The sequence below is a fragment of the Clarias gariepinus genome, chromosome 2 (genome assembly GCF_024256425.1).
Source record: "Clarias gariepinus isolate MV-2021 ecotype Netherlands chromosome 2, CGAR_prim_01v2, whole genome shotgun sequence".
In the NCBI taxonomy this organism is placed as follows: domain Eukaryota; kingdom Metazoa; phylum Chordata; class Actinopteri; order Siluriformes; family Clariidae; genus Clarias; species Clarias gariepinus.
In genome coordinates, this window is record NC_071101.1 from 34,484,451 (window position 1) to 34,556,539 (window position 72,089).

The 72,089-nt window shown below is 37.4% G+C and overlaps 3 protein-coding genes across 8 annotated transcripts in view; all 3 read left to right on the forward strand.

The window, feature by feature from the left end:
- The first annotated feature begins 19,006 nt into the window (after positions 1–19,006).
- Positions 19,007–35,263, forward strand: slc38a4 (solute carrier family 38 member 4). Its single transcript, XM_053486087.1, has 15 exons — positions 19,007–19,158; positions 19,550–19,646; positions 19,853–19,968; positions 21,467–21,540; positions 21,707–21,799; positions 21,957–22,038; positions 22,508–22,590; positions 22,702–22,760; positions 22,884–23,150; positions 23,452–23,531; positions 23,611–23,711; positions 23,856–23,980; positions 31,331–31,475; positions 32,238–32,335; positions 32,494–35,263. The coding sequence occupies exons 1-15, from the start codon at positions 19,046–19,048 to the stop codon at positions 32,596–32,598; spliced, it is 1,638 nt and encodes a 545-aa protein (XP_053342062.1). The 5' UTR covers positions 19,007–19,045; the 3' UTR covers positions 32,599–35,263.
- Positions 35,264–51,301: 16,038 nt separating this feature from the next.
- slc38a2 (solute carrier family 38 member 2) lies at positions 51,302–58,937 on the forward strand. The gene is made up of 16 exons (XM_053481397.1): positions 51,302–51,599; positions 52,595–52,720; positions 52,814–52,886; positions 53,387–53,502; positions 54,276–54,349; positions 54,432–54,524; positions 54,638–54,710; positions 55,068–55,150; positions 55,242–55,300; positions 55,395–55,544; positions 55,640–55,719; positions 55,834–55,934; positions 56,310–56,434; positions 56,583–56,727; positions 56,876–56,973; positions 57,118–58,937. Exons 2-16 carry the CDS (start codon positions 52,596–52,598, stop codon positions 57,208–57,210), a joined length of 1,488 nt encoding a protein of 495 aa, XP_053337372.1. The 5' UTR covers positions 51,302–51,599; position 52,595; the 3' UTR covers positions 57,211–58,937.
- Positions 58,938–68,164: 9,227 nt separating this feature from the next.
- scaf11 (SR-related CTD-associated factor 11) overlaps positions 68,165–72,089 on the forward strand; it is a 15,269-nt gene continuing 11,344 nt past the window's right edge. For 3 of the 6 annotated variants that reach the window (XR_008356089.1, XM_053481818.1, XM_053481848.1), the window contains exons 1-2: positions 68,571–68,803; positions 71,225–71,287. Coding sequence is in view for 5 of the 6 variants with exons in the window: in XM_053481818.1 (XP_053337793.1) it covers positions 71,266–71,287 (22 nt within the window). In the remaining variant the exon portion in view is untranslated. Of the gene's footprint in view, positions 68,184–68,213; positions 68,374–68,569; positions 68,804–71,224; positions 71,288–72,089 lie in introns of those variants that run through there. The other 3 variants (XM_053481835.1, XM_053481826.1, XM_053481857.1) reach the window with 3 other exon arrangements.

Sequence of the window (72,089 nt, forward strand, 5' to 3'; positions counted from 1 at the left end):
ACGTTATAATATGTGCTTTACTGTTCAGTAAATTTTGCCATTTGTGAGAGATTTATAACATTCCCCAACAGTAAACCCACCCAGCACATTTCTTTTTTCATGTATACAAAATACAAGGAGAAGACCAGACTCAGAAGCCCAGCATGAAGATAATATAAAGTCCCGGTTAAAAGAGAGACAGAGAACAAAGTTACAACATCACTTCTTTTCTATTCTTTAAATTTGCAAATGCATCTTGCAAAGATCTGCCTGTACCAACAGGAAGGATATGTTTTGCAACACTGCCATAAATAAGAAGCAGATGACCACAAAACACTAATAACTGGTAGCCTTATAGTAAGCACACTAATTGATTTTTGGATTGAGAAAATATTTTAGATGTTACTCTCTGTGCTACTTTTGCAAAAATTGGGCACACATCATAGGGATTTTGGTGAAAAGAAGAGGACAAGTTTGATGAATTATGTTTTCTTTTACATCACGTGGACATCTAGGTACAGTAGGTTTCTCTTCTGGAAAGTGATGTTACCAGGGTGCAGTATTGGAAAACGGTATGCCGGAGGAGGCAGTGTGATGCCCTGGATAATGTTTTTCTGGGAAATCATGAGCCCTGCCATTCATGTGAATGTTATTTTGACATGTACCGCCTACCAAAACATTGGTGGAGATCACATATTTCCCCTTCATGGCAGTGGTGTTCCATAAAGACATATACCACAGCATATCTTTAGAGGTATTGTGAAGTCCATGTCTTGACTGGTCAGTGCTGATTTACCACATCAAGAGGTACCTACACGATGTTAAGCAGGTGGTAATTATGTTGTAATTTTATGGCTGATCAGTACATATTCTTATAACCAGAAAAACACTCAATTTTATGTTATGGAATACTACTCCGAAAAAAGGCTGCTGACGACTACAATTCTAAACCCTTACAATCTTTGTCATGTTAACGGTCATCTGACCTCTGCCCACACATACAGTACCAGCACATACTGTAATCACCTTCGCACACTTTAAAATGACTATTTCCACACACACACACACACACACACTATGAAGTTATGTTCATTGTTTATTGCCTGATATTATCAACTTGTTGATTTGTATTTTTTTACCCATCTGATCTTGAGCTTGTCTGTTCACTTTGTATTATTGTTTGACCTTCTTGCATGTTTTACTTTCATTACTATGCCTGTCTAAGTTACTGTACAATAGTTTGACATTATGATTCAGGGCAATATTTGCTAGAGCTGTTTGTGCACTCCATAGCAAAAAAATGCAATATCAGCTGTTCTTCTCTAAAGATAAAAAGTCACCAGCAGAATGATTTTGACAATACGCTTACCCAATAATTCAAAAAAATTTTAGTTTTCATATATGTATCGGACAAGTTGTATGAAAATGACTGCAACATTAGTCATCCTATTTGCTACTACAGAATTTGTTTTTTGGGGGGATAGACACACAGAGCTTTTCTTCTTATAGATATATTACCATGTCTTCAAGTAGATTATTTTTAGCTCTGTCATGCTGGAACAGGTTTGGGCCACTTAGCTCTAGTGATGGAAAATTTTAATGCTGTAGCATGCAAATAAATGGGTATGTACCTGCAGTTTCGTGGTTATAGTTTTAAGGAGGACCACATACAGTACAATATCTGGGAGATGGTCAGGTTTCCACAAATATTTGGCTATATAATGTATCTACTGTAACAGCCATATACATGAAGGTAAAAATTGCAATACAACCCAGTGCCCAGCTTATATTATCTATAGACATAAATTGTCAGTTCTCAAAGTTGATGTGTTGGAAGAAGGAAAATGTGCAAGAATCTAAGTAAATTTGACAAAGGCCAAATTAGATAATTGGGTCAGAACTTCAGATCTGGTGTGATGTACCCTATATGCAGTTGTCATTACCTACCAAAAGTGGTCCAAAAAAGGGCAGCTCGTAAACCAGTGGGAGGGTCATTAGCACCTGAGACTCACTGATGCACATAGAACCAAAATTCAATTGAATGCAATTCAATTTTATTCGTATAGCGCCTTTAACAATCAGCATTGTTGCAAAGCAGCTTTACACAATCAAAAGAATCATTTAAGTTTGTATGGAATGTGAATGTGTATAAATCAAAATGGTCAGTTAGTCCCTGATGAGCAAGCCGAGGGCGACAGTGGCAAGGTAAAACTCCCTGAGATGGTAGTAGGAAGAAACCTTGAGAGGAACCAGACTCAACAGGGAACCCATCCTCATTTGGGTGAAACAGAAAGCAGGAATTGATCTGCATTTATACAGTGTGTTACGTGGCAGGCAGTTCAGCATAACAGTTAATGTTAATTGATGTTAATATGGAGTCCAGCTAGTTATTGGAGACTCGGGGAGACTTGTAGGAAATTCCAGTCCTGAACTATTGAGCGACTGCAGCCAAGTCCAGTCCTCAGAAAAACAACTGTCGAGGCCAGAACCGGCTTCATGGTAGAGTGAAACCGTCCCCAGACACCAGACACATCCAAAAGAGACACTCGGGGCATCCATGTGACGAGATCCCAGCCCAACCTGAAGCGGGGCATCAGGACGAGTCAGACAGGTCCAGAGGGCAGAGGGTGTCTGGATCACTTGCAGCTCAGGAACGACATAGTAGCTCGACAGAGAGAGGGAAAGAGAGAGAGCAGGAGCGCAGAAGAGGAGAGATGGCAGTTAGCTGTGGTCACAGTCACATAATGTATAAGGTGAATGTATATTTAGAATAGAGTACAAGCAGGGACTCCGGCAGGACTAACTATAACAGCATAATTAAAAGGAAGAACCAGAAGGAAACACAGACATGAGGGCTCCCTGAGATGTAAAGCAAACAATCACCTCACTGTCAACAAACCTGAGTTTTCAATGAGAGTGGGAAAGACAGCATCCAAACATACCAGTTCACCATAATACTCTACGTCCATGAGTCCCCCAGATCTGCTCATTTACCCAAGACAAATCTATTTACAAAAATGCTTGGCTAAATAAATAGGTTTTTAGCCTAGACTTAAACACTGAGACTGTGTCTGAGTCCCAAACACTATTCGGAAGACTATTCCATAACTTTGGAGCTTTGTAGGAAAAAGCTCTACCCCCAGCTGTAGTTTTCATACTACGCGGTGCTGACAAGCAGCCTCCATTCTTTGATCAAAGTAGACGGGCTGATCGTAAGACACTAGCAGTTCACTCAGATACTGCAGCGCGAGACCATTTAATGCTTTATGTCAAAAGTGGTATTTTAAAATCAATTCGAATTCAGAAGAGCTATCTTTGCACAAATTCATGAAAAAGTTAAGGCCAGTTATGATAGAAGAGTGTGTCAGACTGTATGATAGACTGACCCATGCTGAACGTAACACCAGGATGCACTGTGGGAAGAAAGCAAGCCCACAGAGATGATGTTCTGGGCAACATTCTGCTGGGAAAACTTGGGTTCTTGTATTCATGTCGATGTTGTGTTGACATTTACCCACATAGATGTTCTCGCAGACAAAGTATGCCCTTTTATGGCAATAGTATTACTATTAGTAATAGTATTAGGGGGCATTTACATGATACACTCAAGTTTGTTATTTAAAATCAAGACGTGCAATAAGCATGTTCATCTTTGCCACAACAAGATGAACAAAAATAAAAAAAATTTAGAACGCAGTAAACACACTAGATGTCATGTAATAAGAACCAACTGATCAGCTTCACACTTACCATCCTCCGGGATCAGTTGGTAAAACTCTCCATGCGTTTCTCTTGCTTGAAGAATGGGTTGCAATTTTCTCTTCTTGTCTACAAATATATCTACTATTGCAAGGGATTTTTGGTGCTAAAATCCATTCCTATACTGCAACTTCCTCATCATACAGTGGGCAGCTCATGGTTGCTTAGGAATGGCAGACACCATGGGAGCGCAAGCTCTTGAGCACTTTGAAAAGAAAAAGAAAGTGGTGCGGCTGGTATTTTCCACACATTTTTAGACATGACATGAGAGGCCACTAATGGGAGGCCACTTTCAATAGGCTAAGACTCTCTGCCAGACTGCCAAATGTTCAGTAATGGTTTGAGAAAATTGGCAAAATGTTCATGGTGATGACTTTCCCTCCAAATTCCTCAGATCTCAATCAGATCAAGCTTCTGTAGGACAAGTCTGATTCATGGAGACCCAACCTCACAACTTACATATATCAGATACAGCAGTAGACTTTCAAAGAGCTTGTGGAGTCCTGGCCTTGTTGGGTAGTAAGTCTGATTTATGCTTCTACGTCAAGTCTATGCGTAGCCACATACCCTACAGAGTAGCCTAGGGCATAGACTGACGTGCACCTCCCAAGAAATGTAACTACATGTCATAACGATGCAGACCACAACAGTGGTACTTGGTCCAACTGGTAGTATCACATTTCCAGCTTCTTCTTCATTGCTTCCATTTTTTTACTAAGTTGAAGGCCTGAGTTATGTCCATTGAGGTCTTCTTACATTTTCTGCACTGCAGTAATTTCAGTAAAAGTAACAGTTGTTTAACATCCAATGGATAGAAACAAATTAGTTTCATTTGCAGTTGTTAGAGGTACTGTACCCCTAAAAACCCTACAGACAGTGGTAAAAAAAACTAAGTACAGTAGTATAGAAACCCCATTGCCAACTAGCGGGTTTGCAGTGTAATTTTTTACGTTGTAATTTAAAGTGAAAGTATAAATGCTCACAATGCTGTAGGCCACTTCCGTCCATCCATCTAGGAACCTCTGTAGTCCAACTAGGGACCATGGAGGACAATAGGGACCATTTAGGGCCAGTGGTGACCATTGTATTTATTCCCATTTTTACAACCATAGTAGGACCTCTAGACAGCATTCAAATGCGCATTCACACACTACTGACAATTTGGGAACATTGTTTAGCCTAATCTTTAAACTATGGGAGAAAACCGGAGTACGCAAAGAAAGCTTTGGGGGAACATGGAAAATCCATGAACACAGACCCCAATACGGGAATCAAACCGCGACCCAGGAGGCACACGGTGACAGTGCTAACCACTACGCCACTGTGCTACCTGTAGGCCACTTGTGTAGCATAAATCAGGCTTTAAGTAGTTGTGTTTAATGGCATGGCTAATCAGTGTGTACTGTAATAAAAAAACATATACCTCTTTTTTTCATGCATATATTTGCTTAATCAGCTTCGTGCCTTTTATGGTCAGCTATTGAAGATTTGGTTAATGGATTGTTTTAGGCTTCGGAGATAATACAATTTATGGACATTATCACGTTTGTCCTACAACACCAAAAATGAGGTATTGCTATAAAAGTTAAAACCACCAGCATTACTGTGAAATTAACGTACTGTAGTTTACTATAGTTCCTATAGGGAGGGAGCGCTTTTCTTTTAAGTAAACGGATTGCCACTATTATATTATCATTTCGTATGTGAGTAACTTGGGAGCACATTTTAAATGACTGGCGGGAATCAAGAGAACAAAAGCTGAGGGAAAGTCCTGTGAAAAGCTATGATGCCCTGTTCGGTTCTGTCTTCGCTGACAGCCTGGGGTACAGGCGACCACCACCAACGGAGTGTGTCGCTGTAATTTGATGCGGCAGGAGGGCTCTGCCATCATCACATGGTGGAAATTTCCATGCTCTTCTCCCGGTTTAAATGGGTAAGTGCTAGAAGAGCTGAAGATCAGTCGCCCGCCTCACCTAACAGATCTGAAGTGTGTTTTTTCCCCCCTTTCTTTTTCCTGACCAAATTAGGTGAGTTCTGTTTATTTAGATGTTTACAGTTGTTTTAAGTAATGCTTCTACAGTAAAAAAAAAAAAAGTTTAGTTGATCATATATGATATTATTGAATACGCAATATAACCTGTGGTCTGTGGGTGATGCTATGCAAATTGGCTCAGATTGATTTGAAAAATAATTAAACAAACAAAATAAATGAAATCCTAAGAGAGCCTTTATGAGCTTAACTGGCGGAATGCATGGGTGGACGGAAATTAGATCTAGAGAAGTAACCAGGGGTGTGTGACTATCCAGGCGACTACAAGGACGCTCTATGTCAACAAATACATTTCGGCAGAGTTACAGGTCTGTGCATCATCGCATTGCATGTAAGAGCTATAATCTTGGTGCTTTTTTATGTATATACATTGTTTAATTGGCGCACCTTCGCTTCAGTGTATTCTATCTTGACTGCATGGGCGCGTGCCCTGTATTCTTTTCAGCGTGTGAGACGGATATAAAGAACACCTCACGCGCATTACTAAAATCGCACCGCGTATAATTTCGACAGGTAGATTAAAGGAAATAATTTGTATGGAAGAAGTAGCCAAGCGTAAAAATCTGCTTTCGCAGCAATGCAGGCAGTCAGATAGACCAGGTTGCATGTTATGTAGCCTATCTACGCTATGTACCCTGAGGATATATGCTGCATTGTTTAAATGACTCCTAAGGTACAGTATGTGCTCATTAGTATTGCATGCATTAGAAGGCCTTAACCGAGGTTTTAAAGGTTACAGTGTAATTTAAAAAAAAAAATGTTTTGCATGCATGGTGTCGGGGGGTGGAGGTGGATCTCTTGGAGATAAAAGACCGCGAATACAGCAGTGTGTAGGCACTTATTGTTAGACACACTTCTTATTGTTGAAGTCAAAATGGCTATTTTTGCATATCATGTTCTTGTATATATTAAAGTACTGTATAATGTACAAATGCTATCTCTATAAATAAAATCGAGCCACTTTTATAGCCCACAGCTTGGTTTTCTCTCGATGTTTAGTATCATATTTGCTCCTTTATTTAGACTGTTTCCAGTTACTGATTTAAAATTATCCAAGTGACCTAGACACTGAAATGTTTAACAATTTACTAATTACCAAGGCCACTGTCCATGATATGATTTACAATAAAGATAAAAAAAAAAAAACACACACACGGTTTTCTGCGTGGGCGGTAACTCCTAATCTAGAACATTGGAGAACATTGAATAAGCCCCGCCCACTATGTCACACGCGCGGTTAGGGTTTTGTTTAACACCTTTTTATCTAATCAAAGTACACGATAAAGACTTTAGTAAACATAACACAACTTTAAATAACCCATTCCACATTTATTCCCTTTTACTTATTACTATGTAGAAGGTTAAAAGAGTTTTTAGAAATAGTTTAAAGCTTAAAGCTAAAACTAAGCTGATCAGCTTAAATGTAATCAGTGATATTATTATAATTTGAGGTTGAAGCCCATGTACATGTCTCTGTCTTTCTGTACAGCAGAAATTCAATTTTGGGGAGAAATTTCTTTTTTTTTTTTAATGGTTGAGTATCTTACTTCTTGTTTACGCTAAGTTGTACTTCTTTCCTCGTCAGCCAAATACACTTCCTGTTCGGTAGTCTTAAAGTGAATTACAGATGAGAAATCGAAAATTTCGATCAGACAAAGATTCATTTTAGTTTTTGTTTTCAGTTTAGATTTTCAAATTAAAATGTATTGGTGCAGGTGTTTGTTTACATTGGGGTAGAAGATCTGAGTTGCAATCATTGTTCCAGTTCATCCCAATGGTGTTTGGTTTAGGTCAGTGGTTTAGGTCAGTGGTTTAGGTCAGGGGTCTGTGTAGGACACTTAAGTGGGCGTTGTTATAGTGGGACATATTTGCACCTAGTTCTAGTAGTGGGAAATTGCAACCTTACAGTATAGAAAATTTACCTTGCACAAGTGGCCCCTTTTAATATTGTAGTAAAAGTTATAAAAAGAAGTGGGAAAAGCACTTCTAGGTGTATTCACTAGAGTACAGATGAACTGGTCTATTTCTAGGTAGAATAATTGTACAACACACCTTACCTAGAATAATTTGGTATAAAAGTTTGAATTCATTTTGGGTTTTCTGAAATTAAAGGGTCAAAATTATACATACAGCACACCTAATATTTGGCTATGTGTCCTTCAGCAAGTTTTGCTTGCTTTAGCAGATGCTTTTAGTAACCATCATCAAGCTTCTGGCAGAATTTTGGTTGTACATTAATAAATGTATGTAAACATCTGACCACATCAGGAGGAATGAGAAAGAATGAAAGGTTTATAGTATGATAATTGTAGGTTGTAGTGTATCATTGTATAACAAGTTGGGTAAAACTTAAAATTTTCAAAGAAAATGATTATTGATGATTTTTTTAAGGACCACATCAGTAGTATTAATTTAAGGTCTTGTTTGGAGAAACTTTAGCCCTTATTGAACAAAAGTGTTCTTTAAAACATAATCTCAAATTATTACTTAGTGTTGTATAAAGAGTAGGCTGCCAGCTTTTTATCATTCTTTAAGAGCCATATTTCAACATAACTTTATTTCAGTAACAAAGGAGTGACATTGTGTTAGTGATGTACAAGAGGCATTTAAGTCAAACCAGAATTTTTTTATTGTGTTGAATAGCATAAGAGTTATACTACCTTTATTTTTCTGTATAACCCCCTGTTATACTTATAGACTGATCTAAGCGTTTCTCTAGCACTTGGATACCAGGTGGAAAGTTTTCTCAGTATGCCGGAGCCATGATTGGATTGCCTGCCTCCTGTCTGGAATGCTAGTCTCCCAAATCAGTTGGATCGAGGTCAGGATTGTACAGTGCATGTAGCAATAATTCCCAGCCAAGTTTCCATAATGTGCAAGTGGTGCGCTGGGCAGTAGGAAGTTGTGCATTGTCCTGCAAAAACTGGATACCTTTGTTGAATAACTAGGCTGTTTTTTCTTGAAAGTGTTCCATTGGGAAGAACTGCAGTGGGTTCATCAGCCTTATATAAAAACATATGCACCATTTAAATGTTTTACTGCAGCTAAAAGCCTCATCACTATTCATTCATAAGAAATCTATTCACAAGGTTTGACTTGAACGTCCCACATACATATTACAAATGCATCTCTCCTTTGTAACAATGCGCAAAAAAATCGCAATTGTCTTACTGTGAGGTAATTGAGTTAAATTTTGTTTTGTTTGATAACCCATTAAAATTGCCAACTAATATTGTGCTTTTTAATTTATTTGCTAAAAATTCAAGATTTTTTAAGATGAATATGTGAATCTGATGTATAATATTATCCTCTTTAAGAAACTTCACCATTTTGTAACACAAATATTGCTTAGAATAATAACAAGAAGAATTTGATGAAGTAGTAGAAATAGGCCAACATTAGTAAGAATAGTCCATTGGCTATCGGAGAAAGCATATTAAATGATAAATTTTGTAACAAATGATCTTGAAATGTATACAGGTTTATACAAGTACCTTAACTGATGTTTTTAAAGTTGATTTTTATTAGACCTTGGCTATACCTTATACTTATTAAATTTACAATGTACTGTAAATGTTTGTTTTTTGGGGGTGAAAGTCCATGTGTAATGTGTTTCAATAAAAAAATAAGTAAATAAAAAATTTAACTAGTTATTAAAGATCGGATGAGTACCGGTATTAGTATCTGTACATACATACATACATACAGTATCCTACATACTTTATGTGGTAAAAAATCAAGTACTGAACATATTTATTATTGAAATCTTTGATTTGTTTGTTTTGGGTTATATATATATATTTGACCTAATGCTATCTGACCTAATATATTACCTCTTACATTTCCTTAATAGTAATTAAGGATTAGGCTTAGTATTAAGAAGTATGTCAACAGTTCTTTTTGTAATCAGCCACTGAAAACAAAGTCACAGATCAGAATCCAAGTTTAAATCAATACGTGGACTTTACACCGAGGCCCCTTGGTGCGGCGTGACTTTAACACACGACACCTTTTTTCATCAGTGATTCATTCATTTGCCCATGTACATAAGTACAGTAACTGTATAAAATGGCTAACTCAAATCTCAGCTTTTTACATTTCTAGAGAAGACCATAAATCTCCTTTAGCTTTACTTCTAACCCCCTAACCTAATCCTAAATGATGACAGCAAGGTTTCAAACACTTCTTTTAGTATCATTAACACACCGAACAAGGCATTAGAACAACCTACTGTTTATTAATTACAGTTACCTGCTACAATATATAAATAATATATGCAGTCATCCAGTCAACCAATCATGTGGAAGCTGCACAGTGTATGCACAGTGTATGTAGAAACAGGTCAAGAGCCTCAGGTAATGTTTACAAGATGTGATCTCACTGGTTGTGACGGCATGGTTGTTGGTGCCAGATCAGACTGGTTTGAGTATTTCAGAGGCTGCTGATCTCCTAGGAATTTCACACACGACAGTATTTAGAGTTTACACAGAATAGTTGGGGCAAAAAAACAAAAAACATTCAGTTAGCAGTTTTGTAGGTAGAAACACATGGTTGATGAGACAGACCAGATGAGAATGGCCAGATTGGTTAAAATGAACTAATTTGGCTACAGTAGCACAAATAACGAGACTATTTACAAGTGTGATGAACAGAAAAGCATCAAACGTCGAGGAGGATGGACTACAACAACAGAATATAGTGGTGGATAGTCAATGTTTTTATAAAAGGTCATTGTGTGAATTAAAAGATCAAACATTGAAAAATATTTTCACCAAAATATTCTTGACAATATTTAACAACCTAAAAAAAGGGGTCATTTTATCCTGGTCAGGGTCACATTTGGTTTTAGAGCCTTCTTGTCAGCAGTGGGCGCAAGGTCTATATGCTGGATGGGACACCAGTCCATCACAGGGAATCATACATACTGAACTTACACACTCATTTATACAGAGGGGCAGTTTAGAGTAGCCAGACCATCTGTTGGCTTGATTTCAGGAGACTGCAGGAAACCAAAGTTCCTGGAGGAAACCCACACTGATACAGGAAGAACATGCAGAATTTAACGGAGAAGGGAACCTGATCCTAGGGTTATACTGGGAGCTCTGGCTCTATGAGGCAGCAATGCTACCTGCTGCAAAGTGTCTAAACCAAATAGTGGCTAATGGTAATATGCTGTAAAACCATGGCAATCTAGTAAACAAACGGTTTTATGTGCATCATGACAACATTGTCCTAATTCTACATTTTAAGTAAATGGCTCCTTGGATATAATATTGTATATCGAGGCTCCTGTTAACAAATGGACAGAAATGCGTTACATGCTTTTTAGGAGAAATTTCCCGTAAATGTAAAGAAGTATTTACTGATTGTTTTGTTCCCAACCTTTTATTTACTATACAGTCATGTGCATGTTTGTAGATAGCAAGTTAAATTAATTTAAGTTCCTGGGAGGCCAGCATTTTAGACATGAAGCAGGCAGTCTGATCATGGCCCTGGTGTACTTAGAGAACTTTCTACCTTGATGGTATCTAAGCACTAGTGGAACATTGGGATAAGTGCATTAGTGTAGGTAGGTATTATATAGAGAAAAAAAAAGTTAGATTGTACTCTTCTGTATTCTGTTGATTTTCACAATAAAAAGTCCTGGTTTGACTTGAACAATCATTAGTAACATTTCTTTAATCTTAATGAGACAAAGCAGTATACCATCATTCAGCGTGGATTGTGTCACATTTAACATGCTCTTTTATGCTGTAATAAGTTTGTCTAACAAGAGAAAGTGACAGAAGAAATCCTTGCAGTGTAAACACTGGAGGTGAGGCACTTTCTACAACGCCTATCCACATTTTTTTAACACACCCCTTTATTATGCTTGAAGCAGTTTGGATAAACTTTTGGACATATTGAAGCTTTGCACTGCGTGTAACATACCATCTTCTAAAGTAAACTAAATAACTCAACAGTGGTTAAAAAAATTCTTTATTCAGCATTAGAGCTTGTCTGTTACCTCAGTTGCAGTTCTTTGCGCCGACTACAATGACTGGAAATACCTGATTTTTAGCAAGCCAAAGGGAAACCATTTGCTGAAAACCACTTATTAGACATTTACATAATTGCCTCACCTTACAAGTAAGTAACAGCCAAATTACTATTTTGAGGAACTAGCTAACTAAACTAACAGGAAGTAGCCACATCCAAGCTACTTTAACACAATTAGCAATATTCGACTATATACTATACAGTTATACATGAGAAAGTTTCTTGTACTTTATGGGAAATTGTAAAAAATACACATGTTGGAATGAAATAGCGACATGATTGCCTGCAATTGACTGTAGTATGATGAAACAGGTCTTAGTAGACCTGACTGAAGCAAGCCCAGATCATCCAGAGACTTGTACAGTGGCCACTATGCGTGATGCATGCATCGCTTCATTTGCTTTGGAATAGGAACAGTGTGGACTCATCAGACCACATGATCTTTTTCTGTTGCTCCAAAGTCCAATCTTTATGTTCCCTAGCAAATTAAACCGTTTTCACGATTGGATTTACTGTTAAGTTGTTTTTTTTTATAGCCGCAGACGTTTAGTCCCAGTTATGTGAGTTCTTTTTTGTGTTTGTGTGTGTGGATGCTCTTGCATCCACTGTTAAACATAACTGTGATTTATACTGTCTTATTATTTTAATTGTCTTATTATTTTAATTAAAATAATAAAACAATTTTTTTGTTTTTTTTTTGTCTTATTATTTTAATTAATCTCTAAACATGTTTGTTCGTGATAATTTTTTTTAACCACATTTCTTTTACAAAGTTTAACACACTATTCTTCCAGGTTTTAATAATGCATTGAACAACTCTTAACTCAATTCCAATAATTATAGCAATCTCGCTAGTTGTGTTTTTTTGTTTTTTTTGTTTTTACTTGATTCAGGACAATATTTGACCTTTCTTAATCACAGTAACATCTTTTCCATGACTGTGGGATGTGTCTTCCGACATGGTTGTTTAAGAAATGACAAGCTACTTACTGCATCAGTGAGGGTTAAAAGTATTAATCAGCTGAAACCTAATAATTACTGCAATAATGAATCAATAAAAGGCTCCTAAGTATTTGCTCAGTTAAATCCAACTAGTAATAGTAAAATTCTTCTAGGAAATCAGGGATCTTTTAGCGGTCAATAACCATGTAACTGTACAGTCAGAGCTATACAGGTATATTCTGTAAACAGCTTTTGATTTGTTAGCAAGTGTTTATTTTATTATTTTAATTCTTTTTCTCAGTATAGCATTATTCTTCTTAGAAAGAAAACAAGAACCCTAACAAAAATTAGCATGGTCTATGGACGTGTTACTTAAACTGTAACTGTATCACCGATCCTAAAGATGTGCAAATAAACAAGTTCAACAATGTTCCGGATAGAGTGTCTGCAATCATGGTTACAGGAAAAAGAACCAATTACTATCACTCAATGCTTGACTCAAAGAATCGAACTGCCATCACACATCGAGTCATTTTGTTTACAGAAAACAGTTAACAGATTTTATTTTACCTATTTTGAGCTATATTTTACAACCATATTTCTCAACTTTAAAAGTTGTAATTCTGTCACATCCAAGTGTCTAAGTTTGTTTTATCAAAGCAGCACAAATATGAGTTGAAATACAGTCATGTGAAAAAATTAGGACACCCTTTGAAAGCATGTGGTTTTTTGTAACATTTTTAATAAATGGTTATTTCATCTCCGTTTCAACAATACAGAGAGATTAAAGTAATCCAACTAAACAAAGAAAACTGAAGAAAAGTCTTTTCAAGATCTTCTGTAAATGTCATTCTACAAAAATGCCTATTCTAACTGAGGAAAAAGATAGGACACCCTCACATGTATTCCCTCTTAAATTGGCTCAGATCTCACACAGGTATATTACACCAGGTGCACATAATTAGTAGATCGTTACTCTGCATGTTGAATGAGGCTTGCCCTATTTAAACCTCAGACATTTAGTTTGGTGTGCTCCTGACTGTTGAAGTGAGAGTGAGCACCATGGTGAGAACAAAAGAGCTGTCAGAGGACTTCAGAAAAAAGATTGTAGCAGCCTATGAGTCTGGGAAGGGATTTAAAAAGATCTCAAAAGATTTTGAAATCAGCCATTCCACTGTCCGGAAGATAGTCTACAAGTGGAGGGCTTTCAAAACAACTGCCAACATGCCCAGGACTGGTCGCCCCAGCAAGTTCACCCCAAGAGCAGACCGCAAGATGCTAAAAGAGGTCTCCAAAAACCCTAAAGTGTCATCTCGAGAACTACAGCAGGCTCTGACTACTGTTGATGTAGAAGTACATGCCTCTACAATCAGAAAGAGACTGTACAAGTTTAACTTGCATGGGAGGTGTGCAAGGAGGAAACCTTTGCTTTCCAAGAGAAACATCGAGGCCAGACTGACATTTGCCAGAGATAAAGTTGACAAAGACCAGGACTTCTGGAATAATGTTCTTTGGACAGATGAGTCCAAAATTGAATTATTTGGACACAACAGCAGAGGACATGTTTGGCGTAAACCAAACACAGCATTCCAAGAAAAGAACCTCATACCAACTGTGAAGCATGGAGGTGGAAGTGTCATGGTTTGGGGCTGCTTTGCTGCAGCAGGACCTGGTCAGCTCACCATCATAGAATCCACGATGAATTCTACTGTGTATCAGAAGGTGCTTGAAGAACATGTGAGACCATCAGTTAGAAAATTAAAGCTGAAGCGGAACTGGACCATGCAACATGACAATGACCCAAAACATACTAGTAAATCAACCAAAGATTGGCTGAAAAAGAAGAAATGGAGAGTCCTGGAATGGCCAAGTCAAAGTCCAGATTTGAATCCCATTGAGATGCTGTGGGGTGACTTGAAAAGGGCTGTACGCGCAAGAAACCCCTCAAACATCTCACAGCTGAAAAAGTTCTGCATTGAGGAGTGGGGTAAAATTTCCTCAGACCGATGTCGAAGACTGGTAGATGGCTACAAGAACCGTCTCACTGCAGTTATTTCAGCCAAAGGAGGTAACACTCGCTATTAGGGGCAAGGGTGTCCTATCTTTTTCCTCAGTTAGAATAGGCATTTTTGTAGAATGACATTTACAGAAGATCTTGAAAAGACTTTTCTTCAGTTTTCTTTGTTTAGTTGGATTACTTTAATCTATCTGTATTGTTGAAACGGAGATGAAATAACCATTTATTAAAAATGTTACAAAAAACCACATGCTTTCAAAGGGTGTCCTAATTTTTTCACATGACTGTATGTCCTGTTCAAGCAATGTTTACAAATTGGGCAGGATTGTCATAAAGTATACTTGTATAAAAATCGACATTGCAATATGGACGTTACTTAATAAGAAGTAGGATTTCCAGTGTTTCCAATATATCCAGACATAAAATTTGTTTTTCTACATAAAAATAATAATTTTTAATAATTTTATCTTAAGAAAATAGCAATGAGTGCGTATGGACATGATGACAATATGAAAATTTCAGAATGGAAAATATGATGTATGACATTTAGTCAAATATATTTTGTCTCTTGTCATTTATCTTCCACTTGGCCTGTAATTTATATAAGAATATTCAAAACTTGTGTATGGTGTAACTTTATTTATACAGCGTTATCAGTATACTTGTAGTCTTGCAGGTAACTCTCTCGATCTTGCATAAGCCACCTGGCCCGTATGATGTACTCGTCATCTCGTGGAGACTGAAATAACACACTATCACTGTGTAAACTGCCCTTTAGATACGAACCCGAACATTTTCAGCCATGTGGATTTCACTGTCTGTATGTTTCTAGGGACATTTTTATTGATTATTATTATTATTATTATTATTATAATATTCTTGCTCCTCCTTTTGTTGAGAGGTTTACAAGCTGTGAATTTGAAGTGTGTTTTGTTGCTTCACCTGTATGATTATCTGTTTTCTCTCAGATTTTGGAGATACTTCCATAGCTTATTGTGAACCACGATTTTTTTATTCTTATTGTATACAAAGGCAGCGAAAATGAAAGTACACTCATTTCAACATTGCTGCATTTTTGTCATCTGTTTTTATAGAATACTGATTGAGCTTTTTCTTTTTCATTTAGATACATTTATAATGCTTTACGTTGCAACTGTAATGTGTGTAAAATCACCTACCCGTCTCTCACACAAGTGACTAAAAGCTGCAACATAATTTTCTCCATCTTTTCACTAATGGTTAGGTGCAAACATTCCTATCTTGTAAAAACTGCTTGTTTGATCGTTTTATTACTTTCGAAGATTTCTGAAACATGGCGCAATATTTCTCATGCTTTATGATAAACACCAATAAGCAAGGCTGATGTGCATATGGGATATGGGCATATAGGGAGATGTCTGTTCTCACTGGTACCGGGTAAGAGTCTGTTTGGATGTTCAGCATCTCCTGTGTTAGATGAGTGAGAGTTCGGACATAGACTGCCGTGACTTTGCAGCCATCCATGGCATTTGAACTTGGTGTGAGTTTAACATGTCACCGGGGGTGTAGGGGGGGAAACTTTGCTTTGTTTTGACCGTTGAGCCAAAGCTTGTGATTGGTCTGGTGGGTTGAGCCATGGACTTTATAGATGGGTGACTCCATATAAGGAATGAGTATCAGCGAAGGAAAGCTGTTTCTCCTTGAGATAAGGAAATGTATCTAGACCAACACAGTAAGATTGACTTTATTATTGCATGATATTTTGTGGTTTAGAAATCTTTTCGAAAGTTGTTTCTTGTGCTGGATAATATATTGAAACTCGTCTTTTCCTACAGGGATTGATATTTTTGTATCTTTTGTGCAAAGATTAGTTTTCCTCAAATTTGCCTATAGTTTTGCCTGGCTTGTGAGAGTAATTAATTGAGATTAGAGAGCTTGCTTTAAATTGGTTTCGGTTGAAAAACTTTAAATGATTCTCATAAATTTCTGTCTTTTTTTTTTTTTTTTTTTTACGTTTACATGAGGCTTAGTTAAACTGCCTGTAGTTTTAGTGCATAATTGCCTTACAGTGTACAAAATTGGTATGTACTGCTACTGCTCCATGCATCCAGACTACTGGCTCTATGTAGTACAGTATGTATGTGTGGGAGGTTTGTGCAAACTTGTTTGATCATAAAGAAAATGTGCATGAATATCAAAAAAAAAAAAAAGTCACCCATCCTCAGTGTACCAGAAGGACAGAGCAAAGAGCAGCTGATGCAATGTGCGTTATCTTGTCTACACTTTTAGGGTTCTGTGTGCTCTGTGTGTCTGATGACGCATGTTTCTGGGAGGTGGGGTGGTAATGTGCGTTTATTGAGACAAGAGCTCATGGTAAAAGTAATGGTGATTGGTTGAGAAGGGCCCACCCTCTGCTCTTTATAGCTGCCACTCACCTGCCGGAGTAAAAGCAGCACGCTCAAACTTCTTTCTGCTCAGAGCCATACCCTGCCCGTGAGTACAAAAATTCAACTGAACTGCTTCTTTACACTGAAATCAACCATGCATGCTAACATGCAGGTTTAATTGATCCGATTCAAGGTGATTTCATGTCAGTGATCTGTTTGTGCAGTAGTATTTCAGGACTTGAGCGCCATCATCTGCATTCAATGCAAAGGGGTTATTGTGTTTGTGATTTGGAATTAGCTATGAAAAGATTAGAAATGCGTCCTAGCGTGAGTGCACTATGAGGAGCAAGTTCACAGAGCTCCCAGCTGGCTTGCATTCCTCACAGGAGCAGACCTGCTGAGTGTGTCTCTGTCTGAGGTATGTGTGTGTGTGTGTGTGTGTGTGTGTGGTTGTGGGGGGGATGACGACTAGAAACACAAAATTTATAAACTATGCCATGGACGATTATGTGAATATGAGACTAATATGAAAAAAAAATGTATAGTAATTAACAATTTCCTATACCTGCAGAACGTTTATTTTTTACATTCTTGCACGACTCGAAACATTGAACATCATGTAGTCAGAAATCAATGCAAAAAGAGAGTGAAAAATGCCTTTTTTTATCTCGCGTCTGCAAGATGGCAAAAAAGAGTAACCAGCAATCATGATCTTTGAAAAACTTTTAGAATTTGTCGCAAACTGCAAAATCTTCTCTTAGGTGAGCAGGTGAGCACCACTTTGATTTGCTGCATGAAGTGAAACCACAAAACGTTTAAAAGCAAATAAATCAGAACGTATTAAAGTGGGATGGCCGTTTTGTTCCGTCACAGAACAAGTCGTTATGATCAAAAACAAAATGGTTAGTGTATTAGTGGCTCTGGCTGGCTTTATTCATGAGCAAACAAACCACACCTCATTCAGTGATCTTACTGCACAGGACTTTCTCCCTCCACCACCGCTGGCTCACTAGACCTCTCGTAGTGGCGGTGCCTCTGGAAATTTTTTACTTTTCCATTAACCAAATCCACAGGTCTGAAACAATTCTGACTCCTATGCGTCACATTCTATCAAAGGGGCATTGTGTGAGGAGTGAACAGTTTTCCTCTGCAGACTCATTTGTAGCCTCATGAAGTGTTGCATAACTCTCCTGCTAGTTGCCGAAGAGGAGCAGTGTGTACTCTCTAGACTGCCATCATTATCCCAAAACTCTGGTAAAAAAAAAAAAAAAGGTTCTTAGTTTCTGTTAAGTGCTTGACCCAAAGCTTGCGTGTTGTTTAACAAGATGAGACCTTTTCCTGCTACACTGGACTCCTATCAGAGCATGTGAACTTGGTTTGCACTTCAATATAAAGTGCTGTAAAAGCGAATTAACAGACCGTGTGCAACCAGCATAGGAAGAAGTGCAAAAAGAGCAAATAATGGAAATGTGTTACCAGCATAAACGGTGTGGGAACAATTGATGCTTTGTAGACACTAGGACTTGGCACTATCTTGGGTTTGGGACCGGCACTAGGAGTGCAGACTTTTGGAGTCCCAGTAGCTGGGTTTATGGTGCTTTGGTCATGAACCTACCACATGGCAGAGGAGCGATTCTTTACCACTGAACCAGCAGTGCCCATTTTTATGTATAACAATTTTTTTTAGCAACATCATGCCTTCATTAGTAACAAAGACATATAATACATTTTAACTACTTTTTGTTTATGTATGCATCTTAGTCATGCTGTTTAGTTTTGCTAATAATTACAGGATGTTTTCCACTGGCTTGTTCTTGACCAGTTTCTTCATGCCCTTGTTTTTCTTTACAGAATACATCTCTTTGTCTACAATCTCCTCTTTGATTATAAGCCATGGAGCGAATGGAGCTGAAGAAAGTGAGCACTGAGGCAGATGACGACAGCAACGACAGCTTGGACGATCGCTACGCCGGGCCCATCGACCCCGAGAAGTCCACCATGAACAGGTCAGCAGCCTGAGATCACCCTCTCAGGCTCCACATCATTATGTGGAAAAATCAAAACAAACCCATTAAAAACCAGCAACATACTGTACGTTATGTGTGGCGAAATTAACTTGTTTAGAATGTTCTTAAAAACAAATAACACACTGCACACTGATGAGCTAAGGAACACCAACTTGTGTGAAAGTCAACTATTAAAAGAAGCCTTTACCAGATAAATAAGGAGAGTTTACCACAAGATGTGAATCATCACTAACCACCATGTTAGAGTTTGTAACAAAAGAAATCAGTTTTGGAATAACATTTTATAGACATATAAGATTGATAAGCGTAAAATGAAAATAGTCTACGTCTAAACATCTATAACAACCGACTATCAATTACACTTTTGCAGTCAGTATCTCGATGAAGAGGATGCTGAGAGTCAGAAGTTTCTCACAAATGGAATGATGAAGAAGAAGAAGAAATTTGAGGAGTATCATGAAGAATATGTAAGAAGATCATTAATATTAATATTAGTAATAGTAATGGTAGCATTTACCAAAACCAGTCTCTTTATTCACTTTGGCAAAAAAAAAATACAAATTATTGCACATTAAGATGCTTATGTGCCTCCTAAATCAACACAGTCTTAAGTAAATGTGACGTATTTAATTTCTCTCTGGTTTCTCTCTCCCTGGTACTCTTCCTGCCACAGCACCCAGGTCACGCCTCTTTTGGGATGTCTGTGTTTAATCTCAGTAATGCCATCATGGGAAGTGGAATCCTCGGCCTCTCTTTCGCCATGGCCAACACTGGAATCATCCTCTTTTTGTAAGTGTGCAGCATGTTGGACGTCTGGTCACAGTGGATCAGGATGGTATCTCTCTGTGAGAGCGATCTAGATCATCACGTGAACTGGAGAATTATTCGATTATAGTTTCCTGTACGATGTAAAATACTGCAAGATGGGCCACTCAATCTAAGGCAGAATTACTCAAATGAACTGGTTTGGGATTATAATGGTTGGCCGTGCTACTGAGGCCATCTAATCTAATTTATCTGCAGAATCAGGGAAAGGGATCTTTTAACGTATTTACAGTATAGTGTATTCAAAGAGCATATTGCGTTGTTCAGGCTGCATTCCAATTCAATTTGTGTCACAAATCTGATATTCAGGAATGACTGTCCCCACTGTTATTTGAAAGTGATCAGATCAGATATGGCTCTGTTCAGACTGGCGGCCCCAATCTGACACATTGTCGAGCCATTTGCTTGGGTTACTGTGGTAATGGCACCGGATGGATGGGTCCACTGTAGCACTGTAGTGTTGTGTGATGTCAAATGGTAGTCATTTGTAAAAACACAGATAGTAACAAGAAAGTTAAGAATAGCGTGATCACATCCCCTCAAAGTGCTGTCAGTCGCGTTCAACCATGAAACCATGTCCGACATGTCATGGAAACTATATATATATATATATATATATATATATATATATAAAAGCCTCTAGAAAAAAAATATATATAAAGTAAGCAAAAACAGGGCGGTACTGCCTTGTTTTTGCTTATCTCCTTTATTTTTTTTAGGTTTATGTGACATTAGTTATAAGTGCACAACCTGGCAGAATCGGCTGGGTTTTTTCTTGTTAATGTAACACACACCAGTACTATTTTTGGCTGGGGCACTCCCCCTTGTTGGCCCTGTTCTTCAAACCCTTGCGTTACAGCATGCAGACTGAAGAGGACAGAGGATTTGACATAGAGAGGTAGACACTACGAGAGGACTGCGTTTCCGTGTCTGTTTAAACATTATTGCCTTGAGTGTGCTCTGACTGATTGATGGCAGTCAGCTGGACCACTCATCTCCACTGAACCGCATTCCTCCTATAGCATGAAGTTGAAGAGAACATCTTCATCAATGCTAGATCCAGTTTTCACCTGACTAGCGGGTGGGTCAGCGTTTGGCCTCGTCTCCATCACTCTTCTACTCCCGCCTACTTCAGAGGGCTATTTCTGGTCTGTGTTCGGGCTCCTGGTGCCTGGTAACTCTGGTATCAGTGACAGATACTTAGGGTCTCCCTACGTGTTTTTTTTTCTCTCTTACACTCATACAGTCGGTCATCTTTTCTTTAACACTGTGACAGATATCAGGTAGTTGAGGCAGACAGGATCACACAGGTTGATGTTAGATTGTAAGGGAAGATTGATGGTCTCTACTGAATGGATATAACCCTAATAAGTACAGTCTGTTGACCCATCATGTTTGATAGACTGATATTATTTCTTGAAGGTTAAAAATGTTTATATTGATGTCTGATTTTCTCTTGCAGTATTCTCCTCTTCGCTGTTGCTATTCTGTCACTCTACTCTATTCACCTGCTGCTCGTAACAGCTAAAGAAGGAGGTAATCATTAAGTCACACACACATACAGTACACCCATAAGAACGTAATTGATGTTGTAGGTGTCTTTTTCCAATGGCGAGATAAAGATAAAAATGGTATTGTAGGAGTGTTCTGTCTACTTTGTAAGCATATCTTTTTTTCATTTTTTATTTTTTACCTTCATCAGGCTCTCTTATTTATGAAAAGCTGGGTGAAAGGGCGTTCGGCTGGCCGGGGAAAATGGCTGCATTTGGGTCTATAATCATGCAGAATATTGGAGGTGAGAGGATGAACCACTGTCAAGATCAAAACATGTATCGTTTTCATTTAGTCACGACTATAATGTTAAAGTTACATTTCAGTCTTTACGATGATCTATATCAATGATATAAGCATAAAGAGAATTGGATTGCAATTATTAAATTATCTCTTCCCAGCCATGTCCAGCTACCTGTTCATTGTGAAATATGAGCTGCCGGAGGTAATCCGAGCCTTTCTGGGACTAGAGGAGAGCTCTGGGTGAGTTGTTGCAACATGCTGAACATGCTACCATTATTATTAGTCTGTAACAAGAGCATATATAGTGTTCGAGTATGGGAACAAGTCCTTCGAATGATAAAAATGGGGACGGGGGGGTCAACAATTAGAAATGACAAGTCTGTAAATCCTAAGCAGAGCAGTTTTAGTATCCCATGGCCATTCTCAGCTTGAACAGGAAGAAGTGGCACTTTTTCCATTTAAATGATCAGGCTTTGGCATCCACTGTCTTTAGGTCACGCAACATACAACATGGATTGTTTTGTAAATCTATAACACTGACACTGAGATAGATTGCGATAGATTCCATCACAAGTAATAAAAGTTTAGTTATTGGCTTTTTGCATCTATCCCACACACAATGGTTTTAAAGGTGTACTATGGTTTTGAGAACATGCTTATGGTGATCGCTGTGAGATAAAGTGCTTGCGTGGTTTCTCCTCTGCTGTAGCGAGTGGTATCTAAACGGGAATTACCTGGTTGTGTTTGTGTCTATTGGAATCATCCTACCTCTGGCCCTTCTCAAGAACCTGGGTAAGCCCTGTTTTTCACTCAGTTTGCTAGGTGTGTGTTTGTTGTATACAGTAGATTGTTATTGTGCACATATTCACTTGTGTGTCTTATGTATATTCCCTCATTGTGCAGGTTACCTAGGCTACACCAGTGGCTTCTCTCTCTCATGCATGGTCTTCTTTTTGGGCGTAGTAAGTGCTTATGTTATTATGTGCTTCTTAATGTTTGCATATTAGTTGATTTGTTAAAAAAAAAAAAAAAAAGTTTTCGCTTTCTTCAAAACTGATCTATGATATTGTATGTGTGTGTGTCAGTTGATTTATAAGAAGACCCAGCTCCCCTGTCCGTTGCCATTCTTCTACCATCACTCGGCCAATACGAGTCTAAACGGTTCTTCGCTGATGAATCCGTATGCGTCGCATAACAGTTCAGCTCTGATGGAGTTCTCTCGAGCAGACACGGGCAGCAGTCACCTGGAGCCCCATACTCCCTCTTTACCCGTCTCCAGTGTCCACTACACCCCTCATTCCGATGACGACGAGGACATGTGCACACCTAAATACTTTGTGTTCAACTCCCAGGTGAGGGCTCACGGTTCGATTCATTGATTCATAGGTTTATGTAAAGTATTGCAGTGGAATTGGTTAGGTGGTGATGATTTAACATTACAAATCACTGGATCATGTTAATGCAGTCATTCAATTTAATCAAATTTTCTTGTTTGGTGATGCTCTATATAAGCTAAGAATAATAACTTAATTTGAATAAATGATACTCAAGACGCACACAATCTTGGCTATTACTAGGTGGTATTTCTATGTAAATTTGTCCTGACCCTGTCGCCTTGATATATCTTTGTCTTTTCTTTGCATCCTACTCCAGACTGCATATACTGTACCTATTCTGGCTTTTGCCTTTGTGTGTCACCCAGAAGTCCTTCCCATTTACAGTGAACTCAAAGAGTGAGTTCTTTTTTTTCATATCTCACAATAATAGAAAAATGTTTATTATTTTTAATACTTTTTTTCTTTTTCTTTACAGTCGCAGCCGAAAGAAAATGCAAAATGTATCTAACCTGTCGATTTTGGCCATGCTTATAATGTACATGCTGTCGGCTCTGTTTGGCTACCTCACATTCTACGGTACGTCCTCCTCTCACACACCCAACAAGAGACAGCGTTGGGAGTGACTGTAGTCATCTATGAGATCTTTGTTTGGTGCTGTTCTTCATTCAATTTTGCTTTCTCCTCACTTTTATCTTTTTTCGTTCACACTTTAACAAACAGATAATGTGGAAGCAGAGCTGCTGCACACCTTCACCAAGGTTTATAAGTTTGATACTATGCTTCTGTGTGTGCGTCTCGCCGTGCTGACTGCTGTAACACTCACTGTTCCCATCGTCCTCTTCCCTGTGAGTTCACACACACACACTCACACACACTCAAACAATCACAACTCACAGAGTAATATGGGGTAAATTAATTTATGAAAAATAAAAGCCTCCATATAGAATAGTATAATTATCAGCTAGATGATTTGAAAAAATTAAGTTTCTGTTTATTTTGTGCACATATGTGGTTAAATCTATTAAAAAACCACGTTCAGTAAGCTAAAGGTGCAAGGCAAAAAGAGCTACAGTATCAGGTTTTATAGTTAAGCATGACTGCATTGCTCTTGGTGAGGTTCTTTACCCACACACTGATGATGGACTGAGACAAACTGAATTATCGCAGAAAAACGTTTAACCTCCATGTACTGTTGAATCAAATTGGTGTAAAATTGATAATTGTACATATTTCTTAAGATTTGAATAATAGCCGGTTGTGCATAATGTCTGTGAGATATGATGAGGTCGTAAATGTTCTCTTCTTCCCCGCAAACACCACATAATCATGTCATACAGAAGTACAGCAGCGCAGCTATTTCCAGTAGCACATAATACAAATCTGTGTGTTTTCTCAGTAGCCTAAAAATATACAAGCTGAAGGTCTTGGAAAGTTTGTTAGCGTGTTTTGTGACGAGGTGTTAGAAGCTGCTTGACTTTAAAGGCCCAGCCATGTGGAAATGGTTTGGAAGGGTCAAACAGATCAGGATTGGCTAGGATTAGGTCATATATTGTCCCGCCAGAACAGACCAAAACTGTTTTTTTGCCATTAAAGGAGTTCCTGTGAGGCCAGTGTCTCAGTGAAGCACTGACAATGACGTGAAGCAGGCTCCAATCATGGCAGTAGCATACAGAGAAAACTATCTACCTTGGTGGTATGCAAGCACTAGTAAAAGACCAGGATAAACACATTAGTGTAACAGAAGATAACACAATCCCCAGTGTTGAATTAACACCAAGCAGTGTTTCTATAAGTCTGTTTGGCCTCAAATAAACAGTGAAAATGTTTAATCAACACTGGAGATTTAACTGTGTTCTGCACAATCAAAAGTCTCTTGAACACCCCAAATATGTCAGATTATATAAGAAAATTGGTTTCATCTTAAATCTATCTTATATATTTCTACCTTAACATCCTTGCTATTCTGAAGCTACATGCATGCACACATGCATTAAAAAGAATTGTGAGTAATACTAGATAAACTTTTCTATATCCAAGATTTTTTCATTTGCTATAATGGAATAAACAAAGAACCAGAGCTTGCATGCAAAAGTAAAAAAAAAAACAGTTTTATTATGTTTAAAAAGATAATATGTTTTAGAATATTTATAACCGGAGATTTGGTATTGAATTATGTTTTCAGTAGCTTTTAAATGTATGTGTGACATGTAAGCAAAATGTTGCTAAAGTAGTCAACAGGTTTTTTTTTACTATTTTGTCCTGCCTTAAAGCACACGTTGTTCCTTCTTGAGGCCAATGAATGGCAGCAGTAGCACGTGTCGGTATGACTGTGTGTTTCTCCTTTTGCACCAGACAACATTTCAGCGTTTGGAGAGGGCAGAGAGGGTGAGATCTGTCACTGTGACTGAGGGCCCCACATAGCTGCAGCTATATTGGAGCACTGACAGTAGCAGTAGCAGGGGTTGGTGTTTTTTTTTTTTTTTTTTAAAGGGCCGTTGGTTCTTTCACCCTCACCCTTGCCTGTCCTTACTGTGATCTTTCATTGACATCACATGTTATATGCTGAAAGAGAAAGGGGGACCTGACAGATATCCTCACATGGCCAAAACATATCTTTGTATGGAAATTTGGTGCTTAACGCACTCAAATTGCAACACATAATGTAAATGAGTAACTTCCATACATTCAAAGTATACAAGCTGAAGGTATATCTTTAGACTTGGCACCACGGGACTGTTAAGTTAAAAAGGGTTAGTGCCCTGTCCAGGGTGTACCTCATGCTCTAAGTCTCCTGGGACATGTTCCAGGCCCCACATGAAACTGTATACAGAAGTAAGCAATACAGACAATGAGTGAGCTAGTTTTTTAAGCAAAGTTTTGTTTGCGTTTTTTTAATATAGATGGAGCTGTAAATATAATGCCCCCAGTAATGTCTATATATATATATATATATATATATATATATATATAAAATGCCTAGGGGGCATTATTGCGCAACCAGATCCGGACCTTATGAGTCTGATCAGAATATGTTATTTTTTTAATGCATTATTCTTTTTCGTCACAGCCTATGAATTTGCCATGGAAAAAAATCTGAAATGTCCACTGGGGGGTGCTAGTGTGTGTGTTGTTTACTCGCACTCTCGCTCATGGCTTTATGCTTGTCAGGGTCTCTGTGGATATTGAACCAGGATTCCACTCTGGTCCATTTCAGCATGTCAGGACATCATTTACACACACACACACAGAGTGAACAAGGCCATATGAAAGGTGTAGTGACACATGTGAAAGTTGTTTGCATCATATGGAATATAACAGCCCTTGGTGTTAAAGGCTGCCGATATAGCAGTACAGCACTAACACCAGCTTTATGGCCAAGAATCGGTCGTTTCAACAAGCATCAACCACCTTCTGTCTCAATTATGTGGTTAGATTGGCGTGACTCCAGTATGATCATGTGATGACAAAAGGACACCGGGACTCGTCTATGAGGCCGCCATGGCTGCAGGCATGCGCATAGAAGATCTGTGAGGGGGGGGGGACTGTAGACGGTGCGGGTGAGTGGAATATTCCACTGTAGTGATCAGGTGCTGGGCAGACTGTGTGTGTGTGGGTGAGTGAGTGCGAGTGACCTTGCCAGGCATTAGACAATGCAATAGCGCTCGGCTGCCACATGGAGTGCTACAAGAACTACATTTGTTTTTCAACAGTGTAAATTAGGTTCTTTGCTGTAATCACAGGACTAAAAAGGATCAAATATAGGCTGACTTTTAAGTCTTCTCTATTTAAAGCAACAGGATTTAAACTAGATGTTTGTACACTTATCATTGAGTATAGGATAAGTAATGAAACACCTTAACCACAAGTCAGATCTACTAGTTTTACCTACTAATATTACATGGATGACTGAGAAACGTCTATTCTTATCCACGTCATCCTATGAAGTTAGCACAGATGTAGTGATCATGTTCTGGTATTGTAATCCAGTTTGCATGCTGCATGTTAGAAATCTAGAGCTTTTTAGACAAAAAGAGTAGACGAAGGCATTTTGATACTAAGGGCAGGATGTATATGAAGCACATTGTGCTTTCTTGGCAATCCACGACCTTTGCATTTCTGAAAGGTCAGAGAGAAAAACAAAGAGAGATTACATTTGCTGTGTCTCCAGACTGCGGAGTCCTTGGCTTAGTACCAGTGATAAAGAATGATAAAAATGTTTCTCATGGACAGGATGACACATGTTCTTCACCGGGCTTGCTTTTTTTGCCACTAGTAAAAAAAAATTAAAAGAGAGTTTAGCAACTGGGACACAACCTGAACATGCTATTTATTAACAGTATTTAGTACTATTGTCTAAGAAATAAAACTGGCCAAATTGGCTTATAGTAAATTATGATTATGTTGTAAATTTGGAACTTTACACTTTTTAAAGCTTGTAAAACCGAATAGGAAGCCGCGTTATTGAAAAGCATGTTTCATGAAATTTCTACTATAGATTCCGTCAATAAGGAGAGTACCTTGCTCCCAAGCAATGGGAATTCATTCTAAATTTGTCCTCAGCTCATACCAGTCACTGGCTCTTTTTTTGGATGTCATGTAGAAAATTGCTGAGAGATGAGGATGTCGTTTAATTGATACTGAATATATCTTCTTTTGGAATTTGAGATGTTAGCCTTGCCGTTACAGCAGATGGATTAACTTTCTAGCTAAGCCATAGAGCACTAAAACCGGCTTTAGTTTAGGATTAAGACGCACCCATTCCAGCAACGCATTGTTGATTATTATAAAGCAAAGTGTAGCCTAGTTTTAGTCAATTCCATTAATTCCTGATTATATCAGATCTCCCTTTCTTAATGAGTGTACCTGAATAAATTCCAATATGTTACCACTGGAGTCTAATATTGCAGTGCCCTGTTGCCCCATGCTCCACTTTCTTAGTAGCTGGCAGAGGAGAGAGAGAGAGAGAGAAAGAAAGAGAGAGTATAGATCACTGGTAATAATCTGGGAGTCATGCCAGCATGGTGAGATATTGTTATTGGATAAAGGTGTGTGTGAGAATGTGAGATCAGTTTTCCTTACCTAAGCAGTTATTATAGCTTTGTGACAAACCCCATTTATTAGTCAGACTGAACCATAGTAACTTAAAACCAGGAACTCTGTGGCATTACACCTCTGTTCATTAATGTGTACGGCAAATAAGGCACATCTTTATGCACTGAACATACAACTATAAATAATTCATTAATGAAGTGATGAGTAAATAAATGTCTTTGTGTTGCTCTGGAAGATGCCACATTTCTCATTTTCATAAACTATTACATTTTGCGTACATCAAAGCGTATTCACTGATGTTTTAATGCTTTATATAAAATTATTAAAAGATGATTAACAGCATCAGTTAAACCCAAGTAATAACAAGTGAGAAGTTTGTTTCTGTTAATATTTTTATATCACATGTAATTGAAACAAAACAAAAAACTTTGACACCATAAATATGCAAATCGCATAGAAACTAGATAAAGATCACCTGTGTGAATACAAAGACTCTCTGTTTGTTACCAGTAGATGCCAAATTTTTAGGTCCAGAGCAACCAAAATGTCACCCCCTTACGCAGACGGAGTCGCAGGCCTTAAATCCAAAAAGCCCTTCAAGAGAGAGGAACACTGGTATCAGGCTGCTACAAATACAACCCACACATAGCTGAGAAAGAGGAAAAGAGATAAAAAATACACTTTAATGATTATCGATAAAATGTTTTACAAGAGTCCTTAAAAGAGGTTCTTTAGGGCAAACCAAAGAGGCATTTATTATTTTCCATAAGTGTTTTTTTTCCCCATATTTAACCTTTAGATTTATATTGCTCATTCTCATTACACACCCTTTTTAATAATTTCACTAGAGCTAGTCATAGTTCCTGAATAACACGCTTTACAGTTAGTAATTGACCAATCAGATTAGAGTCTAAGGGTTGCATTAATCATATTTAGTTTATCGGTTCACTCTGTGAACCTTGCCCAAATTCCTTTTATCTGTAGTAAGTTTTTAGTGTCACTATAATGATGCAGATATGAAATGAAATCCTTGACAATAAGGCAATAAAAAATGTCTTGTTTGGTGGAAGTACTAAGTCATATTAATGCTAGTTTAGTATTTCAGTGATTTCTAATTTAAATATATCCTCCTTTTTCGAAAATGCTGTGTAATTCTCTTAAGTACGTACTTCGCTAACTCCACTAAATGTTTCAGGTAATGAAATGTTGGTTCAGGACAGGGTGTCTTTGCTCTCAATGGGCTCCCTAAAATGGCTTGCTCTAGACAATAAACTGTCTGCACCACATCAAAAGCCATGCCACTCCCCCAGTGAGTTGAACTGGCTGATGCAACTCCCTGAGGACGTTTCACAGCATTGTGGGGGTGTGCGCACATGCAAAAGAGTTTGTGTGTGTGTTTTGTGATTGTGTGGTTCCTCTTAACCTCCTGCTGGTGAACTTTCCCCCAGTGCATTAGTTTTCCCAGGCAAGTGTGTTGAGCTTCTCATTCCTAGTCCCGTGACCTGGATCGAGTTGATTAGCTTTGCTCTGTTAGCCACCTCCTGCTACCTGGGTTTATGCACAGAACATAAACCCAAGCCTAGTTGTGTGTGAATATACAATTTAAGTTTTGATATGATGCTATTGACTGTATAAATATGTGTTCCACTTCTACCTGTAGTGGCGTTTAGCATTTTAGCTAGTAGGTGAGCTTGGTAAGCTTCGTATCATTTATACTGTACATCGCAAGTGCACGTTTTGTTTAATACCTTCTTAGCTACTGTATGTAAAACACAACCTGGTATTTTAAACGAGTTAGTTTTCATATCGGAAGCAAGTTGCTATAGCTAGCTTAGCCAACAACTATCTAGCAAATTAAAAAGCCTTAATATGTAATGTTCACTATTTACGTTTATACATGAATAGTTGAATGTCATGGAAAACAATAAACTATAGCAAATCAGCTTTCATTTTACAGCATCGTCAGTTTCCTCTTCTACTAGTTTCAGTTTAAATTGTTGTACATAACAACAGCTCCCTATCATAGTCGCCTCCTGAGGTTTATAACATTATAGTAATAGCAGACAGAACTTGACTACGTAAGGGCAGCTTCACACACAGCGCGTACACAACCCTCTTGTACACAAAAATCGCTTGTGTAACTTTTGCATTTTTATTTCTCTGCTTCACCACAGTGCTCGCACTACAATATCCCACATAGTATATTGCACAAGATCCAAATCACATTATGTTCTAGTGGAAGCATCCTTTATCTTGGCTTCAGCATTCTCAAAAATTGAGAATTTAAACCACTTTTACAGATAGTATCTTGACTTTTCTTCACTGAAAGAAGTAACGCGACTGGATCATCATAATGATATCGGTCTTTGCTCAAAAATCTGATATCTTATTTTTTAAAAAAGGTTATATAGTTGTTTTCATATTTAACGTTGTGTTTTAGACAACCTTCAAATTTGCCAAAATAAGTACAAGTCCAAAAATGGTGTTTTATCACATATTGCATCAAACTGTTCACATGGATGTGATCTATCTTATTTAATGAGCATTGTAATAAAAACTTTTAGTTTACCTGCTCTTGTAAACCATCTTATTTTTTTGAACTCATTATATTTTATTGTTCAAGAAAAATAAGTTTTTAGGCTCATTGTATTTTATTATTCTGGAACCCCAGTTATGGAAGGCATGCAATGCTCCCTTCTAAGTTATAAGCTCAACATTCCTCTTGAATTACAGTTCCCACAGATGATAACTACTACAATGGAAATAGGCTTTGTATTCTCAGAATTATGGAGTATCTTTGTCCTTGTTAATATGAAAGGGATTATCTTTAAAATGAAAAAGTTAATAAAATGCCCTGTATGGATTACTTAAATATTCTCTTGCTTTATTTCTCCAAAATGGTTTTATTACACTGAAAATCTCTGTGGGTTTTCCTAATTTAACTGTTTGCTTTTAATTTGTTTTTAAAAGACCACATAAAATCATATCTTCCTGTCCTCACAGAGGGGTAAATGTAAATTTTCCGAAACTTTTCAAATGTTTAATTTATTTAATTATTTATTAATTTATTTAAGCAATACACCATGACTTACATCCTTAATGCTCTCCGATATTAATATTTGCCTGTATTTTAATATTTTTAGATTCGCTCTTCTATCAACACGCTGCTCTTTGCTGAGCAAGAATTTAGCTGGATCCGACATATGCTAATTGCCGCCGCCATCTTGATTTTCAACAACCTCCTCGTCATCTTTGTCCCAACAATCAGAGATATTTTCGGCTTTATAGGTAAGTTTTTCTGAGTACTCTGTGTTTTTTAAAGTTACCTTTCTTTGGATTTGCGTGTCATTCACAAGCCGTAGACTGGACAGTTTGTTTTGATGATATAGCTTTTTTCACAGCAAAAAGTTAGCAGAACCAAAATGATCTGTATATCTAGCTAGCAGGGTAGTTCCACTGCTACTGTGGATGTTTTGCACAGACTCAGCCTTAGTCTCACACAGATTTTACTTATATTTACATTTTCCTCATTTGGTTATCCAGTGCGACCGAGGTAAGTGTCTAGCTCAAGAATCCAACAGTGGCAACTTATCATCAATAGCAACTTTGCAAAAGTTCTCCCAAATTAAATCTCCATGTTTAGTGATTTCTTCATTTCAATTCTGTTGATCATTATTAGTAGGAGTAGTCGTCTTGAGTATAACTGAGTCTTAGCAATATTATTACATGGAACTGTAGCCACACAGACATGCACTTGAAGGTTAAATCTGGCTCTTTCGAAACATGCCGGATATTTCAGAAGTATTGCAGAAGCATTTAAATAAGCTGACCTGACATCTGAAGTTGTTCTGTAGTCCTCTATAGTCCTTTATACTGGTTCTTATACCTTGACATGATGTTCAGAACTTTATGTACTACTTATACTGTACGCACACCTGCCATACTGAGGTTGTTCGAGTATCTGTTTGTAGAATGTTTTAGAAGTATTCTAAATGATCTTAACGTGTACGGTATAATACTGACATGATGACACATATCTTAATGCTCCAGGGTCCTCTGCTGCCACCATGCTTATCTTCATCCTACCTGCTGCCTTCTACCTGCGCCTGGTGAAGAGTGTACCATTCAGGTCCACCCAGAAAATATCAGTAAGTTTGCCTTCTCTACTACTCTAACTTGATTTGCAACACTACACCGACATGCTAGCTTTTAATCACATTCAAATGCATTTAATTTTGGACTTTTATGATGTTATGGTCACTTGGAAATATTGTGAATTTATCTGAATTTTGCCTTATGTCCACAGGCAGCCATTTTTCTGATAGTGGGCATCATCTTTATGATTGGCAGCTTGTCTCTCATCATTCTTGACTGGATCCACAACCCTCCTGGATCTGCAAATGGCCATTAACCTTCCCTGCCTGACGTCCCCATTAATGCAGACTGAGGGTTAATATGTAAGCATGTGATGTAATGGACACGTTCCAGAAGACACCCTCTCGGCATTACAGCATTACAAACAGACCTTCACCCAACGTGTTCTCTTTGCCTCTCTATGTCTTTATGTTCTCCCAATTTCCTCACACGTCATGTTTTAACACCGAGCATACCGCACTCTTAGCGGATGTAGTTGCGAAACTCCAGCCGCACACAGAGTGTCAGTGCTCGCCTCTAGGAGATTTGGAACGATAAAGAGAGAGGGAAGCAAAAACAAGTCTGAACTGACTGCCTCAGATACTGCAGAAGAAAAGGCTGTCATGGTGCTTCAGGAGTTCATCCTCATGATGGATAAACAGCACTTCTGGGTTGTGTTTAAGATTCTTATGTATGTTCACAGACAGGCGCAAACAACACAAACACACGTGCTCCCCCCATACTCCCAACCCCACCCCCACCCCCCGCTGGCACCAGTAGGCTTTTAAACACCAGGGAGCTTTTTAGTCTGTAATTTCTGTTTTAGGAAAAGAAAAAAAAAGGTTGCTTTTTATTTATAGTCATTTGATCAGTTTTTTAAGGTGTTTGAATTACAAAGGAAATGTCCATTATTATCATCATCATTATTATTATTATAGATTATGGACAAAACATTCTCTCAAGGTTCCAAGAGATGCAAGGACGTGTCAGATCTCCGTCGCGTGCATCGCATTTACTCTGTAATGCTAGAACAAAACCGCTGCAGACGGCCTCTATGCAAGATAATGTGAAATTCCTCAATTAAATTAAAGCAAAAAGAAGCGCCTTGGGGATCCTCTCCCTAAATGCTGAGTGTGAATCTTAAACATCCGGCTTCATTCCAGCTCTGATACTGTCATACAGTACCACACAAAAATAGGACAGCTGGCTCTGACCTTTTTTGGCTTTAGGTGAAATCTGAGAGCTTGATGCCAGAATGGGCTTCATGCTATTAGTCATCAGCCACTTTGTGAACAGTACCAGTACAAGTATATAGTGAAAGGTAAAGGGTTCGTACTCTTCACTTATGCTGGTTCTCGGTTCTGCAAAACCTACACCGAGAGAGTAAAAACGGTCAGAGAAGGTTAGAAGAATGCCTCAGTATTTTGAACCGTACTGTACAGATAATGTGATGGCAAACATGAACTGCCTGTTTCTTATTGGGATAATTTGCTGAATCGTTTAGAGTTATGCTGTGAATCAAGGCAGCTTTCACCTCTTTTAAATCCTTTTTTTTCTGATATCCTTTTAGAGTAAAGTAATTCCCAAACATAGAAAATATTGTAAAGTGTCTTAATTATTTCATCTTTCAAAAATGTCTTTTTTTGCACAGATTTGTAGTCATCCCATTTGCCCCGCTCTCGTTTATCCTTTATTGTGCCTCGCCACTGTAAAGGTTTCAGTCGTGTCAGAATGGAGTTGTGTACAGAGACCATTAGACAAACCAAACACTGCTGATTTCAATATTTTGTGCTGATATTTTTTCTTGTTTGTTTGTTTTTGTTGTTCCTATCCAGCCAAAGTGGACAGTATTTATAGATCGTTTGTTGATCTACATAGATATAGACAGATATTTCAAATGAAATGGTATATTTTGTGCATGTTTTGGATCATGGTCTTTTTTGACAGCTGTATATTCTTTGTAAATAATTTGCTATAAGGTGTACACTTACTGGGTTCTTCAGGATAAGGAGGGATATCATCTCAAGTGTTTACTGATACAGTTTAACTCTTTTGTATCTTAGCCCTGTTTGTTAGTCGACTAACTTCTTTCTTTCTTCTTTTTTCTTTCTTTCTTTCTTTCTTTCTTTCTATCTTTCTATTTTTTCTTGATTTGTAAATTTTGTGATAAAAAATATTGTATTTCTATTATTTAGTGTCCTGCTTGGCTATTTTTATGAATGAACACAAAACTGAAGCATTTTTAACCTCTCTTGTTTTTTAATTCTTGATGGTACATAACAAAAACGTAAATGGCTGTATTGCATATGGATGAAGATCATCTTTTGCTCGTCCCTATCTCAATTTTCTATACTTTTTTTGTATGCCCTATATAATGTCTTTATGATGTATCCTGGGGCAGGGTCCAGTCCGCCTCTGAAACAGAGGATAAACACTGATGCTTTTTGCTTACTGTAAGTCAGGCTGTAGTCACTCATGTCTTGCACGCTTATGTGTATGCTTAGTGTTTGATGTCATGGTCATACTGGATGGGCTTTAGCTTTGTGCCTTGACGTTTCCTCAGGTCTTTTAAAGGGAGTCCAGCTTCATTTGTGGAAGGGTCCCATACAGATTTTCCTCTAATACCTCAGGATTGTTTTGGATATTTATTGCTGTACTTTGATTTTCAAAAGCGCTGACCGTGACACAAAGCTCAAACCCAGGAGCCCCTCCACAGATGAAGCTTAACCCCCCACAGCTAAAGCTCTACTTCTCTCTCCAACTGTTCTACCTGAGTGCCATCTGACCCACAGGGAGCAGTTGCATGCCATTGGCTGAGCCGACTCCGCTTCCTGTGGATCAACCATGATTTGCATATTTATGGTGTCAAAGGGTTTTTGTATCATTGAAGGTGTTTCAGTCATATGTAATATAAAAATAAAAACAGAAACAAATCAAAATTAGTTGCTTTTACTTGTGTTGGTGTTAAACTGATGCCGTTAACTAACATCTTTAAATAATTGTACTTTAAAGCATTGAATATGCTTTGATGTGCTAAAACAATTTACTAGTTAATGAAAACGAGGTGTGTCGCATAATTCAGCACAATGCAAAGACAAATCTATTTATTCATCACCTACTTATGTACTTAAGTTATATTTGTTTGTTCGATGCATGAAGGAAGGTGTGTTCCTTATTTGACATAAACATTCATGAACAAAGGTGTAATGCCATAGTTCCTAGTTTCAAATTACTATGTTCTATTCTGACTAATAAATAGTGTTCATTCCAAAGCAATAATAACTGTTCAGGTAGCGGAAACTGATCTCTCTCGCACACATACATAAACCTTTACACTATCCGTGTGAGATGAAACCATGACGTTGGCCGGTGTGGTTTACAATCATGACTAAACTAATCTATTGTTTAAAAGTTCACGCATGCATGGCACACTATGAGCATGTGCAAAAGTACAACTAATTATGTGAAACTAGCAACATTTTATACCAAGGTGGTGCTTTTCTGCTTGTTCATTTTGTCCATGTCTTGGACACCCAGAAACTAATTAGTTGAACATTAGAAACTTTAACTAGTTTAGATCTACTACTAGGTTAGACTTAATATTTTTGACCCCATTGATCACTATTTGACCATTTGACACAAATCTCATCTACAGATAAGTCCCTCCCCTGGCACATGTCTTATTTGATAGATCATTATCAGTTGGTTAATGTAAATGATGACTTCATTAAACATTGACATGTAAGGTTCGATATTCTGCAAGATTCTGTTTGAGGTCTACTATATTTTTTTCCATATATGCTACTTCTGGGTTAAATTATCATTGTTATGCTGATTACACAGTCATGTGCAAAAGTTAGTACCCCTCTTTTAATTATATGGGTTTTTTTTTAACAATAAAAAAAATCACCTAATCATTGCAGGTCTTAGTATTCCGATGACAACTTTTTTCACCCTGCCATTATTTATCTAACAAAAAAGCCAAAAAGGAAAAAATACATGTGGGCAATACTAAGGATTCCTGCTTCCTCAGGATTTAAGATAGTAAGTTGCAGCCAGCTGCTGAGCCGACTCCTATAAAAGCGGAAGTTTTGGCAGTTTTTAGGTCTTGATCATTTAGGCCAAGAGGCAAAAATGTAAGAAGTGGGCTTGAAGAAGCAATTGTTGCTGCACATTAGTCTGAAAACTGTTATAAAAACATTTCCAAACAATGTGGAGTTTAACAGGATACAGTGAAAAAGATTATTCACAAGTGGAAAGCATTTAACACAGTTGCCAACCTTCCCAGGAGTAGACATCCCGGCACATTCACACCAAGGTCAGGCCTTTGTTTGGAAGGGTTGCCTGGAAAAAGCCTCTTCTGTCTAAAAAGGATATGGAAGCACATCTGAGGTTAGCAAAACTGCATTTGAACCAAGCACAGTGACTCTTAAACAATGTCCTATGAACAGATGAGACCAAAGTGGAGTTGTTTGGCCATGTTCAGGGAAAACCAAACCAAACCAAATTCTGACAAGGCAGAAGTACTAGTAATTTAGTTTGTTAGTCTACTATTCTCAACACCCAACACTGTCTTGGCCCTTTAAAGAATAGATGAAACACAGGCTTTTTAACTTCTCTCTGTTGTTTATCCCCCAGATAGAGACACATGTATTTGCAGAAATGTTTCTACCTAGCCTGTTGTGCTGACGGCATAAACAAGATAGTGAGAAAGCTTTCTGTTTGTTGGTATGAGGAGAGGACAATCTAGTGATACGCCATGAAGAACAGTTTGTGAATTTTTGCATGTGCAAGTACAGACACACCTTTATACAGAGTGTTCTAATTTAATTGGTTTAAATATAGACCAATGAAGAATATCCCGAACAAGCTTTTAGATTAGCTCCTTTCTTCGTTCTTCTCAGTGGTTATACATACTAGGCATGAGTGGCAACATGCTAAAAGCAGCAGCCCAGCATTAGTGTTGGATGAGGCCTCTATGACCCTGGCCTCCGACTGCGCAGTGTGATGGACTGACCCCATCACTCACTTCCTGCTGCTCAGAGACCTGCGGAGAGCTGTGAGGGTGTTGAGTGCTCTTGTTCTTCCATAAACAGACAATGGCAACCTAATCACTCTGAACACACAGTTCTGATGATCGAATATCGACCCTAACTGTGCATTTTGGAGATCTTCAGCTCTTTATATAAATTAAACCTGTGACTTTTCCTCTAGATACATAATTCCCAGATTTGTAATGGTGATATTAGTGCTCGTGCCTTTCATGGAACTAAGTGTAAGTTCTGAGTAGAGATGTGAGGAAACACATAATGTGGCTTTGTTTTACCTGATTTTATATATTTTCTCAAGCAAAAAAATTTACATACTGAATTTTTAAATATAATATGTATACAGTGCCATAAAAAGTGTTTGCCCCTTCGGGTTTTTTTGTTTGGTTTGGTTTATGCAGGTGTGGCCACTAAGGGGGGCAGTTATTAGGTTTAGGGGGCCTCTTAGGTTTACTTTTTCACATAGGGCCAGGCAGGTTTGGACATTTTTTTTCCCTTAATAAATGAAATCATCATTTAAAATCACTTACCTCAACTCATTATCACAGAGTGTTGCAGTTGTCTTTTTGCTGTGTGTTACACACACATACACAAAATGTACTAATATGTTCATGATACAATAACTTGATCCTCCTTAACTGTCTGTAAGTTATTAAACTTGTCTGTGAGTTAAACTTGACAAAAGATAATCAATTTATGTATGTATGTGTTTATACCAAAAGAGCTGTTACTTTTCAGCTTTTGTACAACTTAATATGACCTTTTTTCAGATTAATTGTGGAAAATCCTTGACATCAAACCCAGTACTTGGCACCTTGCCCATACACAATTCCTTACCATTCAGAAATAATACGGTTATGAGTGGAGAATTAATTAGTGATCCATGATGCATTAAACTTAATGTAAAACTCCTGACAGTTTAGAGGTTTCATGGTATACTTAATGTGTAATCCAAGAATAATTGCACAACTGTGCCAGTTAATAAGGAGCTTTAATTCTGGAGGATTGCTGAACTCAATACCTGTGTTTCACAGTAACTCTGAAAAGGTGGAGGGGCTGTTTCTAGGTCCAACTCTCCTCAGTTTACACTTAGTACTGAGATAGATTTCCCCTGAGGGTGATTTTTTTTTATATTATTATTCAAAATCAAATAATCTAAACATCAGAAAGCAAGACCAGAGCTATAGGTTTGTTTATACAATGCAAGGCATGTCTAATACCAAACTGGAGAAGCCCAATCTACAACTATTCCACAGTTTGTAGTTGTTACAACCTCAAACTAAAATAGATTTATATGTTATTCATTTCCACAAAATAGGCCATATTATTACTGGCGAGGGAATCAAGTTACTCACTATAACTTAATTACCTAAAAAGATTTTTTTTTACAGGTATGTCTGTTTAGAGTGTTGTACTGTATGTATGTGTTTACTCTTATTGCTTCTGTAATCATTCGAATGGAGACATTAGGTCTGAAATTAAAGTCAGATATGAAAGCAATTTCTCACAAACTCTTGTTCCTGGAGGAACGTAAAGTTTTGAGAGAGCATACCTGAACAAGTTATCAAAACAAGTCTGGGACAAAGCTCTAGAAAGTCAGTATTTGGTCTTTTCCTATCCTAAAACTTTGAATATTCCATAGGGTAAGGAATTCGTGCAACTGTGACTCTGTGCAGACCCGAAAACCCTTTTTCTCTCATTTCACAAGAACACCATCGCCACACATCAGATGAGACTGGAAAACTGAACAGGTTCAAATACAAGATGGATGGCACCAAATACCAGTTTGCAAGTGATAATGAAAGTGAGTGATGTGGATAATTGCTTTGCTTTGCAAGTATATTTGTTACAGGCATGTTGGTTGCTAATGGGGCCTTTGTAAATCAAGCAGGTCTTGCCATAGTGGCTGCAGATGGATGCTTGATAAGGGTTGATTGTTAAAAGGCTATAGTTCTTCTGTCTGTCTATCTGTTTTTTTTTTTTTCTTTATCTGGCTCTTTAACTGGCCTCAACCATGGTGGAGACCTGGTAGACTCCATGCTGCTAGGTCTCATTAGCTTGAATTGACCACTGGCTATGGTCAATACTGCAGGAAAAGATGGCAGCAAGAGTGGTGACCCAAGTCTCAAAGCTGTGCAGACATACAGTGAGGATGACCGCTTTGAAAACACTAATTTTCACAGGGTGGTTATTATACCAGGCTCACAGAGTCTTCCAAAGGAATTGTTTGCTTTGACCGATCTACTATAGATTTTTGTTGTTGATTATGGCAAGAGAGGCGATCACACACCCTTGGTGGGTAGTACTCTTTGTAGGGTGCAGGTTGGTGGAGGACTCTCTGGTCCACCTGTCATTTTTGCCCCCTTTTCATTGCTACAGGAAATTAAGAATGTGGAGGCGGATACATCCTTCATGTCTGTGCAATGGAGTTGGATTGCAGATTGTGCAGCCTGGCCACACTGTTTAAACTCAAGATTTATCTCTTCTGGCCTAGCACAGAGTTGAATGTCCTAGGCCTAACAAGGCTAAAAAGGTCAGCCCCCCAATATTACTTTAACCCTACTAATAATTAGTAGACATCAGCTGCAAACCACCCACAGATCAGTCCATCCTTATTGGCTGTTGAGTCCTGTACAACTCCATCATTACATTGCCCTTATGCCCATGTCTTTTGTTATACAAAAGAAGGCTGTATTGTTCATGCCTCCACTCACTCCTCAGCAAGCACTTTGAATTTGTGGACTTGTTTGTTTTGCACTTGCATCTGGACGTCTGGAAGTGGGCATTACCAGTGGTGGACAGATACTGAGACGTACGTGCAAAAGTTCTATGCCTCAAGGGTTTTTGGGTCCTTCGGCTACTCCCCCATTGGGGGGGTTGGCACGAGAGACCATCCGATCTGAAACAAATTTAGCACAGGTTTTATGCCAGATGCCCTTTCTGGCTCAACCCTCCAATTTTTCGGGACCAGCACCGCATCCAGTGACTGGGGTTTGGCCGGGAATTGAACTCGGGCTTTCCCCTTGGCAGGCAAGAAACCTTTCACTGATCCACCAATCCCCATCAGCTATACCTCACTTTAACTTATATTATTTATTGCTTAATACTTAAAGCAATAAATATGTATGTGTGTGTTTTTTTTCCCAACTTCTTTCTCAAATTTCATACATATACTGTGTAAATGAAATTGTAAAATGCTACAAAAGTGGAATAGAGTGAATAAAAACAGAACAGTCTAATGTAAAAACACAACTGCCAGAAAGATAGAAGTCATTTTGGTAAAAGAATGACAATAAATTATTATGAATATTTGTATTCCATATTATATCCCAAGTTAATTTCTCATCTATATTATTTATTGGCAGAAACACAGAGAATTGTCAGTGTTAGTCTATTGGCAGTGTATCATATTGACATTGATAAGTGATAAAGGAAGGTCAATGATTACGTCATCGGGAGGGCATGTCTGATATAGTGGAGGTGTGTGTTCATGTAACCACACATCCTGAAGAACAGGTATTACATTGCGCGGTTGTTCCGCTGTGGTTAGGTCATTGACTCATATACCAGGACTGATCTTATTTACAAATCAGTGTTTACTTTACAAGAACATTACAAAACCTGAAAAGTGCCACTGGCATCAATTCAACATATCCAGTATTTTCTGAGAACAGAAAAGAGGCTTTAGGTTGCATTCTGCCGTTCTTTGTTGTTAGGAACAATTTTAATTGCCATGGTAAATGTATTATTTGTAATATCTTACCCAAAAGCAGAATCTAGTAACCTTTTCAGATATAACAGAATATCTCTATGGGAAGTGAACAGTCTACTGGAACTTTAATGTGTCTGTTATACTTCATAACTGGGATAGTTATTCTGATCATAAACAAATCTTTTTTGTGATCTGCCCTATTAATTGTTAATATTTTATTTATCATCTTAACAATCATTACATTTTAGTTCCTTTACCCTTTTAAATATGGTGTAGTTAATTATTACTCATTATTGTTCAGCATATGATCAACATTGATTCACCTTTTCGTGGCTTTATTTAAACATTCAGTAACGATTTTAACTGACCAAAATATGTCACATGTCACAGGTTGAGTAATTATAAAAAATCCTGCTCCAATTTGGATTGTAAAAGAAACAGCAAAAAAAAAAGACAAATTCCTGAAAGATCTAGAGCAAAGCAAGACTATAACTTCTGGAAATTCTTAGAAATGCAAAAGGCTCCAGAACCAAACAGGTGTGTTTTGGTGAGAACACAAACAAGAAGGTGAAAATAGAAGAATTAGAAACAGACATGTTTCACAATAGCAATAATGTGAAATGCTACCAATAAGTAACTCACTAGTACTGAAACATTCATGACGTGCTGACTCACCCTGAGTAACCCTGCTTCAAACTGTTTAACTTAGGCTAATTAAATATATTGGACTTTGGTGGTTAAACAACAAGACCGAGGTAGCTGTTGTTAATTAGATTTAATTAAATTAGTCTTTATTAAAAATCTGAAACTTTATAAAAACTTCTGTACAAATAACAACCTTAGATTATTAGGTTTTATCTGGCATTCATCTTATTTTAAGATATTAGTTTATAAACCTTGGATGCTTAATAAAGATACATTTATGTTTTAAAGTTTGTGTTTTAGGACATCATAAAATAAATTTGGTATGTATAGTATTCATTATAAATAAAAGAATGTTAACAAAATACAAATATATTAGATAAATAAATATAATAGATTTTCCAGGTCTTGAAATAACATGAACGATTAGAACAACAACCACAACAACAGCAACAACAATATCAACAAATTCAGAAAATATGTTACATAAATTTTATATTGTAATATTTTTTTGTAATTTCCATTATCATTTCAATACCTCAATACCCATTCGACCTTTGAGACCCACAAGTCATGTTGGCATGACTGGCTTACATAAACCCAACATCTAACTTTGTTAGAGCACAGCTTGCACGTATTTTGCCTTCATGAAATGTCTGTTTGTAGCAAATTATTAACTTTGCAATTAGTGTGTTGCAATATCACTCATGGGTCTGATGTTTGCATTGTGTGTGAGGGGATTGTGTGGGCTGAGACTGGTTTGATCTGACATTTGGCACAACTGACATATTCCAACACTGGACCAAACTATTATATAACTGTCTGTCTGAACTGTGGACAGATCGAGTGTATGTCGTTGGGATATTGTCAGCTTCTGGCTTAGTGTCTTTCAATAGGATCTTTTAATTTTTATCTGCTAGTGTGCCTGTTTCTGAGATCAAAGTCTTTTAGGGATAATTGTCATAGACTCTAATAATCTACTAATAAGGGTAATACTAGCCCAATTGGATTAAAGATGCATAATGTACTCTCTTTCTGAACAGACTGACCAGATCTGTCTTTTTAATTTTCAATAATAATAAGAGAGGTGTTGTAAACCTTTAAATAATCTGTTCCGTAGGTAAATATTAGCCACGTAAACACCTCAACTGATCATTTCTCTCTAGATAGCATTAATATAATTTTCCTGCAGGTTTGCCCCATATTGGGGTAATATTAGTCAAGGTGACAAGTTTCTAAGAATTCAATTCAGCTTTCAATTTTTATCTTTACTTAAGATTTTAAATCACTGAGTTTCTGGCTAAGGACATGGTACTGATTAGCTCACCATTTCATCTGTAGGAAAGCATCTAACTATTTATAGATGAGATTGAAATATTGTAAGCAATCATAACTTATAGGGCAGAATTAACCATAATAACATCCGATTAAAGTTGGAGGGGAAAATATTCTATTATGTTTATGGTAGATTAAATGCTTTTTTGTCAAAAAGCATTTTGTGCAAATTAAAACATTATACAGTATTCTGATTTAATGCTTTGAGATGCCCTCTGCACATTTTATCAGATGGGTGTCCATGTAGACAGTTAAGTTGGAACCTGTAATCAGAATTATTTCAATCAGACAAAATATTGTCCATGTGTAGCACTACACACACTGACACGCTACACACTCAGACTCAACTGCACATTATTTCATATTTAATTATTCCCAACCTGTACATAAGAAACAATTGCTACTCAACAAACAAATGTGTGATAATGTTATGTGCAATATCTTTATTTGCATTTTAATTTTTATTGCTATATTTATACAGTGCATCTGAAAAGTATTCACAGTGCTTTACTTTTTTCCACGCTTTGCTATGTTACAGCCTCCAAAATACAGTTCCTTAAAATTCTACAAACAATACTTCATAATGAAAATGTGAAAGAAGTTTGTTTGAAATCTTTGCAAATTTATTACAAATTTTTTTTTTAAGAAAATCACATGTACATAAGTATTCACAGCCTTTGCCATGACACTCAAAATTAAGCTCAGACGCATCCTGTTTCCCCTGATCATTCATGAGATGTTTCTACAACTCGATTGGAGTTCCCCTGTGCTAAATTCAGTTGATTGGAGATAATTTTGTTTGTTATTTTTTAAATAAATTTGCAAAGATTTCCAACAAACTACTTTCACATTGTCATTATCGGGTATTGTTTTTAGAATTCTAAGGAGAATAATGAATTTAATCCATTTTGGATTGAATTCTATGGAGTAACATAGCAAAATGTGGAAAAAGTAAATGCTGTGAATACTTCCCAGATGCACTGTAGTTATAAGCTACTGAGTATAAGCTTGCCAGATCACACTATTCGTATGTGCAATATTAAGTGCAATATCTCAGCTTTAATATATAAATGGAATAGTAATATCTGATTATGCATTTTAATATTTGTACTTTTTATATTTATGTTTATCCTTTAATCATGTTATTCAATTTTTATAAAACCTAATTTAACATCCCATGTATTGAGCACTTGTCAGCAAAACATGCATTAAACAAAAAGAAATACCACAACCAATTTGGAGATGCCATAATTATGTGCCGAAAATTAAACAAGACAATCTGTACAAAGATAAAGAATTGATTTAATCACCGTGCAGGTAATCATAGTGAATGTGATTAGGGAACAGGTGCTGTGTCATGCTTACATGCTATGTGCTATGAAACGGAAGTAAGTGAACTAACCAAAGAACAGAATCTTAGCCTTGTGGTTTCAAAGCTAGAGTGACTTGGCAGGGGCAATCCATAATAGCAGGTAGCAGTTGCAATCACAAATGAAAATATTGAGTACTCATTAAAGGTATTGAGCTCTCCTTGTCAAAACATATGTAGACAAAAAAAAAACCATGAACAGAAAGTGTCCCAAAATAATGAATTGATTTAATCAGAGTGCAGGTGATGGTGAGGACAGTGAAGAAGACACAGAAACACAAAGCAGACAGAGGAGCGAGCAGGGAACTCAGGGAAGTGCTGTGTCATGTTTACTAATCACCGGCCTGATCAACTGACCTCATCTGCACCTGTTTCTCACTGGCCCATGCCTTCAGTCAGATCTTCTTCAATGCTTTAATGATTTATAACCGACAAGAAACATTCCTTTGAAACTGGCCAGGTACAAGAACTAGTCTAAGTTAAAAAGTGAAAGTCAAAAAAATCATCCACAAGACCTGGAGAACTGTTCCTCAAACATTACAATAACACAAGGCGAGAAAGTCTGGCTCTTTTAAAGAAAATAATGGAATGAGGGTGGCGCAAGTTTTCAACTTTTGCACAGTTCATTCTTACATTTAAACTTGTAATGTAAATATATTTTTTACTTGTGGCTTTCTCATTCATATTTTATCTTATTTCTATTCCTTTTTTTTCTTCTTCTTTTTTTTATTTCTTGTCCCTTTTGGTGCATTTCAGGTTACCACTCACCTCTGTTTTGTAGGAACTCTACAGCTTCCACAACCGTTGGATGCTTCCATAAGAGTAATCAAGCACCATATCAGTCCTCAGCAAGTGATCAACCTCCCAGAGAAACCGACATCACTATAAGACTGCTCTGAAATGTGACAAATAAAAAAAATAATAAAAAGAAGAAGAAGAAGAGTTGCTATTTACAAAGGATTTATTTCAACTTGCACCTTCTATGCAGAAACTCTTGTTTGTACATTTTTGTGTACAACCAATATAAACAAGAATCAGGTTACATCTAAAGTACAATCGACTTTACATTGTCATATCTCAATGAGTTTCTCTGCCTCTATTCTCAGGCCAGACGTTCTGGAACGGTAGAGGAAATGACAGGACACTACTGTTGGACATGTGTGGTCCCACAAGGGTGGGGTGTGTTGCTTCCTCTGACCTACACTGGAAAAATGACAGCAAGCAATAAAGACAAATTACTGGCGGCACATAAGTCTGTTTTTAAAGGTTTCTTACTAATTTTAAGTAAAGTATAACATCATTTTAAATTATCAGGCAGATAATTTCACTCATTTCTAGAAGCAAATGTTTACAATTACATAATTGTACATATATATATATACACAATAATTGTATCTGCCAGTAGAACAAGAAAGGCTTGAAATACATATCCAGAAATATTTAGATAAATTGAAATTAATTACATTTATAGAAAATACTACACATAAATATGATCTTATCATTATATTATTATATTATATTATTTCCACTAGATGTATATTTATTTACCACGTCCCTTGAGCCTTGCACCTTTCACTGTAGTTTCCTGCTTGTCTCTGTTTGTCACTCTTATCTTTACCTCCTCAACTCTCATCGCAACTCACCGTGTGCAGCTCACTGTAGGCTGCATCAGGTATGTTTAAAAAAAAAAAAAGATGAAACTGTGCAGAACAGTGTTTAATTCAGATGTTATAAAGGTAGTAATACAAATTACTGCAATATGTACTTATTGTGCTCCTACATGAACAACAAAACAGTAAATAAATAAACTCTATTTAAATCTTTCTAATGAAACATACACAGCCCCCCTGTTGTACAAAAAATATTTATGATGTAATGAAATTCCGAGAAACAGAGCAAGGAATGTAAAGAATGTTATTTTTTCCCCCCTGGGGTCTAAGCTTGGCAGCATCTATGCAGCAGTGACATCATTTCCTTTCACAGGAAGTTAAGCACATATTAGCGCCACAAGGCCTAGATTAAGCCTGCATGGTGGGCAGGGAATGAATAAGATTTACATCGTAATGCTCAATCATATGTTTCATCTCTTTCATTTTGAAAACTTTTACATTTAGATCGAAGATCATTAAAAACTTTTATGAATGATTTTTGATTTATCAATATCAAATAGACAAAGCAATAACATCAACATAAACTCATGCAAAGTGTCAGTTTGATCCAAGCTTCTTTTTTAACATTTGACTTACTCAGATGTTAAAGATATGTAGCATATTTGACCAATGTGACCAGTGCACAGTGATTTCTCCTGACTGAGAGGCTTGATTACAATGTACATTATTTGTCTGATCCATTGTAATCCTCCTGCTCTTTATCGGCTCAGTGTAGTCTTCCTACTCCCATGGCATTCTGTAGTGTCCGTCATGAACTCAGCAACTAAATACATATAAAGTCAGGGGGGGTTCATGCACCCGCGATGCAGCAAATCCATCTAAAGATCTTATTGGGAGGTTTTAAAGAATATCTGAGGGAGTGGCCTCATCTCCCACACTCTAATATCTTCATGAGTCCATGGTTCCTGGAATGTGGCACTAAAACTACTTTCCCACCAGTAAGTGGATTAAACCTTAAAGCTCCATATTAAAGTGTTCCTATGCTGAGTTTTGTTCCCACCAGCTAAGTTTAGCTCTTCAATGGTACATTTATGACTGATAACCAGTTATTAAGGCTTTTTGCTGGTTGTAGACATACTTATGCTTATAGTAGGACACGAAAACCTTAATCTACTTGTATTAGACACTGCCTGGTCATAATAATGTATGCCTTTGTAAACTGAATTCACAGTGACATAATTAACTTTTTAAACTAAAATGACAGTTTTAAACTACTTCCCACTATTTGCAAGAACCACAAAGCAAATGAAATCTGGTTGTAATTTGGTTGTATGTAGAGAATAACATTCATACATTTCTCTGAACCCTACTGATCCTTTTTCTGATTAGATACATTAGACACATAGAACACAGTGATGCACTGTAGATATAGCTTGTTCGAATTCACACCATGAACATCCTGTTTGGCACATTGGTCTCATGGGTTCCCCTCTGATAAGACATGTAAGTTTTAGGTGCCAGTTTTAGGCCAGTTGCACGATTCCTTCAATATGATTTCTGTATTTTTCAGTATGTTGTTGGAGCAGTTTGTTATTTTAAATATAGATATTAAATCACACTGAAACAATTGTAAGTTATAGAATAGTTTCCAGAATCATAGGTAAAAACTTATTATTGACCAGCATTTTTATTATATTATATAAGACCAGTTAGTGACAGATTGGGCTTACAACATTACAACAATGAGTGCATAGAAAGATCCTAGATGTATATTTAGTTTGGTGTATTAATGTAAGCTTCCCATTACTCAGGTCATGGTTTCACACTGTATAGGTGTGAGTACTGTATTTCCACCCTCCAGACCCTTATTAGTTTAAGGTGGGGTTAATATAAAATAAAAAAATTAAAATAATAATAAAAAAAAACATTATAAGAGATCGGGCATAGGGCCAAGGGAAGATGAGATGCCCTCGGTCCAGCACAGTGGGAGATGGGGTGGAGATTCACACTCCCACAGACCTCTGGACTAGATGAATTATTAAATATACAGAGTTGCTTCATTTTTATTTTCTTTTTCATTTTGAATACTACCTAATCAGGTTTCATTTTGTGGCATTTTTGAAATTCTAAACCATAAGCCCCACTCAGCCCTTGCTTGTACTTTATACCCTTACTGTGTCAGAGCAAAACATATGATCATACAGAGTTTATGCAGGTTGAGGCATATATCTTAGTAAACGAAAAAGGAATAATGTAGAGCTGTGTTTGAAAATATCTGAATATTCCTGAGTAATAAAGATTTCTTGAGATAATAGGAAAAATAGGTGATTGTTACACTGTTTATCATGAAAACACTTCTTTATGTATTTACTATAATCTGTTAACAATAAGTGAGCCCAAATATAATTATAGTATATTTAAGAACTATAGATGATTTAAAAGTCCTTATACCCGGATAGCACTGAATCAATTCTTGTTGAACAGAATTATGTGTAGTTTTTTCCAATGCCTCAAACTCTTCTGGACAGGAGAGATTTGTGCTTTTGGTTTTCTCATAAACATGTCAACATTTTTGTTTAGTTAACTTCAAGAGGAAGTAGAAGAAAGGCTTGTAAGGAACAAAACTGTTGTTACCTTGTAAGTGACAGCAAGCACTAACTTGTCGCACAGATGTTACATGGTTTTAACATTTAACTGGTTTGGACACTGTGTGTTTTTCCCTCTAATTCTGAGATTGTTTACTATACATGCAGAGACAACTGCTCATTCTCTTTCTTTCACACACAGGACCAGAAAAAATGCGTGTGTTGATCTAGGTTTACCTATGGAATCAGTGTGCATTCTTGGGCCCCAGAAATGGTTCAATAGGTCAGACATTCCCTTTCTGATTTTTCTATTGTCTTCTAAGCCACGCGGCCTCGGCTGGCTAAAGAACAGAGGCAGTGCATGAAAGCCAGTGGTAGCCCTTAAGCCAGGGTCGATGTGAGACAGAATAGACTTGCCCTCTGTTCACCAGAACTTTCAGCAGGATGGATTTGAGCCACTCAAAAAGTGACGATGAGCCTCAGTCTGGAGGCACTCATGCAAATGATATGTCTAAGGGAAGGAAAAACAGACCAAACCTGACCTACTGCACCCAGGCCAAAGCGATCCCTCAGTGTGTTAGCAAGTAACTAATCTGGTGTTTATATGTTTACATGTGTGTAGGTAGAGAGTCTATTGTGACCAGTAAGTAAATATGGACATGGTATGTACATATTAGGAAGTAAAGGTGCCCCATAATGCCAAAAGTACATTATGTGAGGACCTGACACTCATAAACAGCTGTGCTTGCTGAACATCACTTTCCAAAACCATGGGAATTAATATGGAGTTTCTATTAAAATAGGCTCCACTCTGGGAAAGCTTTCCACCAGATTGTGGTAGGTGGATGTGTGGATTTGTGTTCAGAGCATTAATTAGATAAATTATAATTACAATTATATAAAAACAGTCCACCACAGGGACATGTCCAATCAGATGACAAATTTATAAAAACAAAAGATAAACAGCAGAAGTACAAAAACAGAATGTATGAAATGGTTGTACAATGTTCATTTGAAATTTGATTTATGAGTTGCATCATCCTGTCCTTTTGCGTGGGGATGAGGACTTGATGACGGTTAATGCATGACTTGAGCAAAAACAGGTGCACATAGTTTTGTTTCATTTAATCCCTGTGCACAGGAGCAGTGTCATGCTAAAACAGGGTAGGGTGTCTTAAATGCAGTAAAGAGAAACTGTAATGCTATAGTCTACAAAGACATTCTAGACAACTGTGCGCTTTCAACTTTTGGGCAACAACTCAGGAAGGAACACTAAATAAATTATATAACAAATATATGACTAGTGTTACTAATTGGTAATGACTAAAAAGTTTCCTTTTTTATTATTGGCAGATAATTTTGCTTCTAGATAGAAATATAAATTGATTTTATAATAAGAAGTATTGGATACTTTTTTAGATAAATATGCCATATATAAGACTATATTCGTTCATATTCACTTGCTAAGACTGCAGTCTTTTTATTTGTGGTGTGTAGTCAATGTCGTGGACTGTCATTTGCCTGGTCTTTACGCATGGTTATCATAGAACAGCTTCTTGACACTTATGATGATGTCAATGATGATGATTATAGTGATGATAAACCCTATCCTCGTTTAATCTGGATAAAGTGATGCAGCGATAGGAAGAAAAAATCATCAATGGATTATAGTGGGTTATGGAACATATCGCTTGTTGAGGGCTGTTTGAATCCAGTTCTGAAGGGCCATTGTCCAACACAGTGATTGATAGATAGATAGATAGATAGATAGATAGATAGATAGATAGATAGATAGATAGATAGATAGATAGATAGATAGATAGATAGATAGAACTTTATTAATCCTATTTATCAATTATTTCGTGTGGTTATTCACGAATGAGTTTAAAATGAGTCTTAAAGACATAACATTTTTACATTTATAATAGTGATGAATTAATCAGTCAGTGACCAGAATTGCCTGTTTTTTATGTTGCTTGTCCATGAATCACTCTTACACCAGTCTCAAAACACCTCGACGCTAATTAATTGTAAATCTTGTGTGTCAGAAGCTTTGCGTGCCAGGGCATTTGAACATTACAGTTTCTCTATAATCCTACAGGTGGTACACTCTGAACTATTTACACATTTTCATCCAGTGTGGTAGGAGTGAATTATTTGCTAAATTTGTTTGGAAATAATAATTGTGGCGGATGACAGAGATTTGTGCAGCTCAGTTAAATGTTAAAGTCCTGTATTCTTTAAATGTTGCCTTTGGTTTTTAAATAAGAAAAACTAATGAATGGGCTACATTCAATCACTTTTTTAAAGATTTGAAATTGTAACAAGATCAGGGGAAAATGTAAAATCAAATCGGGATATTTATGAAATCGTGATACTTATAGAATCGCAATATTACCTAAATCTGCACCTAGGTATCATGATAATATTGTATTGGGAGTTGTTTGGTGCTTACCATCCCTAACGTAAAAAAAAAACCACTCAAAAACCGCTCCGTTAATTCCCAGTTAATTGCCTGGTGTGGTGGGTGTATTTAAGTGATTTGTGATGCGGACAATAGGGTGGACACTGAACTGGATTGGAACACCCCTGGCCCAGTGTTTGTACACAAACCACGTCAGAGTGCCGCCCTCTCTCTGAGTGTAAGTGTGTAGCTGATGCAATGCCGCCGATATAAGCCCACACCGAGTCGCTCCCCTCCCTATTCGAGCACACACATCTTGGGGAAATACAGCTCGACGCTATTGTCCATTTAAACCGGTTTCATTGATATTATTTATTATCTAGTCTACTATTTATCACTAACTTAGCTGTCTTTAGTTTTGGTATTATTGTGTTATTTTATTTCTTTTCGGCGTCAATCATTCGAATTTTCTAGAAAAAAAGAGGAAGCGGTTTAAAACCCGCGCAACCAGTCCGAGAAAGAAGAAAGGTTTTTTTTTTTCTTTTTCTTTTGTGATAAGCCCGGTTTCACAAGGTAAGAATATTTATTGTATTATGTATTACATTTATTATAACCTGTCTCTACGTGAGATTAAAAAAATTATATATTTATTATGTGTAAAAAGAGGAAATTCGTCCAAATGTAAGGGAAAAAATCGTGTTATGGAGGTTTTTGTAAACAAAAACGCGGATTTTCTTTTATCTAAATTTTATATATATTTTTTTTAATTGGAAAAATCTTAATGTCCTTCAAATCCAAGGCGTGTGATGAGCCACAGCTGATGAACGGATGGAAATGTACCTGCGTTTATATAAAACTACCGCAGTCACGGGGCCTGACAGATTACACATGCTCAACAAATAAATAAATAAATAAATAAATAACGAATTAATAGTAATTATCAGACGTGTGTGGAATGTATGGAATTTATGTAATGTGTATGGTTGTGTATTTGACGCGGCTGACTGATGAGTTTCATCATCCTGTCCTTCTGGGTGGGGAAGAGGGCAGGATGACGGTAAACGCCAGAAACCCCGGATGCACGTGGCTTTGTTTCGTTTAATTCCCCTAAATATCTGTAAACATATTTTAGTAGCGGTATTTTTCCATGCTCTTAATAGCTCTTAAATCTTTACTATTCAAACTAATTACCAAGCCCTCTCTCTCTATATATATATTTTTTGTCCATATAAATTGTAAATACGCATATAAATATACATCTATACTGCATACTCCGAGTAGAAAAATATCCGTACATTGCGCTACATTTGTGGGCAGGGTGTTGCGATGTTTAATGAATACGCCGGTCTTTAAACAAAAAAATAATCGGAAATTTCCACTGCTCCAGCGCGCGCGGTGAGTCAGCCGCACCCCCCACCCCCCCTGATACCCCTCCCATTTCCGCCCGATGATCACGTGATCCGGCTTCTCTAAAATAGATCTCAGGTCACTCACTGGGGTGGATTATGCTCATTCAAATGCACTAAATGTGTGTGTGTGTGTGTGTGTGTGTTTTGTGTACCCACCAGAATGAACATAACTCCAGGAAAAACAGAGATGAGCCGCTTTAACATTTCCCCAGATGGAGACAGCAGCTCCAGTTCCAACAGTATCGAGTACTCGAACAATCCCATCAAGAAAGTGCCACTGGACAGGTACCACATACACTGCCTGCTGTTACACACTCTAATTTACCTACAATTATACTATATGAAAAATAAATAAAAAAATTTTCCTAACATTTACAGTCAATACAGTGACATGGATGCAGAAAGTCAAAATTTCCTTGCTGATGGAAAGAAGAAATATGAAGTTGAATATGTAAGTGTCGTTATCAATTATACTATACGGTCTATATGTTCCTTTTTCGAGTCTTTTTGTGCTGTAGTGTTATAAATTTCCTTCTCTAAGGCTAAGAGGCCCAACCTGGCCCCAAGCATGGCAGTGCCCGTGTGCACAACATGAGCCCCAACCCCACTCAACACCTTTGGGATGAACTGGAACCCAAGCCTTCTAACCTAAAATCAGTGCCTGACTACACTAATGCTCTTATAGCTGAATGATCACAAATCCCCACAGCCATGCTCCAAATCTAGTGGAATGCCTTATCAGAAGAGTAAAGCTTGTTAGAACAAGGGGGAATAAATCTAGAATGTGGTCAGGTGTCCAAAAACTTTGTAATTTTAGTTTTTTTTATTTTTTATTCAGGCTTATTGTTCACAAATTTCTGTTAAAGCATATAATATCAGTGAGGAATGCAAATATGGACCTCCTGGAAATGTCAGGGATCTTATTTGTGCTTCCTTCTGTTTTTCTTCTAGCACCCTGGCACAGCTTCATTTGGGATGTCTGTTTTCAACCTGGGTAATGCCATCATGGGAAGTGGGATACTCGGGTTATCGTACGCTATGGCCAACACAGGCATCGCCCTGTTTGTGTGAGTATTATGCATTATTGATGAGGTGATGGGTATCCGATTATTATCCTCAAGAGTGTCTTTAAATCGACCAGAGGATCAGGCTATGAGAGATAACTGATCAAATCAGCCTGTTATTAGGACCAGCTCTTGGTAAATCAGCCAAGTTTCTGGGAGAACATGCAGTACTGTATATCATTAAATTAACATTAAAATGAAAAATTCTTTTCTTCCTGAATCTCATGTTCATCCGGGATGGGGTTTGCACCAATTTCGGGGTGAATCAACACTCAAGATAACTCCGTACTTAATGTGTGCTTAGAAACAGACAGGATTTGTGTGCCAAGCCTCTTAGCAAGCACAGTAATACCACTAAATGCAGGTTGACAGTTAAATCAAGAGTGTGGGTGTACTGTTATGTTGGGCCATATGCATGCTACGTTTCTTTCTTTTTTTTTATCCTATCAATGTGAACGGAAACTGTATACAGTTCCAGGTTTATGGACTGGCCCATATCTTTTTAAATGATAACTATGGGATCATACAGTAGTACATGTATGTATGTAATTTTAGATGCAGTACATGTTCACGTGAATGAGGCGTTTGTATGGCTGGTTTGTCAGGATGGAGCTCTTAACTACTCTCTTATTTTTGTTGCATAAACAGAGAGCTTGCACCTCTGAGTTTCCTGGAAATGTTTAAGAACTACTTTACAAAAGAAAACATTACTTGGCAAATCATGACAGCATGAGTATGCATAATAATGTGTTTTTTTTCTCTGGTCTGTTTGGTAGCATCCTGCTGGTAGCAGTGTCCATATTTTCCCTCTACTCTGTACATCTGCTGCTCAAGACTGCTAATGAAGGAGGTTAGTTACTGACCAGTTGTTACAAGTTATAACCCACATGAATGAGAAAGGTTTTAATTGTGTATTGTGCGTCCTCCTCTAGGTTCTATGGTCTATGAGCAGTTGGGCTACAAGGCTTTCGGCTTGCCAGGCAAGCTCGCAGCATCCTGCTCCATCACCATGCAGAACTTTGGAGGTGAGATGCTAAATCATGCTGAATTATCACAAGTCGGATTTTTAGTATTAGCATTAGCGTCTTAGCATTTCCTGAGCTAAACATGTTCTATTATCTCTCTCTTTCAACTCCAGCCATGTCCAGCTACCTCTACATAGTGAAGTACGAATTACCAATAGTCATTAAAGCATTTACAGGAGATGAAGAGTAAGTTACACAAATTCATTCATCCTGATTCTTTCAGTTGTATTAATACAAAAATGCATGTTTAGTTTCATGGTATGGTAGATGTTTGCTTGCAGTGTCTTGTTTAAGTGGCTTTTAAGCGGTGAAGTGTTTCATTGTTGTCTCAGCTAGGACAGGATGTACTTGACAGCAGTCAAAGGGGTCTTTTTAGGCAGCCTCGTACCACACAGAGCTGTAGCTTGCAATGACCTAATGCATGAATGTTAGCTTGTGTGTAAACCAAAACATCCAGCTTGCAGAGTCGAGTTCTATATTGAAGGCTAAATCCGTCAATGTTAATATTGAACATCTTTTGTTTTTTTTTATTTGTTTTTAAAGTGCATGGTACACCAACGGAGACTACCTGGTGCTGCTTGTGACACTCGCCATTATTTTGCCACTTTCACTGCTTAAAAATCTGGGTGAGTGTGAAAAAGAAAATAGACCGAAGTAAAGTCTAGAGCTGGGGTTAAACCAATCAGAAAGAAACTAATTATTTCAACTTTTTCACAGGCTATCTTGGCTACACAAGTGGGTTCTCATTGTTGTGCATGGTGTTCTTTCTAATTGTGGTAAGCAAATGAGATTTTATTCGTATAATTTATTTATTTATTGCCATTTTATTCATTCATGGGAACAAATTAAAGTTCTGTTTTTGTTCTTTAGGTGATCTACAAGAAGTTCCAGATCCCCTGCCCTCTACCGTACGACTTTATTAACAAGACATTAAACAGCACCATTGCATATCTTAACACCACGGCCACTACCTACGACGAGGATTCTTGCAAGCCCAAATACTTTGTCTTCAACTCACAGGTACAGAAACAGAAGATGTTGGATGTTACCTCTCTTTTGTTTTTGAGAGTGCGTTTTCAGGTGTTTAACTATAAGTCCTTAATTTTTTTTTTCAGACTGTCTATGCCGTACCTATATTGACCTTTGCCTTCGTGTGCCACCCAGCCATTTTACCCATGTATGAGGAGCTCAAAGAGTAAGTTTAAAGTCATTTTTAAGTCCAGTTAGAAAACAGAACATGCACTGAGATGCCACCTTGACATGGGTTAAACTTTAGCATTATCTAATCAAGTCTTGTTATTTTCCATAGTCGTTCAAGGAGAAAGATGCAGGGTGTGGCTAATGTATCTTTCCTGGCCATGTTCGTCATGTACCTCCTCGCTGCTCTGTTTGGCTACCTGACTTTCCATGGTAAGCACACAACTCATCTAAAAATCTTGCACTTGGTACAAATACTAACACACACACACACACATTGTCGCATTAAATAACGAATTGTGATGTAATACCCAGGCCACCCTAGTTCCTGGAACTGTTACGTAAGGTTTGAGAAAGACACTGGCCCTGACATCTGGCCTTTGTGCTGTTTGTCATGGCATGAAAATAACATCATGTGTTTGCTTAAGTTCTTGAACTTTTTTAAAGATTAAAAAAAATATATCTATATATGCGAGCAAGGACGTAATTTTCCTCTAATTAAAATAAAAGATCAAAGACAAAAAAAATTTTTAAACAGCATTTCCAGAACAGGGTTAAAATCAACTCATGTGAATCTTTATATTATAGATGTGGTCGAGCCAGAACTTTTGCACACATACTCTATGGTGTACAGATTCGATGTGGTGTTGCTGATTGTGCGTCTGGCTGTGCTGACTGCTGTCACACTGACTGTCCCAGTTGTTCTCTTTCCTGTAAGTATAATTATTTTATGATCGCATACTCTCAAATAGCTGTTATTAAGATATAAATCTCGGTTCCTAGAAAAGCACTGCAAACCTGTTGTTGCACCAGACACTAAAACAGAAATCTGACAAAAAACTTTTCTCTCTGTCGTATCAGATCCGTACCTCCGTTAATCACCTGTTGGGCGCCTCTGAAGGGTTCAGCTGGATCCGTCACACTATCATCACAGTGACGTTGTTGGTCGGGGTCAACGTGCTTGTCATCTTCGTCCCCACCATTAGGGATATCTTTGGATTCATTGGTAGGTTGATATTCACATTACAACTCAGTAGCAAATCATGTTGATTAGTGACTTGGTGACATAGCTGAAATGACAAAGTTCTTCCTTTTGCGAGATAATTTTTTGACAATATAATAGACAAAAGGTGTATTTTTTTTTGTCTTTTTAGGAGCTTCTGCTGCTGCTATGTTGATCTTCATCTTGCCGTCTGCTTTCTACATTAAGCTGGTGAAGAAGGAATCCATGAGATCTATGCAGAAGATAGGGGTAAGGAAGTCTTTTCTTATTGCTGAACTGTGATAAAGTTATGTTTCAAATGGATTAAACTGGCTTTATGAAAAATTAATTATTCTAAAAGTTTAATGTTACATGTAGCTTATTTGAATTATTTTCTTTTGTGTTGTCCTGCAGGCAGTCCTGTTTCTCATCAGTGGCTTCATTGTCATGATCGGATGCATGACTCTGATCATCCTGGACTGGGTCCACCAGGCCACCGGTCACTAAGAGACAGCGTGAATGACAGACAGGCTGGACGTGTGAGTCCCTAGCGGTGCTTAGCTGCTGTCCAGTCCTCCGCTGTTCCTGTTCTTATTGTTAGAACAGCAAACAAAATTAACAAACCCCTGCTCTTGTTCTAGCTCAGAGCAAAGAACTTCCTACCATTCTGAGAGAATGTGCTCAACACTGTACAGTATGCCATTAGACCACAAGGATGGTGCTTTATCTTATATTTTTGTTGCTATGGCAGGTTTTTTAAATTAGTTTCCCCAGCTTTTTTATGCATTCTGCACAGTTCTCTGTATTTAGCTACTCAAACCAAAACCCCAACTAGTCGCAATTCCATGTCGCAACTCATCCTACTCAAGATCTAGTATTTGACTTCTCTTTGTATCTTTGCCAAATGAAAACCCTTTCCTAACGGTTTATATATCAAAATGCACTTAATCAATGTATATGTGAATGTCGTCAACTCAAACTTTACTACTCAGCTTTGATCGTACTAGTTATAATGACTACTTTGACTTTTTGACTACTATATTAGTCAACTTCTTAAAAAAACAAGTAGATTTACTAATGAACAAAATTCTTATCTTTAGCCCTTCACCTGAGGTTTTGGTAGTAGATCAAGACACTGTCAGAAAAAAGGTACTGTACATTTGTGTTCCTTGGGGTACAATAAGTTAATGTTATAAAGGTACACTACACTAATACTTTCCCAGGTAGATACAAAAGGAACAAAAATATCCACCATTTTAGTACCTTTTTTTTATTATTATTACACCTTAATTTACAACACGGTGAAAAGTTGAGAAGACATTTTACAGCAATAACCTCATTGCCCAAAAGGCAAGCACGAAAGATAAATTACTGTCCTTCTGACTGTTAGAAGGCAAGAAAGTATATCTTTAAAGATATGTAAATTTCACATTACTAAGCAGACAGTACATTTACATTTCAAGAAGTAGAAGATGAGACAATTCAACTTTTCCATCTTCAGTATTTATTAACGGCAGCTTAGGGTTCTTTGGATTGTTTACGTGTGAGAAGGTGAGACGGCAAGAAAAAAAAAGAGATAAAGAAAGGTTGAGTTTTATAAAAATTGTCACGTCCACTGGTCTGTTATGAGCCGCTAAGTGAATTTAGGCTGCCACTGTGCAGCCTTCATACACACGTTAGTACAACCTCACTATGATTACTGTCACTAACCTTGTGTCATCTAAAAATGTATTGTCCAACACTTATTTATAGAACATCAATGTAATTTAATTCTATTTTACTATATTTATAGATTGTAAATATATGTAAGTACAAAGCAAATGAAGTGTATATATATGCAGTTTATATAGTAGACACATGTTTGTTCCTTTTTTCTTCTTTTTCTTTTTTGTAAGATTTGCTCAGTGTTTCAAACTCAATTATAAATATCTGCCACTGATTTGGGGAAAGTACTGTCTAATGTTCGATCAGTGTTAGGCTCTTCCCTGCAACATGGCTGGATATGAAAGACTTAACTTGAAATTTGTTATGATCACAAGAGTCCATGCTGCTCATGGGAACAAACTTATGCTGCACATTTCTTCGCACATTAAGACTAGTCTGCTGTATTTAAGCAAGAGAGGGCGAGGAGCGCAATCCTCAAATGTGGATGGCCAGTCATACAAGTGATCTTGTTTCAGTGAAACGCTATGTATATTATGTAATTACTATTCAATAAACTATTAAAAATGTCAGTGTGTAGTTTGCTTATGTTGAGATTCTGAGTGGGGTTTATTCTTCTCCTTTGGTCCAGTATTTTTAGGCTATTTCACCATTATTCCATCCTGGAAATCTTTAATGGTGTAATGGTTAATCTATTAATGATCATGGCATTCCTTTGTCTTTTATTTTCTTTCACACTTTCTCATGTGAAGTCCTTTTTATTCTGTGCTGTACCATTGTCCCCCCTAATTTCCTGTTCAGTAAAACGGAGGTAGGGGCTGATTACAGATTAAGTAACATTGTATGTATTAATATTATAATTAAACCTGTCAGATCTTGCTGCAGCTGAGGTCTAGTAACGAACCAGAACGTTTTTTTTTTTTTATCTGAGCATTTCTGCCAGTAATGTAATTTATTTGTATAGCGCCTTTAACAATTGGCATTGTCCCAAAGCAGCTTTTCACAATCAAAAGAATTATTTAAGTTTGTATGGAATTTAAATATGTATGAATCAAAATGGTCAGATAGTCCCTGGTGAGCAAGCCGAGGGCAACAGTGGCAAGAAAAAACTTCCTGAGATGGTAATAGAAAGAAACCTTATTATACTATACTGCACTAAGGTCGAGTAATACAAGCAGTATACAAGCAGTAATGTAAGCTGTTAAAAGAGTTGCATGCCAGAGTGAAACACTTATAAAGCTGCTCAAGTCAGTTTGTGATCAGATACCATCTGTTAAAATATCTGTGGCATCATTATCAAAATAAGGATGAGCACTTGCACATCTTCAGGGCCACCACACATCCAAAAATTATGTCATATAAAGGAAAAAAATAATTTCTTCTAAATAGAGTCAAAAATATTTCTTTATTATATAAAATATAAATAAAATGAATTAATTATTTTTTGTTATATTATACGTTATATTATATTATTATATTAATATTATATTATTAATATATTATATATTATTAATATATTATATTATATATATATATATATATATATATATATTATATGTTATATTATTCTATGTTATATTAAAATATTATAATTTTATACCACTAAAAAAAGCTATTTTTAGATGGCAAATAATGACCATCTATTTTTAAATCATATAAAATATTTGTAAAACAAATCAGTGCCTTTATTACGTTAAACTATTATTTCTCTTTTTATAGTTTTTTGCTTAAAAAAAGAACACTGATTACAACTCACAATGTGGTGTCAAGTTTATGTGTAAAAATGATTTCTTATGCTCCCAGAAAAATTAATAAAACATGGCCGTGCCATTAGGGAAGAATAATTAATTATTGTGATAACCTGGTCATTCAGTAATCTCAAGTCAAAAGCTGGCTTCATTTTATTCCCACATAATATTTCTGATCCTCGACCTGACCAACTGAAGCAAGTGCAGATCATAAAACTGGTAGGTTTAGATTATGTCTTCGCAAATCATAATGATTACTCAGGTTACATCAAAGGAAGACCTCGTGTCCCCCGTTTCCTTTTGGGTCTCCCTTTTAGTTATGATGTCATAGATAGTTCTGCTGGAGTCCCTGCTTGCACTCTGCCCTAAATATACATTACAAAACATTTACCTTATGCATTACGTGACCATACCTAAATGCTATCTCTCTCACTCTTACTCTTTCTCTGGGGAGCTACACATGGTGTGTTAGGTGCATTTTGCAAGCAACCCAAAATAACGGACTTCCTGTTGAGTAGGGCCCATGACATGCATTCTGAAAGTGGTTCAGCTCAGTGACTCGGTGTATCACATGTTTACCTGCAAGTGCACATGAGATATGCAGCAAAATATCTTGTGAAGGCCCCTAGCCACACCCAGGGTCCAGCTACTCTTATACTTTTTAAGCATATTAGGGCTCTGAAAAATGCTTATTACAGGTAAAACTCGTATCCGCCTATGGGTGGTGGCTCTTGATGCACTCACTCCAGCCTTAGTCCACTCCTTGCAAACTTTTAAAAGGCCTTTTCCTGACAATCCTCTCCCGGGTGCAGTCATCCCTGCTGCTTGTGCACCTTTTTCTTCCACACTTTTCCCTTCCACATAACTTTCTATTAATTTGCTTTGATAGCACTTTGGGAATATCCAACTTCTTTTGCAATTACCCTTAGAGGCTTTCCCTCCTTATGGCGGATGTCAATGGGGGTTTTCTGCATAACTGTCAGGTCAAGAGTTTTTCCCATGATTTTGCTTCCTACTGAACCAAACTCAGAGACCATAAAAATGTAAATGTAAATGTAAATGAAAAGGCTCAGGATCCCATAAAAGGTGTTGTGGCCTAATTAGCTGATTAGAGTGGGATACTTTGTGCCTAGAATATTTAACCTTTTCACAATATTCTAATTTTCTGAGATTGTGGATTTGGGGTTTTCATGAGCTGTATGCCATAATCATCTCAATTATGACAAATCACAGCTTGAACTGTGCATGTAATGAGTTTATCTCATATATTAGTTTCTCCTTTTAAGTTGCATTACTGAAATAAATTAACTTTTGCATGATATTCTAATTTTTCGAGTTTCACCTGTATATTAAGATGCTGTAAAAAAAATCCTAAGAAGAACAAGAGAGACTTCACACATTAAGACATACTTAGGTTATAATGCTTGGGCCCTCGAAAAAAATAGATCAAATAAAAATTATGTTTTGACTCCAGTGCATTAAAATTCACTTTTTATGTTATTATAAATACAGTGAAAATATTAAGTAAAAATAGTCTATTTTCCTTTTCTAATTAACATCTATTGGTGCAGGTGTTTGTTTATATTGAGCAAGTAGCTTATTGTAAAATAGATTATTATATCCGCCACGTAACTATTCATGACATCACTTTTTATGCATTTTTCCCTCCACTCATGGTGCAGGTTAAACCTTAGGCAAATATCTACTGTAAGTACAGCAAGAGTTTTATTATATTCTGTCTAGCCATTTTTGCATTATGCTGTGAAAATCTGTCTGGACAGACATACAGACAGAAATTTGAGGTTTCGGATCCTCCAATGTATGAAACATAATGTTATCATTGAAAGTGAGTTCTGTACAATGTACCAACAAAATGTTTGTTTCATTTATATAGATAATAAAAATATATATGTTTTATATAACAATGTAATGTCTGTTTAAAAACACCTGCATAAGCACAACTATTAATTAAATGTACTGTTATCAAGGTATCTTTACTAGGTAGGTATGTTACACAATTTTCTAGTGAAAAAGAATGTAAGCATATTCTGAATGATCCTAAGGTGTGGTTTAATTGACACCAAGCAACACGTAAATTATTTGGAAGCACTGGTATCCTGAATAAGAGAGGACAGCATGTTCTTTTCCATTTGACGTTACAAAGGTCGTCACAATAATTTGCATAAACAAACCAGACAGAATGGATTTTAAGCTACTTTATACCAACAGCTTTATATGGTCTTCAGGAAAGTATCAACTTGTCTTTCAGTTCAAGCAGAGAAACGTATCTGCTCAAAAACATGTATAAACCACAGACTTAAAAAGCTTCTAGGAGCCTTGAAGTGAGAGGATGTTCCTAGAAGTGAATCTTCACTTCCGCTGGTTTAGTGTTTCGGTGGTTATGCGTTCTGGCTTGTTATAGATAGTATACAGTGATGTGAGACATCCTAGCTTTCTCATAAACACCTTATGAGTCTCTGGAAGTAAACCTTTCAGAGTGGTGTGTACTGTAATCTTTAATACATTATTTAATGTTATTTAACAACTTTCAAATTGGATTTCAAGATGTCTAGCAAGTCCTCTTTATCAGGAAACTACAACAACTTACACGTGATAGTCTCCTTTTTTTTTTTTTGAGTCAACAATGAGAGGGGATTTTACTTATAATGCATTAAAAGTCAAAGCCAGAAAACCAGTACAGATTGTATAAACTGTTTTAACTGTTTATAGGCACTGTGTAGAAAATTCCCCCAGCATATAAGACTTGAGGTTGTCCTCAAATATCTGAAACAATAATAATAAATAACAAAAAAACTGTTTTACAAATGCACATATTTTCTTTTTTGTTTTTACCTGGACAACACTGCACATGAGAACAACACTGCATGTTATAATAATAATTAAACTGATTAAACAAAGAAATCTAGAACAGTAACTTCCAAGCATCATAACTTTATAAAGGAAGTAAATATTATCTTTACTAAGTCTTACTAAAGATAAAAATGGTTCATGAAACGTCTTAGACCTAAAAACGGCTCCTAAGGTAAAAATTGTTAAGAGTAGAGAGGAGGAATTTTAAGAGACTTAAGAGTTTCTATAGCAGAGGACAAAATGGTGTAAAGAAGAAATATTTTCCAAACACTGAACGTAAAAGTAAACACTGCTCTTATGTCCAATTTTTTTTATATATTTTTTATCTTTTACTCCCTTCCTTCTTTCTCCTGGATTGTTGGCTACATTCCATCCAAAAGTACAACTTAAATAGACTGTCCTGTAATCATGTGAATAGGTAAAAGGTGAGCCATTTGGAAATAAAATCAGAATGGTAAATAAATGGAAAAACTTAAATATAGTAACTACTGTGTGAAAATTGGTTGCTCCAAAAGTAGACACATTTTCAACTAGCTAACAGCTTAGCTGTTTTAATTAACTTTAAGATATTTAGTTCACAAGAAGCACATTTTAAGACCTTTACATATTTTATATCGACCAATCACAGTCCTTGAATTGCTGCATTATTCCTAACAATGGGGTCAACCACACACTCTCACTAAGATAAAGGTTTCTGTACTTTCCTTACGCAGAAGAAGTTTCCTAAATCACTTTTAGTCTAGGATTCTCAGCTAGGACTTAGGAGCTAAGCTAGGAGCTCCCTAAGAGAAATCTATGAAGCTTTGTGAATACGGGCCCAGGAAACTATTCATATAATATACATTATGCTCATTTTATGATAAAATAAAACTTAAAACTTATTGAGAACATTCAAAATTTATTTTTTTTTTATTTTTTTACAAATTATATTTCATACATGTGTATGTATGGGTACATGGGTATGTGATCGATAAAAGGATTCATTTAGAAAAATTTAAAGAGTGCTGCCACAATTGCTAAAAATTACATGTTTGTTCCGTCTATGATGGATGATGCCTTTAAAGTTTGGGCTAGAAAGGGTTTGGTCTCATTGTCTGAACTCTATATTGATGGAAATTTTGCATCCTTCGAACAGTTATAGGTACTTGCAGCTTCGGGAACTTTGTGGCATTGAATTCTAATAATTTCCCATCATGCCCTCGACTTTCTTTATTAGATTCAATATTTAAATGTAAATCAGTCCAAAAACAAACTATACGCAGGATTTATGAAATACTCAATATGTATGATTTAACACCCTTAGACTTACTTAGGAATAAATGGGAGACAGATTTAGATGAGCCAATTTCAGTGGAAATCTGGCACAAAATAATACAGGAAATTTTCTCATCATCCATTTGCCTTAGACATGCTGTAATACAATTTAAGATTGTGCATCGTCTACATTGGTCAAAAGTCAGACTCTCTAAGATTAAAACTGATATAGACACCACATGTGACACCACAGGCTCCTGCAACTCTGCTGCATATGTTCTGGACTTGTCCAAGACTCTACATGTTCTGGACCAATATTTTTGAAACTTTTTCTGGAGTATTTGGAGAGATAGTAGAGCCAACTCCATTTGTTGCATTGTTTGGTGTGCCTCCAGAAAATACCAGTTTTAACCAAAGGCAAATTAAAATATTGACCTTCTGTTCCCTTTTGGCTAGGAGATTAATCTTGACTAAATGGAAAGATCCTGATCGACCAACATTTAGCCACTGGATAAGGGAGGTGATGTACTGTCTTAAAGTGGAGAAAATTAGGTAAACAGTTAGAGGGTCTACTGACACATTTTATAGTATTTGGCAGCCTTTCTTAACTTTTGCTAAGGTTATAAACGCAGATAATATAGTACCGTAAAGGAAGTGTGTGTGAAGATTACTTATTATTATTTTATTTTAATTTTTTTATGGACATCTGATTGTTATGGCATCCTTGTGTTTGTCTAGTGTTGGGGGGATGGGATGGTTTGGTTTTGTGTTCTCTTTTGTTGTGTTTTGTTGTGTTTTTTTTCTGTAAAGTTTGAAAATAAATAAAAAAACTTTGATCAAGAAAAAAGAAAAATTTAAAGAGAAAGGGAAAAAATACTTCCAGAGACACCTGAAAGCTCATGCACCGATCAGTGACATAAGGATGTAGCTCGAGCTTTGCCAGGTTTGAAGAAATCTGAAGTTGACTTCTGGTCAAACCATTCACAGCCAAAAAAAAAATACTGGTGCTGATTTTATATATATATATATATATATATATATATATATATATATATATTTTTTTTTTTTTTTTTTTTTTATTATTATATATTTTTTTTATATATATATATATATATATTTTTTTTTTTATTATTCATATTTTCTCATGAGTATTTATACTAAAATTGTGATAAGCTTCTAGAAGCATATGACCTGTAAAAGTACCAAAAGTTTTTGGTAAAAGCTTAAAAAACAAAAAATTTGTAGTGTCTGTAACCATGTCAAATTCGTGTTGCAATATATTAACGATTTTGGATTTCAGGATAATTGACTTTTTCAGGTTTATGTCTTTTTATGTGAAATCAAAATTGACCAAGTTTCATCTGAATGACAATTAAGATCATTGAAAGATTTAAATGTAAAAACTTTACAGACATTACACAAAAGGGCAAATAAAAATTCACTTTCACGTTTTGGCACTAGTACCATATTTTGGCCGTCAGTTGTTCTGGTTTCTAATTCTGAAACCGGTGGTCTTTTTTGCAAAGCTTCTTTGGCTGCATGCTTTGTAGGTTTGTTTACACCTTTCCAGCAGTGTGCCAACTACACCTGGCACTGTCCATAAACCAAACTGGTAAAGATCCACCTGGTGTCGTGTTGCATACGTCACATTTCCAGTGCATCTCTATTCAGTGCTTAGCCATTTTGATTCTGAACACAGCACTCCGTCCATCGTTTTAACTACAGCATGTGTCACAAAGCTCATGTGTGATGCTGTACACAACGTTATAAATCTTTCCAAAACTTTTCATATATTGTAGTTCTTAGATTAAAGATTAACATTCCCTGTGTGGTAGGGTGTTCAGAACATCACATTCAGCATTATGCTGCTCATGAGTCCAAACTGGGCTTTTTGAATGTGGCAGTGTTTGGAGCCTGTCAACAACACAGGCAAGCTGGTAAAGGCTAAATCTGATTCCAGAGACCGCTGCGGCCAAAATTCAACACTGTACTTCAACTGTTGGCCCACTCTCATCTGGGAAATGGTTTGAAGATCTGGTTCCAGCCATAGGTTGCTTCTAGAGGCTTTGAACATTTTCTTGACATGGACTCAAGATCAAATTATGCCAGCTGTGTGCTATGTTGCCTTGCCATTGCTGTGACATTAGTACAGGGGACGTCTGAACCAAAGACTATCTCTCTGAGTCAGTAGTCACTGCTGAGGCAACTCACACAAATTACTCATGTTCATCCATCTTATGATGTGTTGATACAATGTACAAAATATTGAGATGGTCTCAGGTTCCTGAGGAGGAAACCTAAGTTAAAGGGGTGTTTTATTTATTCTGAAGTAGATCATTGGTTGAAAATTACAAGTTATGAGGTTTAGTAAAATGCTGAACATAGCATATGTTTCTTCGAGTCGTGTCAGAAATATAGTTATTAGATGGAAGCTCTTGAACGCCACCATGATGTCTTAAATACAGGAAAGGAGCTTCTATTTAAGATAAGATAAATCTTTATTCGTCCCACAGTGGGGAAATTTCAATGTTACAGCAGCAAAGAACAATGTGCAAACAAAGTAGTGACAGTTCCATGTATAAAGACACGGAATGTAGAATGAAGTAGACAGATGCTGGTCCACTCCCATGTACTCCCAGCTTATTCTTCAGCAGCGCAGGTTGGATGGTGCTAAAAGCACTAGAGAAGTCAGAGAACATGACGCGAATAAGCTCCATTGAGGGGGAAGATGAGAGCGTCTTCCAATGCCAAGCTGATAGGCAAACTAAAGTGGGTCAATCAATGGGTTCACCAGCGGTCGGAGAGGAGTAAGCACCAGCCTCATAAATGTCTTCATCAGGTGTGAGGTCAGTGCTACAGGTCTATAATCCCCAAAGTATTTTGGGTGCAACGTCTTTGGTACAAGTTGTTGTTGTTGGTCTTTCGGTTGCTCCCGGCAAAGGGTCGCTACAGCGAAATATCCAGTCCGCACAACAACTTGGCACAGGTAGTACGCTGGACGCCCTTCCTGACGCAACCCTCCCATTTATCTGGGCTTGGGACCAGCACTGCGTCCAGCGGCTGGGGATTTGGGCACTGGCTGCGAATCGAACCCAAGTCTTCCGCATGGAAGGTGAAACACCTATCACTGAGCCACCAGTGCCCTATGAAGGGGCTATTGTCAGAAGTGGGACATCTTTGGCACAGGTACTACGCAGGATGTCTTCCACAGCTGTGGCACCTTCCTTAGCTTCAGGCTCGAATCAAACATGTACAAGAATATGCCGCACAACTGCTCTGCACACGTTTTAAGGAGATTAAGGGCCAGTATGCAGTGGTTGGGGTGAGGGCTATGGTACTGGTATTTTTCCCCCGGAGATGGGAATGTGTCAAAAACAACAAGTCACTGTGGCCCTCTGTGTGAATGTGATGTCTACAACCGACTGTCAAGTTTAAGCCATTGGACATCTGTCTCATTTAGAAATGGTGGTGTGGCTCTAGGATTCATTACAGACAATTTGAGGGCACACTTGGTGAGAGACCAGGAAGAATTGATTAAACAAGGGACCAGGTCCTTTCTGGATACAAAATTGGGTTAACCGTTTATTGTTTTCCCTTTCAGTCAGGCAAAATAATTTCTTAAATTTGATAAGACCATACATAAAGTAAAAACACAAAAATGTTTACGCCGTCCATTTTTCCAGATCAACACCACTCGAACGTACTACGTCGGAATCACGACCTCTGAACTTTCGATTGGAGGATTGGAAGACCGTGCCCACGATCAAGTAGGAACTGGGAAGCTATTTTCCGATTTCCCAGTAACCATGGATGTGTTAGGATAGCAAGTTTCCGATTTTCCAGGAGGAAAGATCCGCTTGAATGGCTTTCCAACTCGTAATTCTTACTCGGAGTTGACGTCACTTCAACATGGCGGCGCTCATAGAGTGAAGACGTAAACGAACAGTAGGAATTAATGTTCATTCATTTTTTTTTTTTTTTGCGAGATTTCTATTTCTAGTATTATCCATACTGATCTTCTATGTAATTTTTCGGCGCGATTCATTCTCACATCCATTTTATAAAGGAAAAAGGGGATAATTCCGAATTAATAGTTTTTACAAACGCAGCATATGAATGTGACGGAGCGTGAAACGTAAGTTATGTCTATATATACTAGATAAAGGTTCTGTTTTTCTTTTATTATGGCAAAAACAAACAAAAAAATAACGAAAAACAAGCAAACCACATAAAAACATCCTATTTCCGACTCATGCGCACGAGCGCCACCTCGCGACGCGCATTTGAAGGCAGCGTTCAAATGGTGTGATGCGCTCATCCGCCATTGCTGTCTCGTGCGGCAGCGCCGCCATGCGGCCAGGAGTGACAGCTACAAGTACCCGAGAGCCCCCTACATGTGGCTGGGACAGTTTTAAAGCCGTCGCCGCTGTTTGTGTGTTCTGTACGCGATCAGGTTGAACGTGCAGCTCGGTGTTGTTGTAGCGGCTCGCATGCTGGTTGTAGCGGAGAAGCGCCACCGCGGTGTAACACACGGGCTAGCTGGTTGGCTAAGCCTCTCGGCTAAGGTAAGCCAGTTAATGTATTGTGCAGGCGGATAGCGACGCGCTTTGCTAACTCGCATGCTAAGCAACATGGGGTCACAAATTGATTGGGTAAAAACAGGGAAAGTCTCAGTGGCTAACAAGTTTTTAAAAAGTTAGCTCGGTGTAGGTAACCAGTTCTCGAGATGTATCAGTGCCTGTGTTAGAACAGTTACGGTAGTTAGCTTTCAGGCTAATCGCACCGACAGCGCAAAACAAGTTTACAGCTTGCACAACTTTGCTAACACTAAGTGTGGCTAAGCTAGCTAGCTAGCACGTTCTCCATACAAACACTTTTGTCCTACTTCCGGTAACACCAGGATATAAATAATATTCGGTTCTCGCTGTCTCTCTCTGTCTCTGTGTGCGCGTATGTAGTTAAAGAAGTGTGAAAGCTTCAGCTGGTCGGATACATAATAGGATTTGGGCCTCAGTTTACTGCTGGAGGTCAAAGTTCATGTTGGCATTCTGGACACCGTTACCATGGAAACCCAGACGACGTATGTGGTGTTTGTGTGACACGAATAGCTGGTTATGAAAATATTTAGAAGGAGCCAGGTTACACTGATACCATGATAAATCCAATCACAGTTTGCATTAATGAGGGATTCACATCATGACTGAAGTCCGAATCAAACTTTAATTTGTATTTATTTTTATATGTATAACAAATGTCTGTTCAATTCCCACCCCATCTGTTGCATGGAGTTTGCATGTTGTCTTTGTGCTTGGTGGGTTTCCTCTGGGTTCTCCGGTTTCCTTTCACAGTCCAGAGACGTCCAGATTAGGCTAATTGGTGTTTTAAAATTGCCGGTAGTGTGTCAGTGAGTGTGTGTGTGTCCTGTAATGGATTGGCACTCTGTCCAGGATGTACTATGTCTCGTGCCCTAAGGCTCTCAGCATAGGCTCCAGGCGCCCCGTGACCCTGTATACAGGAGAAAACGGTATAGGCGATGAGTGAGTGTGTTCCAAAGACCAGTTTATTGCTGCTATAATATTTATGATTTTTGATACGCATAGTATGTTCAAAAAAATTAATAATCCACACTTGGCGCATACCTTCTGTTAACTATGCATGACAATAAAATGACCAAATTTTTCATCTGGTGCGTCACTTGTGCACATCATCAGAATGAACATGACGTGGTACTCGGCGTGCTGCAATGCCAGCGTCAATCGTGGATACGCCCTGTTGTCACAATAAACACACAATGTTTTGTCTCCAATTGAACTCTTGGTTGCCGTTATTAAGTGATGACACTAACGGTTTTCCTGTTACAGTTATTGTTTTTATTTTAAAGGTGCCATATTATACTTGTTAAGAAGTAAACATAAGACCTAAAGGTGTCTGTTAATGGTTTAACTGAAATATCACTTAGTGCCACTTTGTGGCATCCCTGAAATACCCTGTTTAGCACACTGTTTCACTGTCAGTAGCTTTAAATGCATTAAGAGCTGCTGCCTCTAATGGACGTTTATGGAAGTGCATTTTTTTAAGCCAGTCATAACCAAGAGGTCACACCCAGCTCTGAAAAACTGGAGGCATGGGAAATTGCCAAAACGTGCATTCCCGGCACTTGCTACAAAAGTGAGTCAATCCCCATCAAACCGCTAGCTGTCTGCTATGTACATCGCTTCAGCTAACCAGCTAACTGGAATTGTTGTAATATAACTTGCCACAAGAAATGTAGGCGTTGAGACAGGACCATGTGTAAGGCATAAATGACGGAGTACAATCAAATACGTTAGCTAAATTGATGTTAGCTACCTAAGCTTTTAAGCTAAGTTTGCTAGCTTGTGGGTGATAAATAGGTTAGGTGGGCAGGTTTCAAACAGCTAGGCTCTGTGCATTCTGCCCATTTATGGATTAATTTGGGTTTAGGTGTAGTTAGTACCTGCCAAGTTGGAGATGACCAGCGCTTCCGCAGTTAGGTTTTCCGAAGAGCGGTTTTGAAACTCATGAGTGACGTCATGGAGGGTTTGTCCTGTTCTTCTGATACAGTCTTTAGTTGTAACACAGATAAAGTGGCTCCCTCAAAAACAGTGTTCAGGAATTGAGCTGGAGGAGGGTCTTGTAAGGAGAGGTAATTATTTTTTATTGCTTATTTTCAATTTGAGACACAAATCATGACGACGATCACAATAAAGGCAGAGCCCGACCTCATCAGTGTATTTAAAATCGATTTGCGTAAAAAAAAAATGTAAATGTTGCAGTTCGACTTGGAAAGCTGAGAGATGATGTGGCTCTCTTGAGCCCTCTAGTGGATAGAATATCCAGTCCTTCATGTACTTAAGATGCGCAAAGCTATATAAGATTGTGTGAGTTGCAGCTGTGTGTGCAAACATATCCATGTACCTATTAGTGTCCAGCTTTATTGATTATTCATTAAATTGTAACCCATGCAGACTTACCTGAGACCAGCAGTGGTGGACGCACCGAGCCAAAAATGCCTACATGTCCCAAAAATGGTGAGTAAGTCCTATTTGAGAGTGTTTTTTTTTTTTTTTTTTTTTTTTACTAAAGATAAGTGAAGGAACATTTTGCTTCTTTTAGTCTGTGGTAAAACAAGCAGGAAGTAAAAATAAGAGTTGTTTAAATTATAAAGTCAGTTTAACAGACTTCAAGATCAAGTGTGCAAAAATAAAATACAAACAAATCACTGTATGAGGTTTCGAAGCTGTCCTGAAACACGTAGGCTGACTGAGAGTCAAGCAAACCATCATTAGGCTAAAAACTCAAAATGAGCTCATCATAAAAGCATGAAGGTTTGGTGTGGACAAATCAACTGGTACATTCTTGAAAAAAAAGATGGTGCTGTGAGCTTAGGAACAAGAGTCTCAGAAGAATATGCAAAACAATCGTGGATGAAAGATCTGCTCACATGAACCTGAACACTTCAGAACTCATCGGATGGAGCTTCACACTGCAGATTCGAAAAAGACCTGCAGCAGTTCAGGACTTTATTTTGGCTAAAAGAAGTGCGATGTTCTGCGTGGCAGAGTCAGTCACCTGAGCGGAGTCCAACTGAGTTGTGTCAACTGCAGTAAAAATCTTACAAAGCATCAGCCGGGAAGAGTCATTTAAGAAATGCTGAATTGTGTTTCTATCTCAAATGCATACAAGATTTAGATTTACATCTAGATGATCTTTGAATATAGATCATAGTTTCTGTGCTAGAATCTTAAAGCATATAAAAATACACCTAATGAATGCGAGTGGTTACAATGAATTTTATTTAGTTTCAGTTATAAGATTTAATATCAATGAATT

Bases quoted from the DNA above. Each gene is read 5' to 3' on its own strand.
- slc38a4 (XM_053486087.1), top strand. From the start codon at position 19,046: ATGGAGCGAATGGAGCTGAAGAAAGTGAGCACTGAGGCAGATGACGAC. The intron at 21,800-21,956 runs GTGAGAGGATGA...ATCTCTTCCCAG, and splicing joins AATCATGCAGAATATTGGAG to CCATGTCCAGCTACCTGTTC. The intron at 23,532-23,610 runs GTGAGTTCTTTT...TTTTCTTTACAG, and splicing joins ATTTACAGTGAACTCAAAGA to TCGCAGCCGAAAGAAAATGC.
- slc38a2 (XM_053481397.1), top strand. From the start codon at position 52,596: ATGAACATAACTCCAGGAAAAACAGAGATGAGCCGCTTTAACATTTCC. The intron at 54,525-54,637 runs GTGAGATGCTAA...TTTCAACTCCAG, and splicing joins CACCATGCAGAACTTTGGAG to CCATGTCCAGCTACCTCTAC. The intron at 56,435-56,582 runs GTAAGTATAATT...CTGTCGTATCAG, and splicing joins TCCCAGTTGTTCTCTTTCCT to ATCCGTACCTCCGTTAATCA.